Genomic DNA, 70,620 nt, shown 5'->3' on the forward strand with positions numbered 1-70,620 from the left:
GATGGCGATCACCAAGAGTAACAAGCACGAACTCTCACTTGACCACGACAAGCCTAATGAGAACGGTGGATGCACATTTTGCTACTCTTGATCTTCACTAATGAGGGCTCTGTTTGGGATTCTCAAATCTCAATCACCTCACTAGGACCTTGCTCTTCTTGGCACTCACAAACGTGTTTCTCAGCAGTTGGAATGAGCAAAAGTACCCCCACACATGAGTGGAGGTTGTATTTATAACACTGGCTGAAAAACGAACCGTTATGTGCCTCTGTGGGGTGACCGAACGCTCCAGTCATGTTGACCGGACGCACCGGTCAGTATACCCCAAACTCCAGTGGTTAAGTGTTGATCGGACATGTCTAGTCAAGTTTTCCCTTCACTGGACCCTTACTGATGTCGACCGGATGTTGGACCTCCAGAGTTCGGTCACTTGCTGAGCAGCATCCGATCAGTAGCCGGAATCTGATCAGTGTTTGGTCAGCATTGATCGGACGCGTTCGATCAGGATTCTCCCTCTCTGGGACCTTACTGGAGTCGATCGGACGCTAGTCCTCAGCGTCTAGTGACTTGACCTCATAGCGTCCGGTCACTTATAGACGCTTTCACCTTGGTCAAATGAACTGACCGGACTCTGAGCTAGCGTCCGGTCACACCGGAGCCAGCGTTCGGTCAGTATTTGACCCTCCATTCACTTTCAACTCTCGATTATATGTGAATGAAGTTTGCTCCATTGGATCAACGAGCTATTATGGAGATACCTAGTGCTAGTTTTTACAAGTGTGCACCACACCTAACTCACTAGACTCATCTAGGTCAAGCTACCCGTTCATACCCCCCTTAATAGTATGGCCAAAGGAAAAACAAAGTCCTAAACTACTCTAAGTGTCTCTCCAACTCCAATCGACACTTAGAACTAGTCCATCCTTAACCTTGTCGTTCAACCTTTGAAAACTGAAACGATTTCCATCGTAGGGGCATGACAACCTTGATTGCCCATTCAATCTCCATTACCGTTACCTAACTTAATTGTTTCTGCAAAACACATGTTAGTCACAGTAATCACATATTGTCATTAATCACCGAAACCCAACTAGGGGCCTAGATGCTTTCAATCTCCCCCTTTTTGGTGATTGATGACAATACTATCTCGAGTATGTGAAAGAGATGAGGTTTTTAACATGCTTGGTTCATATAAGCTTTTGGCAATAAGAACAAAAGTATTAGACAAGCTTATATGACCCAAGCCAATATAATATACTCAAAAGATATGAAATAAGCATGAGTACAAGTAATGAAGCTCATTTGCATCGGAGTAAAACGCGGAAGCAAAGACAAATGAGCATAGCACAAGTGATATGACATATAAATAATTCAAAGTAGAGAGCACACATGTCATATATCACGATCATGTAGATATCACTGTCACATAAATATAGTAGTAAACATGAATGCATAATGTATCACACACACAAATGCATAATAGTGTCTCTCACATATAAAAACTCCAAATGTAATAGATAAGCTAATATAATAACTAAGCTCCCCCTAGATATGTAGCTCCCCCTAAGCCTAACATACTCGAACCCTCTCCCCTTTTGGCGTCAAACACCAAAACCTAAGGGTCGGTCGGCGGGGCTACAACGGACAAGCCGGGCGCTGAGGTACGAGGAGTGAGGTGGAACTGGGTGCCATCATTATCTGATCCTGAGCTGTGAGCAGTCTAACCCTCTATAGCTGGTAGTGATGCTAAAGCGGTCTGGGTCGGATCAAGAACTGGTGTTGCTGTAGGTTGTGCTGGTATAACTGAAGCAGCCGGCTCTGATGATGCCACTGAGGAGGGGAGCATCTCTGTAGTCATTGTGATGGGTGCAGCCATAGAAGGACCTAGAGCATGTAGGTATGGAGGAGTGGGCTGCCCTGTCAACTCAATGAAGGAAGCTCCAAGACTCCTAGAGACTGAAGTGTCTAGCACTAGCAACGACGATGTCTGTGCTGGTGTGAAGCCCATCTAAAGTGGTGTGAACTATGGGGCTACCACTGGCAAAGCGAACCACTGGGACACCTGCTCTGTCGGTGAAGCATACTGTGCTGGTGGCTATCCTTGACTCTGAAGCCCACTGGGCTGTAACGTTGGAGTCATCGAAGTGGTGGCAGGCTGACCAAGTTGGGGCGAAGCCTATGGCGGTGGGGCCCCAATCGCTGTCACTACATGCTGCATGAATCCGAGAAGCTGCTGCTACATGAGGATCTACTGTTGATGCATAGTCTGCTGCTGCTGCTGTAGAGCATGTATCTGCTGCTGAATAACTAGTTGCTATCGCCGGAACTCGTCCTGCCGAGTATGGAACTGAGCAAATGTAACAGCTGTCTCCTGAGCCTATCGTGCCTGATCCTGTCTCATCCACTCAAGTATAGCAAGAAGAGCAGGGTCTGTCTATGGGGCAGGTGGCGCTGAACTAGAGCTATCGGCCTCAGCATCATGTCGTCGAGGAGGCATCTGAGGAATAGGCTAGTAGTCATCATCAGAACTGTCACTGGGCTCGCTAGTGACCAACCCCTCCTGCTGAGCAAGCTCCTCCTCCTCTATGGCTGCAATACCCCTGATAATATCATCCTACTAGGCTGCAGTCTCTGGCACCTCTAGACGACGGCGCGGCTGGCTAGGTGCCTGTGGTGTACTATGGTGGATCATCTGAGTCAGGTTATAAGCAGGAAACTCTATAGTGGCACCACTGTACTTAGCAATCATCTCAGGTGACCTAACTATAACTGCTCTATGGATAAGGAATGTGATCTAGTGAGCATAGGGTAGCTGCCTGTGACCTCTGAAGCCCTCGGCTATAGTGTCCTCCATCTCTAACAGAAGAAGATCCCAAATATTAAAAACTATCTGCTGCATCAGAGAGTTGAGAAGCCATAGCTATATACGAGTCAACCCCTCTCTATATCCCATCCTTAGAAGTAAAGTCCTCCTCATGATAGCCTCAATCATGCGAGCAGTGGGAGTGAGATCACTGGGGTTCCTCCATGACCCCTCGCCAAAGGGCTCTGTGAAACAGTGACGAACCAAGTCCATAGGGGGCACCATACCACCATGAGGGTGTCTAGGGGGTGCGGTCTGTCCATAGCACACATCATGAAGCCTGACTGGCTACTCCTGAAGCCTAAGAATCACCCTGACCCTAGTGCTCATTAGCCGGTAGTTCTGCCACCAAATGCAAAGTGTATGAACCTATGCTGGGGGTCAATCCATAGAGTAGCATAGAACTGTTGAACCCAAGATGGAACATATAGGCCTATCCGTCTGATCAGATCTGTCAGCCCTAGCAAATAGGATAGATATGGGCAAATGTGCTCTCCAACTGCTACTACAATAGACTCTATGTTGCACACTCTCTGTGATCTAATGACTGCTCCACTGTTGAGATAGTCATTATAGAAGTCCTCCTGCAGGGGTGTATAGAATCCCACTAATGCTCTATCATCTCTCCTGGGTGGAAACCACACCTCAAAGACCACGAACCTCAGCTGCTGCACCTGCTTGGCCGTGGCGACCCTCAGGTCAAGATGGGTCACTGGAGGCGGACCCTGTGGTTGAGGTGGTGGATGAGAACCCCTCCACTGAGTATCTGGCCTTGGCGTGACTGGCACATAGGTATGACCAGAGCGGCATAACTATGGCTATGGTGTAGGCTCTATCTCCTCGGCCTGCTCACCCTCCTGAGACTGCTATGCTGGCTGTGGCTCCTGAGTCTACTCCGCTACCTATGGCTGCTGCTATGGCTCCCCCTGAGGCTGAACCTCGTCAATGGCAACACGCCGTCCTCTAATCATGAGGGTCCCAGCTGGACCACCATGAAGGCGCTCAACTCGCTCAAGTGAAGCCCTCGCCTCTGGTGAAAGCTGATCAGCAATCCGGACTCCACTACGAGCACCTCCTCTCTCGGCATGCTCTGTGGCCTTAGCAACTGCAGTGGCTCTTGCTGTATCTACATCTGGATACTTGCGCTTCCTTACTACCAATTTCTTGGTTGCCTTGCCTTTTGGTTCTGTAGGCTGGCAAGGCGGGGGCCTCGGATCCTCGTCACCGGGACCACCCCCGACATTCTTCATATGAGCCATCTGAAGGATCTAAGATGAATCAACTGCTGCTGACAAAGATCAACTGTCACTTTCGAGGCTTGGCCTTGTTCCGTACTTGTGAGCTTGGCCCCGAGTTGACTGACAACTACCACTGACACCTCAACGGAACCGACTCACTACACGATGGAATAGATAGGATATATAAATAATCTTAATTATTCATCTAGAGATGCGAAACCCTAAGAAAGCAAGCAATTAGGTACGAAATTGAAATGTGGGGCTTGCTACCTAACGAACCAGCGATCCGAGAAGAAAAGAAACGATGCACGGGGAACCACCGGGTCGGTAATCGAAGATTAGGGTTAGCGAAGCGCAAGAGGCTCTCCCGCAAGGAAGCAATGTAGGCGCTAGGGTACGGCAGTGGCACTGGAGATCCAACAGTGGTGCTACTACTATGAATCTTGGCGATAGCTAGGGCAATGGAGGCACGGCGGCTCTACTATGGTGGGAGCCCGGCGGCATGCAGGCACGGCTAGGGCACGACACGGCACAGTGAGCGGCGTGAGGTGCGGTGATGCGTGGGCTTGCAGTGCAGGATAGGTGGCACGGCGAGCTAGAGCTGCTGCGAGCAGGGACAATGGTGATGGGTGCGGCGCGGCGGCTCAGAACGATGAAAGGCACTGTGGCGATGCGGGATACAGGACATGGCGCGGTGGATTAGATTAATATAGGGTTCCCCGACATGATAGAATAGGAAAGGAGAAAAGAGTTCGTATGCCGCACGAATCCTATTGACCGGACGCTCCGGTGGCAACGATCGGACACTACCACCTAGCATCTGGTCGATTCCAGAGAGGTCCAATTCCTCTAGAATCATGACTGGACGCGTCCAGAGGAAACCGACCGGACACAGCCAGAGTCCGGTCAGTACAGCCTTCGTCTTCTTCCACACGACCAGACGCTAAAAGCCTTCTGACTGGACACTGAAAGCTAGAGTCCGGTCACTCCTTCACAGCAAGTTCACCTCCTATGAACTGACCGGACGCTGGACTCCAGAGTCCGGTGCAGCGTCCGGTCACTCTTTCTTCAGCAAATCTTCAAAGTCCTTCGTGCTGCCTGTTCCTAATTAAGTCCCAACTCAAATAAGATCCAAATAAACATCAATTGAGACTGATGTGAGTGACCTCTCTCAAACCCTCAAGTTTTTCAAAATATTTTGCCTTAGGCTATAATTCTTTTTAAGAGAATATGCAATGAGAGGGCAATTTGAAGACAAACGACAAAACAACATTCATGCATATGCAATGCAATACTTGTAAGTAAATCTAGTTGCTTGTCAAGTTTGATCCAAGGTTAAGCTTCTTCACACGCTTTTTGGCGGTTATCTTAACCATGTTAGACAAGCCCTATATGTATTACGAAATATTAAACATGGTGTATATTACAATGCAATGCAATGAACAACACAAGCTCAATTTTTAGTGAAGTTACTAAAATCAAGCACATTGAGCTCATTCCGCAATCTACAAAATGTTGCCTCATCTAGCGGTTTAGTGAAGATATCCGCCAATTGATCCTCGGTCCTTACACCTTCTAGTGATATATCATTTTAGCAACATGATCTCTAAGAAAGTGATGGCGAATATCTATGTGCTTGGTGCAAGAGTGTTGAACCGGATTATTTACAAGTTTTACCGCACTTTTATTGTCACACAAAAGAGGTACGTTATCTAGAACTACACCATAGTCTAGCAAAGTTTGTTTCATGTAGAGTATTTGTGCACAACAAGCACCCGCGGCAATATATTCTGCTTCAGCGGTGGACAAAGCCACACTATTTTACTTCTTGGAGGACCAAGACACAAGTGATCTACCAAGCAAATGGCACTCTCCGGATGTGCTCTTTCTATCAACTTTGCAACCGGCATAATCCGAATTAGAATAGCCAACTAATTTAAATATAGCTCCTTTGGGATACCAAAGGCCAATGCTTGGTGTGTGCTTAAGATACCTAAGGATTCTTTTTACGGTAATTAAATGAGTTTTCTTAGGATTAGCTTGAAATCTAGCATACATACACACACTAAACATGATGTCGGGCCTAGATACGGTCAAATATAACAAGCTACCAATCATAGAACGGTAGAGAATTTGATCAACCGGGTTACCTCCCTCATGTAGGTTGAGATGTCCATTAGTTGGCATTGGTGTCTTGATTGGCTTACATTCATCCATCTCGAATCTCTTGAGAAGATCATTAGTGTATTTCTCTTGAGAGATGAAAATCCCTTCTCTCATTTGCTTGACTTGAAAACCAAGAAAGAATGTAAGCTCTCCAATCATTGATATCTCAAACTCTTTCAATATCAATTCACCAAATTCTTTGCATGAATCTTCATTTGATGATCTGAAGATGATGTCATCAACATACACTTGACAAATGAAGATATGCCCATCAAGCTTCTTAGTGAATAGTGTGGTGTCGACCTTCCTAATGGTGAAGCCCTTCTCAATGAGGAAGTCCAGAAGGCGCTCATACCAAGCTCTTGGGGCTTGCTTAAGCCCATATAATGCCTTGGATAACCTATAAACATGATTAGGATAACTAGGGTCTTCAAACCCGGGAGGTTGATCAACATAGACTAGTTCATTAATAAAGCCATTTAAAAATGCACTTTTCACATCCATTTGATAAAGTTTTATTTCATGATGTGATGCGTATGCAAGGAGGATACGGATGGCTTCTAATCTTGCAACCGGTGCAAAGGTCTCTCCAAAATCCAAACCTTCAACTTGAGAGAACCCCTTTGCCACTAGTCTTGCCTTGTTCTTCACAACAACACCTTGATCATCTTGCTTGTTTTGGAACACCCACTTTGTTCCAATGACTTATGCACCTTTAGGTCGCTCTTGAAGAGTCTAAACTTCATTGCGGGTGAAGTTGTTCAACTCTTCATGCATGGCATTTATCCAATCCGGATGTTGAAGAGCTTCTTCTACCTTAGTAGGCTCAAAGCAAGAGACAAAAGAGTGATGAGCAATAAATGAAGCAAGTTTTTGTGATCGAGTCATTACACCCTTTGATGGACTCCCTGTGATCAGATCTTGTAGATGATCTTGAAGTAGAGGTGTGTTTCTTCTATTGACCACTTGAGGAGGAGGTTGTGGAGCATCAACATCTTGTGCTTGTACCACCATTTGTTCATGGGAGACATGAGTGTCTTTATTTTCTACTCTCTCATCTTTTTCATTATCTTGTGGCACACTTGATGAAGAAGGTGGATCAATCACTTATATATCATCTTCATCATCTTTAGGCTTGATGTCTCTAACCGGAATGTTCTTTATAGCCTCCCTCAATGGCTCATCACCTACATCATCAAGATTCTCATGTGCTCCTTGGGAGCCGTTAGATTCATCAAATTCCACATCATATATTTCTTCAACCAAGCCGGTGGTATGATTAAATACTCTATATGCTTTGGACTTTGATGAGTAACCAACAAGAAAACCAATATCACAAGATCTTTGAAACTTCCCTAGGTGTTGCTGCTTCTTATAAATGTAGCATTTGCAACCAAACACCCTAAAGAAGGAGACGTCCGACTTCTTCCCATTGAGCAACTCATAAGGTGTCTTGCCAAGGAACATTTGAAGGAATAGGCGGTTGGATACATAGCATGTGGTGTTGATTGCTTCCGCCCATAGAGCTTCAGGGGTGTTGTACTCATCAAGCATTGTTCTTGCAAGAGTGATCAATGTCCGGTTCTTCCTCTCAACTACACTATTTTGTTGAGTATATATTGCGGAGACCTCATGTTTGATTCCAACTTCATCACAATAAGCTTCTATGTTTGTGTTGTCAAATTCCTTCCTATTGTCACTCCTTATCTTCTTGAGCTTTACTTCAAATTTATTTTGTGCTCTCTTGGCAAACTTCTTGAAGCAAGATGCAACTTCGGATTTATCATGAAGGAAGAATACCCATGTATACCTTGAATAATCATCAATAATCATAAGACAATAAAGATTTCCTCCCAAACTCTTGTATGTTGTTGGTCCAAATAAATCTATATAAAGGAGTTCTAGCACTCTTGCGGTTGACATGAAAGCTTTTGTTGGATGGGTATTTGCAATTTGCTTGCCGGCTTAACATGCACTACAAAACTTGTCCTTCTCAAACTTCACATCCTTCAACCCTCTCACCAAATCATTCTTCATTAGCTTCTTAAGTGAGCTCATCCCAATATGAGCTAGTCTTCTATGCCATAGCCACCCAAGTATTGTTTTGGTGAATAGACATGTCTTCAAGTTTGTATCTTTGGAGGTGAAGTCCATTAGATATAGGTTGTTGTATATAAATCCTTTGAATATCACATGATCATCATCCTTCTTGGATACAACAACCTCCTTCTCGGTAAACAAGCATTGGAAGCCAAGATCACACAATTGTCCAACGGATAGGAAGTTGAAACTCAATGAAGCAATATATAGCACATTTGAGATTGAATGATCATTTGATATAGCCACTTTGCCTAATCCTTTGACCTTGCCCTTTGAGTTATCTCCAAATGTGATTCTTTCTTGTCCATCTATTTCTTCATCTAGTGAGGTGAACATACGAGAATCACCGGTCATATGTTGTGTGCAACCACTATCAATAACCCAATGACTTCCACCGGTCTTGTAGTTCACCTACACACAAGAGATCAAGCTTTAGGAACCCAAACTTGCTGAGGGCCCTTCACCTTCTCAACAAGTGACTTTGCAACCCAAATTTTCTTAGGCCTATTTTTGTTGGGAGGACCTAAGAACATCACTTTCATCTTTCCACTAGAATCCTTTCTAAGCATGTAGTGAGCATTGAAGGCAAAAGGTCTAGCATGGTTGGACAAGGGTTGTGGTGGCGGAGTTTGGTGCTCATGAGCAAAGTGGCCTTCTTGTCCATACTCAAAACATCTCTTTGGCTTTAGCTTGGACTTATGTTGTTGTTGAGCTTGAGCCTTCTTCTCTTGATTTGCCAAGTACCCAATGTCACTTCTATCCATCTTCATGATGGTGTTCATTAGTAGCTCACTTTGAAGATGCTTGCCTCTAGTGAACTTGCTCAATCCAATCTTAAGATGTTCTTTCTCCAACTTGAGCTTCTTGTTTTCTTCCTTGAGAGCATCATTGTTCTTCTCTTCCTTGAGCTTCTTGTTTTCTTCTTTAAGCTTCTTATTTTCAAGCATCAACTCACCATCATGATCAAGAGTTTCTAGCACAATGGTGTTGTGGCTTTTGATCTCTTCAAGATCTTTCTTGAGCTTTGCATTGTCATTCTTGAGCTTGACAAACTCACCATAATCATCGGCTTCAACCACTTGCTTGCCCTTGCTACTAGAACTTTGCTCAATGCTCTCAATAATCAAGTCATCACATGATTTAGTTATATCAATCTTAACAACATCGTTAGTAGCATCATGTGGCTCATTGGATAAGAATTCTTGAGCAATAACAAGAGTATCATGATTAACCTTAAGAGTGGTATATTCTTCTCTTAGCATGTTGTGGCTAGTGATGAGCTCATTATGTGTCCTCTTAAGTTTATCATGTTTATCTTTAAGCTCTTTCTTAGAAGATTTGAGCTCCTTGAGTTTGAATGATATAGCATCATTTGCTTCTCTAAGCTCAACACTAGCCTTTTTGGCTATATCACATTTTGCTAAAAGTGCATCATTTTTAGCCTCTAGCTTTTCATTCTTAGCTCTAGTTTTTATAATGATCTTAGTGTATTGTTTTAGCAATCTAGCAAGATCATCATAAGAAGGTGATTCATATTCATCATCATCACTATCGCTATCACCATCACTAGCATGCTCATCATCACTACTATCATCATTGTTAGATACCTTGCAATCACCCTTGGCCATAAGGCATATGTGTGTAGAGGATGATGGCGGTGGTGGCGATGAAGATGATGAAGAGTTGATAACAATTGCGGCCACCTTCTCGTTGTCACTATCATCATCGGATGAGGCATTAGATGAATCAATGTCCATGAGCCAATCACCGACAATGTATGCCTTTCCACTCTTCTTCTTCTTGTGGAAGTCCCTCTTCTTGCTATCTCTCTTCTTGTATGGCTTGTTCTTCTTCTCTTCTTCTTCTTCTTCATTACTTGAGTCATCTTTCTTGCCCCTGTATTTGTTCTTGAACTTGTCTTTCTTGGGCTTAGGGCATTGGTGTGCTAGATGACCAAGTTCTCCACAATTGAAGCAATCCATCTTGGAGATTGGCTTCCTTCTAGAGCTAGTGAAGAACATCTTCTTCTTGCCATCAAACTTGATGCCACTCTTGTTGAGCTTGTTTAGCATCTTGGCGGTCTTCTTCACCATGAGAGCAAGACTTTCATCATCAACTTCATCATCACTTGAGCTCTCATACTCAAGTCTTGCTTTGCCCTTTTCTTGGCTAGCTTCGAATGCTAAATCTTTTTCTTTCTTCTTTGTAGAGGATGAGCCATCTTGAGGTGTGATGTGCATGTACATCTCATGAGCATTGATCTTCCCCAAGATTTGTGTCAGTGTAGCGGTAGAAAAATCACCTTGGTGTAGCACGGTCACAATATGCCCATATTTGTCAATGGGGAGGACACTCAAGATCTTTCTTACAACATCGGATGGTTACATTTGAGTAAGTCCAAGCCCATTGACTTCCTCTACAAGAACATTCAAACATGAATACATTTCATTAGCACATTCTTTAGGAAGCATTTCAAAAGAGTTGATCTTTTTCATGACAAGATGATAGCGTTCCTCATGCTCACTCTTAGTTCCCTCATGGAGCGCATAAACATCCGACCATAGTGCATGGGCGTCTTTGTGGTTCCTCACCCGATTGAACATATCTTTGCAAAAGCCTCTAAAGATGGTGTTTCGAGCCTTTGCATTCCACTTCTCGTAATTCACCTCATCGCCTTGTAGGTGAGTAGCATCCCGAGGTTTTGGGAAGCCTCTATGAGGCGGCTCTAAGTATACCAACATCTAGAGCTTCTAGATATGCCTCTATGCGAATTTTCCAATAAGGAAAATCATCTCCCTCAAAGATAGGAGGAGGTCCATCCCTGTGAGACATCTTGCTCTAGGTGGTTAAGCCTAAATACATGATAACCTGGCTCCGATACCAATTGAAAGGATCAAGATGCCCAAGAGGGGGGGGTGAATTGGGCTAATTCTAAATTTCTTTGCAATAATTAAATCATATGGTTAGCCTAATTAACCCCTTGTGCCTAGAAAGTGTTTCTAATTGTTCTACCACACAAAAGACTTATAGCCTAAGTTCCAATCCTACTCTAGCATGGCAATTCTACGAATGTAAAGACAAGAATTGAATTGCTCAAAGTAAATGCTCAAAGTAAATAGAGAAGGAGGAACGCGGCGATGTTTTGCCGAGGTATCGGAGAGTCGCCACTCCCCACTAGTCCTCATTGGAGCACCCACGCAAGGGTGTAGCTCCCCCTTGATCTGCGCAAGGATCAAGTGCTCTCTATGGGTTGATTCTTCGACATTCCATTGCAGTGAATCACCCACAACCGCTCACAACTTTAGTTGGGTCACCCACAAGCTCCACCGGGTGATCACCAAACTCCCAATCACCAGCAAGCCATCTAGGTGATGGCGATCACCAAGAGTAACAAGCACGAACTCTCACTTGACCATGACAAGCCTAATGAGAACGGTGGATACACGCTTTGCTACTCTTGATCTTCATTAATGAGGTCTCTCTTTTGGATTCTCAAATCTCAATCACCTCACTAGGACCTTGCTCTTCTTGGCACTCACAAACGTGTTTCTCAGCAGTTGGAATGAGCAAAAGTACCCCCACACATGAGTGGAGGTTGTATTTATAACACCGGCTAAAAACGAACTGTTATGTGCCTCTACGGGGTGACCGGACGCTTCGGTCATGTTGACCGGACGCACCGGTCAGTATACCCCGAACTCCAGTGGTTAAGTGTTGACCAGACGCTGCCAGCATCCGGTCAGCACTGACCGGACACGTCTGGTCAAGTTTTCCCTTCACTGGACCCTTACTGATGTCGACTAGACGCTGGACCTCTAGAGTCCGGTCACTTGCTGAGTAGCGTCCGGTCAGTAGCCGGAACCTGATCAGCATCCAGTTAGCATTGACCGGACATGTCCGATCAGGATTCTCCCTCTCTGGGACCATACTGGAGTCGACCGAACCCTGGTCCTCAGCGTCCGGTGACTTGACCTCACAGCGTCTAGTCACTTCTAGACGCTTTCACCTTGGTTAAATGAACTGACCGGACCCTGAGCCAGCGTCCGATCACACCGGAGCCAGCGTCCGGTTAGTATTTGACCCTCCATTCACTTCCAACTCTCGATCATATGTGAATGAAGTTTGCTCCATTAGATCAACGGGCTGTTATGGAGCTACCTAGTGCTAGTTTTGACAAGTGTGCACCACACCTAACTCACTAGACTCACCTAGGTCAAGCTACCTGTTCATACCCCCCTTAATAGTACGGCCAAAGGAAAAACAAAGTCCTAAACTACTCTAAGTTCTCTCTAACTCCAATTGACACTTAGAACTAGTCCATCCTTAACCTTGTCGTTCATCCTTTGAAAACCAAAACGATTTCCATCGTAGGGACATGACAACCTTGATTGCCCATTCGATCTCCATTACCGTGACCTAACTTAATTGTTTCTACAAAACACACATTAGTCATAGTAATCACGTATTGTCATTAATCATCGAAACCCACCTAGGGGCCTAGATGCTTTCAATAGAAAATCATGCTACAACATGTTTAGGATGGATAGGAATGTGTTTGATAGGCTGATATTATTAGGCCAAGTGAAAGGTTCTTGTGTGGTTTTGGTAATTGAGTGACAACCTAGGTGGACTAATTGTGTTTATGTGAGATACACAGGTGATTAGTTCACATGTACATATATGTGAGCAACATATGCCATGAAGGTGAAAATAGCTTGGAGATGTTGCAAAGCTCACACATGTGATGATGAAGGAGCTCATTGCAAATGAGACATGATATTGAGTCATGTGATCAAGGTGAGGTGGAGAAGACATGACTTGGCTTGATGGACCGGTTGTAAGCGTGAAGGGCAAGCCGTAGGCTTTGGAGCGATGGACCGTGTGGCGGTGAAGCTTAAGCAAGACTTGGCGTCGATGGACGAAGCCAGCGGTGAAAAGCAAGTGAAGTCAAGATTGATGAACCAATATGATCACGTGATGATATAAAATGGATCATATCATTGTTGATTATGTTGGTGCATGTGTTGCATCAACATTTGAGGAGATGAAATGGAATGCGCAAGGCAAAGGTATAGCCTAGGACATTTTATTTCACTGGTCATATGTGTGTAGAGAAATTGATGACCGGGTTTAGGATAGATGGCCGTACTATCAAGAGGGACAAACTTGTTTGCATATCGGTCATCTAAGTGCCACTCGAGTGATCTAACTTTGCATCATCGCTAGGATTGAGTGGCGTGGCTAATCCTTTGGGAAATGATTGTGAAAATGCTAACACACATACACATGGTGGTGTTGGCACATTTACAAAGGAGATGAAGTTGGAGTTGATGTGGATCAACTCGGCGATGGAACGAAAAGGGTTTGAAACTCCACCAGCGAAGTGTCCGCCCGTAGAGTGCGGATAGTCCAACAGTGCCATCGGTGCCCTATATAGTAAAGATAGGGTCTCACAGAGTGGACTAGATGCTGGTCACATGGTGACCGGATGCTGGGGTCCTACATTCGGTCAGTGGCGGTCGAGAGCGTGCAGCGTCGGTCTTTGACCGGACGCTGGCGCTGGAAGTGACCAGACACTGGCAGGGTGCGTCCGGTCAGGCTGATGTACGGTGACGTAGGCGACATAGAAAAGTTGGAGAAGGATCAGACGCTGACATTGTGTCCGATCGTGATCGACCGGACGCGTTCGGTCACGACTGGTACCTTACTGGAAACGACTGGACACTGGGGTTACTGCGTTTGGTCAGTTTGAGCAGTTACATCCGGTCATCACTTGACCGTTGAGATCAAGCGACTGAGGTTGAACGGGGGTGACACGTGGCGAGCATCCGTTGACCGGACGCTGAAAGCTCTAGTTTGGTTTTGGTGAATTGATGAAACCCTAAGTGCTAACCTAGTTCATCAAGTGATCATGAGATAGGTAGCACACTTCAAGTAGAGAAGCAAATGAAGATCATAACATGACAATGGTGATAGCATGGAGATGATCAAGGGCCTAAACTTGAAGAGAAGAAAGAGAAAAACAAAAAGCTCAAGGCAAAGGTATAACTTGTAGGAGCTATTTTGTTTTGGTGATCAAGACACTTAGAGAGTGTGATCACATTTAGGTTTGATAGCCGTACTATTAAGAGGGGTGAAACTCGTATCGGAATGCGGTTATCAAAGTGCCACTAGATGCTCTAACTCATTGCATATGCATTTAGGATCTAGTGGAGTGCTAACACCCTTGATAATATTTGTGAAAATATGCTAACACATGTGCACAAGGTGTGTGCAGGGTTGTAATGGGTTTGGGTCCCTCTCTCTCCCGCCGAGCAAGCTCGGCGGGATTCGGCGATTTTAGGAAAATGAAATGCCTATTTTCTATTGCGCCGGATGCAAATTCTTGGTGGTTGGCACATTAGAGCAAGGGTGGAGAAGATAGAAGTGAGAACAGAGCTGATGCCAGCGTCGGTCCAGTGACCGGACGCTGAATCCAGAAGCACCGGACGCTGACTGCCTGCGTCCGGTCGCGTTGACTGTTAGTACAGTGGCTAGGGTTTACCACCGGACGCTGGCTGTATCCGGTCGAGGTGGACCGAACACGTCCGGTCGAGGAAAACCAGGTTTCGACCCTTACTGTACTCGACCGAACGCTGAGGTTCCAGCGTCCGGTCAGTTTTAACCGGACGCGTCCGGTCAAGGTCGGTACCTTACTGGAAACGACCGGACGCTGGGGGTTCAGCGTCCGGTCAGTTGAAGCTGCTGCGTCCGGTCAGCGTCATAGCTGTTGAAATCTGACAAACAGCATTTGAAGCTGGTGACACGTGGCGTCCATCGGGCGACCGGACGCTGAGGGCCAGCATCCGGTCAGTATGACCGGAGCGTCCGGTCAGAGCGCGTTTTGCCCAGTGAAGGGGTATAACGGCTCTATTTGATTGGGGCTCTATTTATAGCCCCATGGCCGGCTCAAGGGACATCTCTTGCACACTTTCATTGACATAGCAACCTTGTGAGCCTAGCCAAAGGACTCCCACTCATCTACATCATTGATTCATCATCATAGTGAGATTGAGAGTGATCCAAGTGCATTGCTTGAGTGATTGCATCTAGAGGCACTTAGTGATCGTGTTTTGCTGTGGATTTTGCTTGTTACTCTTGGTGGTTGCCGCCACCTAGACGGCTTGGAGCAGCGAGGATCGTCGAGCGGAGGTGGTGATTGTCTCCGGCTCCGATTGTGGTGATTGTGAGGGGTTCTTGACCTTTTCCCGGCGGAGCGCCAAAAGGTACTCTAGTGGATTGCTCGTGGCTTGTGTGATCCTCATCTTGTGTTGGTTGTGCGGCACCCTATTGAGGGTTTGGCGTGTGAAGCCAATTAGCGCGTGAACCTCCAAGTGAGTGAATCGCCACAACGAGGACTAGCTTGCCGGCAAGCAAGTGAACCTCGGTAAAAATCATTGTGTTCATCATTGATTCTGAGGTGATTGGTCTTCATTGTTATTCATCCTTGTGATTGATTGGTTCACTCCTCTACACGGCGGTATAACTATCTTGATCACTCTCTTTACTTTACCGCAAACTAGTTGACAAGCTCTTTAGTGTAGCTAGTTGTGAGAGCTTGCTTGCTTGGTTGGTGTGGCTCTTTAGTTAGCCTTTGAGAGCACACTAACATAGGGTGGTGTCATTGCTCTTGTGTGAATTGACACTATCTAAACTAGAATTGTGGTAGGTGGCTTGCATTTTGAGTAGGCTAGCGCAACACTCGCTTCGCCTCATAATTGTCTAACCATTTGGTTAAGTGTTGTTGTAGAAATTTTTATTAGGCTATTCACCCCCCCTCTAGCCACTAGGACCTTTCAGACGCTGAGGTCCTACGTCCGGTCAATACGACCGGAGTGTCCGGTCGTCCCGAGTTTTGCCTAGTGAAGGGGTAACTACTAGTTTAGCCCGTGGGGCTATAAATAGAAGGTGGCCTCGGCCATGGCTGGTGCTGAGCACCTTGGGGGACTTTGTGTCCATGCTTGTGAGTGCTTGGGAGCCCTCTATCTCACATATACTTGATAGTGATCATCCGATTGTGTGAGAGAGCGATTCTAGTGCGATTGTATCATGAGGTTGCATCGAGTGGCACTAGGTGATCGAGTTGCAAGCCAGTGGTGCTTGTTACTCTTGGAGGTTGCCACCTCTTAGACGGCTTGGTGGTGGTCTCCATTGAAGCCTGCAAGAAGCTTGTGCGGTGCTCCAGAGAAGAGCTTTGTGAGGGGCATTGTGCTCGCCCCGCGGGAGCCACGAAGAGCAAATATAGTAAAGCATGTTATTGAGCTACCCTCACTTTTGGGATAGGTTCTTGTGGTGCCTGACATGTGGGCTTGGCGGGTGATGCCAATTAGCCGCCGAACCACCAAGTGAACGGTCGACACAACGGGGACTAGTGTCTTGGCAAGCACGTGAACCTCGGGAGAAAAATCACCGTGTCAACTTTATTCTTCCCGTTGGTTTGCATCCTCGTTACACAAGTTTGTAATTACTTTCATATACATTGTGCTTGTGTAGTTGCTCTTGTAATTAGTTTGTTTGTATAACTCACTAGTTACCTTCTTGCTTGTGTAGCATAGAAGTAGCTCCATTGCGTGACTAATTTGGTTTGTGTAACCTTGTTAGTCACTTTGCTTAGTTTGTGTAGCTAAGTATTTGTGCTCTCTAATTTAGCATTGGTTGCCTTGTTATTGAGCATTGCTAGTGAGCTTAGTTGGCTTTGTGCTTTTGCTTACTAGCATGTGTAGGAACTCCCTTGTTGCTTGAAGTACTAGTGGCATAGGTTTATGTGACCTTGCTTCTAGAATTGGTTAAGTGAGCTCTTGCTAGCCCGACACCTTTGTTGCTTAATTAGTATCTTTGGAAGGTGCTAGAGAACATAGATAGAGGGGTGTAGTATTGGCTAGATCGATAGTTTTAATTCCGCACTTGTTTTGGTTAGCCAACGTAATTAATTTTAGAAAGGACTATTTACCCCCCCCCCTCTAGTCCTCCATCTCGACCTTACACCAAGGGACCCTGAATTTAGGACTATGCATTCTAGGTTACAATCTTCTAGGTTTACTCCATACTTTGATAATTGCATAGGAGCAATGGATGGTACACATGTACAAGTGTAGTGCCATAAAAAATGGTAGTACAACATACTGGTAAACATGGCTACGCCACTCAGAATGTGCTGGCCATATGTGACTTCGATACGAGGCTTACCTTTGTTGTTGTGGGATGGTCTGGCTCCGTTCATGATATGAGGGTGTTCAAGGATACACAAGACAAGTATGTCGACAAGTTTCCACATCCACCTCAAGGTATTGGTTTGTTCTATGATTATACATACACATATTTGCAATCGTTTCAATTTCAGTGACAAACCAAATTGAATGTGTAGGCAAGTTTTACCTTGTGGAGTCGGGGTACCCAAACCGATCGGGTTATCTTGCACCATATAGGGATACGAAGTATCATCTCTAGGAGTATCGAGAAGGGCCAATGCCAATAGGTAAAAAGGAGCTTTTCAATTTTGCACATTCTTCACTTCGCAATGTCATCAAGCGATATTTTGGAGTTTTGAAGATGAAGCGGATGATCTTGCTAAATTTACTGAGCTATGGCAAAGCAAAGCCAAATAATTATCGCATGCATGGCAATTCATAATTTTATTAGAGATAGTGCTTTGGCGGATGATGAATTCGATAGGTGTGATCAGGACGAAAATTATGGAGAGAATTCCTTATTTGACACTGGAAAATGAGCCGTTCCTTTCTTGACCCTGAAATTTTCTTCGTTCCTTATTTGACACTCGCTTGAACTTTCATCCCTAATATGACACCGCAGTCAACTCTATCAGCTAACAGCGTTAAGTGGTGCTTAAAAGACCTTTTTGCCCCTGGTGCTAGCGCATGCATGCAGCGGGCGCTGGGCACATGCAGAGGCACGGACGCATGCATGCAGCGTATCTAGCCGCTAGCTGCTCTCTCTTTTTTTTGTCAACATGTTTTTGCTGAGCTAAACATTTTTTTTCATTCCATGCCTGCTTGCAGTTGCAGCAACACAGACTCGATCGATCTCAGGACCAGCAATCCGGCATGCAGCTGCACGCTTTATGATTTCTAACAACTATTTTTTCAACATTTACACAGCATGATGATGACACATGATATAGCAAGTTCACCGACCAGCACCACATTAACTTCAAACACAAAACGGTTCACATATACATGCAAGTTCACAGGAGTCCAAATTCACATGCAAGTTCACACACAAAGGTTCACGGATACATGCAAGTTCACACACAAAGCGGAGTCCAAATTCACAGATACATGAGGATCATAGGCTGAACCTCCTTTTGCTTCTTGTGCTCATTGCATGGCTAGCAGGATCGACCTTTTTGCTTCTTGTGCCCATTGCAGGGCTGTCAAGTGGCAGCATAGGAATGGTGGTTTTCTTTTTAGTAGGCTCCTTTTTCTTTTTGCTCTTTGCCTTGACTGGAGCAGCAATAGGCGCAGGTTCATTTGAATCTGATATTGACCTGTGTACGATAGAACTAGATTTGAACAAGAGACAACAAAGTAACAGTAGCAACAAAGTAATGGCAGAACTAGATTTGCCAGAAAGGGTTGTATATGTAGCACCAGACATCTGGTGTATATGGAGCTGAGAAAAAATCATTCTACTGACATGAATACCATATCAAATGAGGCCAAGAAAATCCAGATTTCAGTAATATTGTGAATGATCATTCTCTTTTAGCATGACAGTGCATAAAATATTCTGTCAATTTTGCCAGGTTGAAAAGTGTTACGCTCAACCTTCACTTATTGAGTTAGAAAACCCCACGAAGAATGTTCAACGACATACAGAAGTACAGTAGCTATATCATGAACTGCGTCTCATTACCTTTTTGATGCTCCAGAACTAGATTTGCCCTTATTTGCCTTTTTCTTGGATGTAATCTCCGCGCTTGTTGATGCTCCAATACTAGAAATGACTTGGTTATCCTTACTCTTTGTACTTGTCTCCAAATTTTGGCTAACATGGCAAAAGTAAAGTGCTTCAAAACTTGCAGGTTGTTGTGGGAAAAAGTGAGACAAAATCATGAGCTAACCTTGGTGGAAAAGACATAGAAGTTGCTGGTGCTTCATTGTCCAAAGGCATAATGGATGACTCTACTGTTTTGGTTTTCTTTGCCTTCTTCTTAGGTGGTCCTCTACATGATAAAGAAGAAAGTAGTTACAATCTATATTATGCCAAAAGGAAAATGCAATCAACAATAAAGTAGTTAGCATGTATAGTACATCACAGCCATCATAGCAGCAATGTCCTCTGGATTACCTTTCTTGCAGTTGTGCCAATGATGGCCATAGCCTGTACAAATAGGGCACTGGTGCTGGCCTTTTTTCCTCTTATTGTCACTACAGCCTTTGTACCTCTCAGTTTTTGGCCTACCAACAGTTGCTTTCAATAGAGGTGGATGCATGAAAAATCCATGTGTAGATTTAGGCCACTGGCGTTTGTCAGTCATAGCAGGGATTAAGTGCTGATATGCTGCTCTAAACTTGTCAATAGAGTAATACATGTCTACATACTTCTCTAGAGGAGCATTGTGAAGTGATGTGATAAATGCTACTGCATGTTTGCAAGGAATGCCAGAAACTTGCCACTGTCTACATGAACATGTCTTATCTTGCGAGTTGACAACAAACCTAAAGCCAGTATCCCCCAATGCTGTAACTTCAGCAACTTCTGAGCATTCAAGCACCTCCAAGTTTAATTCTCTACTCATTTCTTTCAGTTTCTTAATTATGTGGGGCAGAATCCAGCCATCTAACTTCATTGCTATTTTTCTCCTTTGGTTCCACTTGATCATAAGCATTTGCCTTAATTTGTCCATTAAGTCATCCAAGTTCAAGGACTTGTGGTGCTTAATCCAATTGTTGAAGGACTCAGCCAAGTTGTTGGTTACATAATCAACCTTGGAAATGGTTGAGAACTGACTCCTTGTCCATAGCCTAGTGTGCCACTTCCTAAGATAATTAGTAGCACTTGGCTTTGCTGCCTCCATTGTAGCCCAATGTTTCTCAAACAAATATGGGTTCCATGAGTATGCTGCCGCCCAAAGGTGGTCATCAAAAACCTTGCCATGAAATTTTTTCTTAAAATTGGACACCAAGTGAAACATACATTCCCTATGTTCTGCCTCTGGGAACACATCACCTACCCCTGACATCACTGCTTGGCCAGCATCAGTGCATATGGTTAAACCCCTTGGTGGTCCTATGGCCTCTCTAACTCTCTCCATGAACCATTTCCAATTATCATTTGTTTCAGAATCAAAAACTCCAAAGCAAACAGGAAATAACCAATTGTGGCCATCAACAGCTGAAGCACTAGCTAACTGCCCCTTAAACTTGCCTGTCAGGAAGGTGCTATCTATTGCTAAGTATGCCTCAATGCTAGCTCTTTACCCATCCACACCCTCTTGTAGTGGACACTCACCTTGTAGTGTTCTTTAAGCTTCTTTTTCAACTCCATTGCACCAAGTGATCCATCCTCAATGAGTCAGTCCTTAACTTTAGCACATACCCAATGCTTGGTGGCATTCTTGACCTTCTTCTTCCTCCTTGTACTAGAGCACTGATGAGCATATGGGTTCTTCTTCACCTACAAAAGATTAACATCCCTATTAATCTACACCAACATAACAGAATAAATATTTAGAAAAAAAAATAGAAATTATTTATGTTGAATAATTACCACTACAGTGCACATATCATCTGTTGTAGAAGCATGTAGTCTCCATGGGCAATTATCTTCCTCCCGCCTTGAACAATAGGCCCTAAACCTAGATGGTGCACTCTTCTCTGTGTTATACTCAAATTCACGTTTGATTGCATGATGAGATAATGCAATCTTAAACTCTGCCATGCTAGGATATGTTGAGCCAACTACCACTGGAGGGTCTTCTTTATTATATTCCCTGTTTGGAATATGTTCTGCCTCATGTCCTACCAACTCTTGGTCATCCTCTAATTCAGTCCCTGACTCAATCTCCAATTCATCCTCATCCTCATCCTCATCCTCATCCTCACTCTCAACCTTTTCTTTGTCCTGATCCTTATGCATAATCATAGCCATATTTGTATCTTCACAAGGTATCTTCTCTAAGTACATGACCTCATCATCAACACCTACATGCTCATTCTCTGGTACTGGGTTGCAAAGGTACATATCCTTATCTTCTGCAACATTCTTGGCTGCAACCTGCTTTTGCACATCACTATGCCACTCTTTGATGGGCTCAAATGGTTCAGAGGGATCACAATAAGAAATGAACATGTCGACAACCTTTGTCTTTGAATTTTTCTCAAACATAGACAACAAATCTTGGTCAGAATGAACTTCATTGAATTCTTTCATATCATGGTCATAGTACTGAAGATGAGCTACTTCCAAATAACCTGGCGGGTACTTCTCTACAATCTCTTCAAGTAAATCCTTATAGTTTGTCAAATCTGAATCAATAGTCATATCAAAACAGAAACACCTAAAATCCTTTCTAACTTTTTTTTTGTTGCCAAACAATCTAATTTCTAGCAAATATGTTGAATTTGGATCCATCCTGCAAATGAAAAGAACAATACAAGGAATCAACACTGCTACTTGCACATCACTTTTGCACTGCTTAGATGAATCGAAGGCTAGCACTCACCCTTCAAGGAGCCAGCCTGGCTTTGTGCCAGCATTATCAGACCCTCCATGGCCCCCTAAATCCCGCCCGAGCGTGCTGCCTAGATTTTTAATACAAGTCAATGAAGCTTCAAGTTCATTTTGCTTTGTGCTCAGCACAGCACAAAGCTAACTGACAACATGTATATGTTCTAGCTGTGAAAAAGGAAAGGCAGATTACGTGGCAATTTCTTAGAGATCCTTAGTTGCAAAAAATGGGACACCTTTTTTAGCTGAATCAGAGCAAATGAATTTGCAAAGCAAGAAAATTAAAGGCAGTTGAACAAATGTGTACCTGCTTTACACATGATAATGGCAGTATAGAGACATAAACTCTATGTTTCAAAAAGAAACTCTGTGGTAGAAGCAAAGATTCTATCTAGTGATATAATGCATTCCACTCTTCGAATCAGCAAGCTAACTGACAACATATAGAAGAATTTGTGCAAAAGACAGTACCACCAGGGGGGCTCGCCGCCGCATCTGCAACCAGGCTAGGGGAGCTCGTGGCCGCCGCTGCCTGCGCGCGCCGCTGGGGGGCTTGCCGCAGCCGCCTGCGCAACCCGCTGGGGGGGAGCTCACGGCCGGCGCTGCCTGCGCAACCCACCGGGGGGAGCTCGTGGCCGCCGCTGCCTGCGCAACCTGCCGGGGGGGGGGGGGCTCGCCGCCGCTGCCTGCGCGCGCCGCTGGGGGGGGCTTGCCGCAGCCGCCTACGCAACCCGCCGGGGGGAGCTCGCGGCCGGCGCTGCCTGCGCAAACCCGCTGGGGGGGGGGGGGGCTCGCCGTAGCCGTCTGCGCGCGCCGCCCGGGGGACCTCGCCGCCGCCGCCAAGCCCCGCCCGAGGGAGCCGCCGGCCGGATCCACATCCTCCCCCGCCGGATCTCCTTCCATCTCGCTGCCGACGGCCGGCCACCGCCAGGAATCTCGCCGCTCGCCGCCGGATCGAGCCTGGGACAGACGCACGGGAGAGAGGACGCACGGGAGAGAGGACTGGAACCGCACGCACGGGACAGTCGACGGAGGCCAATTTTGACCTAATCAAAAGATCTGACAGCGTGTCCCAGGCTCTCTAACGGAAGAAGCTACCCAGGCTCTCTAACGGAAGAAGCTAACGGATCGGACGATAGTGTCATATTAGGGATGAAAGTTCAAGTGAGTGTCAAATAAGGAACGAAGAAAATTTCAGAGTAAAAAAAGAAACGTCTCATTTTCCCGGCGTGAATTCTCTCAAAATTATGTGCCAGAGGTCGAGGAGCTGCCGGATCCACGCTCGCCGTTGCTGGGAACTGGCCGCCGACTGTTGTCCGCACAGAAGCTCCTCCGGGAGAGAGAGAGAGAGAGAGGGGGGGGGGGGGGGGGGGGGGGGGAGGGAGGAGAAGAGGCCCAGCCGCCGCCATCCTTGCTCTCCTCTGGCCTCCGGCGTCGAGCTCCGGCGGTGGTGGCGTGGGAAAGGGGCTGACGGCGGTGGAGGGGACGCCGCCCGAGTCGCCCGCTTGGGGAGCGACGCGGGGGCCACGCACGGTGTAGCTGCGCCATTTGGAAGCAAGCAGAATCGAAGGTGGAAAAGCTACCTTCCCCGAAGCCAGCGCCGCTGCTGGGAAAAACACTCTGTACAGAATCTCTTTCCCAGCACATACCCGCCGGCCGCCGCGTTGGATTCCAGAGCCGCGTCAAACTCCTCTGTCCGCGTGACGCGTCCAACCTGTCAATTGCCATGGTTCCGTTGACACGACTACTCCAATTCCATTCTAGAAGAATCTCTCCCGCCCCTCCCTTGCCTCCTCTGTGGTTCTGGGGAATAACCCGCCGCATTATTTCTTGCAGTGCAGACTGCAGAGGAAGGATCGAGGCAATCCATATTTGCAGTGTACTAATACTAAATTGATAGATGATCAGCTGGGCATTTGCAGTTTTCCTACTTACAGTTCCGTGTAATAATTCTTCTTTATTTTTTTTTCAATGATATAAATAGTACATCCATGGTTTGGCCGCTCATGGGGTTCATTATTTGCACCGGCCGGGGCCCACTCTTCAAGATCTTGGCTTCATGATTCTTCCGGTATGTCTACAGATTGATTGAGAACCAATGCACAACATCTAACACTATTAAATTCAATACTGGTAATGTTTTCTTATTTGCGTTTTTTGTCTGCTGAATTTGATGTAGGAGCTTGGGAAAGAAAGGGGTTACATCAGTGAGACATTGTTTACATTCATCTTCCTCACCTTTGTATTGGTACTAATCTTTTTTTTTCCCCTTCCGATGGCCATGGTTGCACATTGGGAGTTGGCTATTTGTTTTAAACCAACCGATAACTCTGCGATGTATACCCGAGGGATAACTATGCCATGCTTTATTCAACGCAATGTTTTTTTTTGAATGCAATGGATGCCATGCTTTATTCACAATGTGTCTTTTACTCACATTTGAATTTTCCTATTGCTAGCAAATTTTCTTCTTCTATTCCTGAAAATGCATCAATTTTGTTCAAATCTCCAAGTTTAAGTAAGCTAACTCAATTGTTACAGCGCTGATTTCAGTTTGCTATTTTTCTCCCCGAAATGGACCAATCTTTCTCCTAGCTTCAAGTTTTGCATTGCTCAATTGTAACAGTTTCAATTTTGCTTTGCAGTGGACATTTCATCCTTTCATCCTTCAGACTAAACGCTTCTACACTGTTCTGATATGGCGCAGGGTTCTTGCCTTCTTATGTGTGAGTGTTTCTTTGTTGCAAGTTTTTTTATGTGATTTCCTGATCAGCCTTAGTTTGTATTCCACGACTTACTGGGTTTTTTTTTGGTTTCTTCAGGCTTCTCAGTTTCTTCGAATAATTACATTCTATGCAACACAGCTTCCAGGACCTAATTATCATTGTCGCAAGGTATCAGATTTTGTTATAAGTTGATTACTATGTGCTATGTCATTATGACTTGGAAATACTTTTATTAATCTCGTATAATACAGGGCTCACCTCTGGCTAGATTACCACCACCCCAGAATGCAGCTGAGATCTTTCTGATTAATTGTAAGTGGTGATCCCCTATGCATCAATATATCGTGCCTCTCTTTTTGTATGTCCAAATATCCTGAGCTTGTTCTGTCATTTGACTACAGTCCCAAAAGGAGTGATTTATGGATGTGGTGACTTGATATTTTCATCCCACATGATTTTCACCCTAGTTTTTGTCATAACATACCAGAAATATGGAAGCATAAGGTGAAGATTTGTTCATTTATTTTCTTCTTGTTTATGTGAGCCCATTTGTGAAAGATATGTTGAATGATGTTTAAATCCTATTTTTTGTTTATTCATGTCAGGTTTTGTAAGATGCTTGCTTGGTGCATAGCTATTGCTCAGAGCCTTCTTATTATATCTTCTCGCAAGCATTACAGTGTTGATGTTGTTGTTGCATGGTTAGTACATATTTATTGAACTGGATGATTATGCCATGTTTCTTTTTCCCTTTGTTGACATATCTTTCTTATGCAGGTATACTGTGAATTTGGTGGTTTTCTTTGTGGATAAGAAGCTTACAGGTGAGAAAGAATCTCCACCAGTGTTGGAATGATCTTTTCCTATGCGGTTCCATATATCACCAACACTTGAATTTCATCCTGTAGAACTTCCTGATCGATCAGTGGGGTCCACATCAGTACTTCCTGTGAGTGCTAAGGATAAAGATACCAAGTTGAAAGAAGAAAATACGAGATTGCTGAACGGTAACTCTATGGATTCAGCTGATCGGGTATGAAATTATCATGACGAGATGGCTATAATTTTGTTGAACTATCTTGCTTATTACCTGAACTGAGCAATATTGTTATGTTGCGGTGCAGAGACCACGAACACAAATGAATGGAAAGCAAATTGAGAATGAAAGCCATGTTGATAGTGAAACTGTGAAATCATGATAAACTCTGATGGAGGGGGTTTTGTTAGCTAAAAGACGTTCCAGACAACTAAAGCAGAAACATGGGATGCCATGCGCTTTGGTGCCTGCTCCTTGATGACTTCATGACGTATAGCTACGAAGGAAATAGTTTTACATCTCGCTGTTAGGCAGCAGAAGTTTTGTTTGCAAAACTGTACATCTTTCTCAGCTGTCTCATTGTAACCCCTTTTTTTTTTTGGTTTCTTTCGTTTATTTTCCAGCTTGGAATTCAGATTCTTTATACTAATTGTGTATAGTTCTTTGCATGTGAACAGTAATCATATGGACAATAATATAAGATTGTCCTTGTTTTATAACTACCAGGTGTTATTATTCTAAGTCAACTTATTATTCAAGTCAAACACCTCTAGCATAAAATTTCTTTTCTAAAATAAATTATTCCAAAAAAGTATAACTTTATTAAAAACAAGTGAACACGCTCTTGCTGACACACGTGTCTGAATACATTAAAAAAAGATTACATATATTGACATATACTCCCTCTGTCCCTTTCTATGAGTTAGGCTTGTAAAAAAAAATAGCAACATTTATCTCTAAATAAGTTTATTACGAAAATAGATTCGACGATCTATCTAATGACACTAATTATGCACTACAAAAATTAATATTTTATTATATATATATATATATTTATTTATTTATTTATTTATATCTAATGATACTAACTATGTACCAAAGATATTTATTCGTATATGCGAGCAAGATAAATGAATCTATTTAAAAGTTTTTTCTCCATGACTAGTGCCTAATTATTTAATTTTAATATTACTAATGATGCATTGAAACTATTTAGTAATATATTTATAAATAAGTTTCTATATTGATATAATATCTATTGATAATGATACATTAAAAAACTTTTTATTTATTTACAAATATAAATTATTTTATATAATTTATAATTTTATGATAAATATTATATAAATAATGATTGATTAGTTGATATATTTAATAATTGTTAAATATTTATTGATAATTGTATTAATTTTTATGAGTTATCCTTGTCTATGTTATATACACTTTAATCTCTACTCATGTAATTATTTTGAAAGTATAAAAACATTGATAAAGCAAAATGGCTACTTGTTGCCGACCATTTTTATTTGAATTTCTCCACTTCACCAATCATTTTAGTAAATATTGTCCATTATAATTTAGTTCAGCTTGATATTAGAGATTTTTAGAAGTGTACTTTAATTTTAATTCACTTTAATTATCGATGGACTTAGTACTAAAAATCTATTTATGTATGTTGAGTTTAGGGAGAATTGTCTGTTGGACATATAAAGTGATGGTCATTTGCTGACAGACAACCCGTTTTGAGCAGTTTGTTAGAAAGACACTTTGGTTCGGTAGAATTAGGCCACAGGACATCACGAACCGGTTGCAGTCGATTAAGGAGAGAGAAAATTTCGTTTTGGACATCCGGTGCCCCTAAGCCACAGTTGGGTCCGCCCCTCTCCCTTTCACTGATGCGCGGGCCCCACCTATCATCTTCTTCTTCCTCTTCTCTTCTTCCATTGCTGAGCAGCAGCCACCGCCGTCGACCAGCCCCAGCCACGTAGGTGCACGGACGAGCTGGTGAGCTGCCGCAGCCGCGGCCATGCGGGCTTGCGGGCGAGCTGGCGAGCTGTAACACCCTCGGTGTTACCACTTAAATAACTTGCTAAACTATATCATGAGCATCATGTTTTTATGATAATGCATGTGATAAAGTGTGTAGATCAATTTCCGTAACTCAAAATGATCAATAAAAATGCTAAACGAAAGTTGATTCGATAGTTCGTGCATATCAAGTAGGGTTTGAAACTAATTTTTATTGAACAAAAATACTATAGAACATGAATGTGACACTTAAATAAAGTTTGAAGTGCAAACTTGGTAGATGACAATGAAATACTTGCTGTAGAAAAATAATGTTACTAGCTGGTATATCTAATAGTCTAGAAATAGAACTTGAAAACAAATCCAGCTCAAAAACTTAGAAATTTTCAAGTCTGTCAACAACTAGACATTGCTATGTTTAGCAATTTAATGTGAGAGATTGGGTTATGGAGTGGTGTAGTGTTTTAGCTCGTTTTGGTAGTCTCATGTGCCATCTTGAGCATGGTAAAGATGGTTTAGGTCCTGAAGCAACTGTTTAGTTTTTTATGGGCGCTTTAAAATTCGTGCACAACACGGTTTCGGGCTGGTTGGCCGCGATCATCGTGCTCGAGCGCTCGGCGTCACCGCGTTGGTCGCGCGCGCGCTGTCACACACGGCCGGTTGTGGCTGCCTCGGACCTGGCTATGGCTCGGCTACCACTGGCCCCACCGCACCATGACGAAGCCACTACCGCGCTATCATCTCGCCATCGCGTCCGCCACTGCTGCCTCGCTGTGCTGCCGACCCGCCTCACGCCGCGACGCTGTCGCTACCATCACATCGTCATCGCATCCGCGCCTGTCCGTGACATCTCTGCGCTGTTGCCAGCCCAGTGTGTGTTGCCTCTGCTACGCGCACGTGGTCGGGCTTGCCGTCGCCTTCTCATTAATGACACTACGGCCGTGCAGGCCACGCTGGTCGGGCGTGCGCGCCTGTCTGCTAGCGCCGGCGCGTGGGTCTTCCGATCTCGCCACTCGCATCCCGCCAAGGCGAGGATGAGCCAAGCCTACCTGTCATGCCCCATCTCTCTCTTTCTCTCTTTCTTCCTCTAATTTCCGCCATCGTCGAGTCGCAGTCACGGCGAGTCAGAGAGCGAGCACCTCTCATCAATTCCTCGTGCCTACGTCCCCTCCTTTACGTCCCCTTGCCGACCAACCCCACCCTGCCTTGATTACGGCTAGGCCGAGCTCCAATTTTGGAGCTTTGCTCCCGCCGCCACACCATTAAGGCCTAGCCCGCTTCATCGTGGCTAGCTCCAACCTCGTCATCTCACGTCGAATTGACCGCACCACTAGCCTCGCCTAGAACCCCTCTTCATCATGCACACGCTAGTCGCAACCCTAGTGCCGCCTCCACGTGGCTGACACGGCCATGTCGCTACAGTTTGCCATTGAGCTCACCGCGCGCACGTGGCCAGACTTGCTCGAGGCGTCTCCGGGCAGGACACCGCCATGGGTAGGATCATGGTGCGTCACTGATGCTTACCCATCACCTCTATTATCTATTGTACGTTGTGGCTCATCAGAACGCGGTTGCCGCCACTGCAGGTCGCCGCTGCCGAGGAGAGCCCGCTCTGCTTCACCCCATTCGTGCAACCACCGCCCATCATCGCGCGTCAGCCATAGGTGAGCATCGGTCCCCTAGCTAGGTCGCAAGGGTCTCGGGTGGCTGGCGTACCGCCTAGTGCCACCGCCCACCGAGCCGGTGAGCGTGGGGCATCTCGGGGACCTCTCCGGTGCGAAGGTGAAAAGATACGATGGCTCCATTGCAAAATCGTTGTATATAGAAATAGTACGTATAGTGTTCACGCTAGTATCTGATAATGCGAGGGCGTTTTTTGCAAGAGTGCTAGCGCACGCGCGGGCTCCCCGCCACGGGCCGCCTCCGCGCGTGGGCTGCGTTGGTAAAAAAATCGATTTATCTTTTTCGTGGAAAATAGAAATAGCTTTTCATTTTAATTCTGAGCTGAACTTTGGTAATTAATATAAAATAATGTAGGTATCCAAAAATTATGAAACAAATTTTGTTAGGTTCCTAAAATTGTGCTCTATCTGTTAGTGTATTTAGTTCATATATGTGCTTGTTGATACCAGGAGCTTTTAAATCATTTGAGAGTGCTCAATATTATTAAGTTAATCATTGTAGGATTTTTTGTGGTAGATTGGTGATAGCAAGAACCCTAAAATTTATGTGTTCATTGTAATTTTTTAGCCCTAAAATAGACTATTTAATATGGTAGCTAAATACCCATTAAGGCTAAATGAATAATGGCATAATATTGGTTTATAAAAATTAAGCACTTGTAGTGTGAGCTTGGAATCTATTTGGTAGAGATAATGATTAGTTTAGTATCTTAGTCATTAGAGCTAGCTTAGTAGCTTAGCATGTGTATTCTTATTTTAAGAGTTGCTGTTGCCAAAACACTAAGTGTTGCATCATCGTTGCATGCACGTAGAGAACGAGTTGGTGGAGTTCGTAATCGTCGGAAAGTAGGAGTATGAAGAGGTGACCAAGGAGTACAAGGAGGAGGTCCTTGTGCAGAAGGAGGTCCTAAAGCCATCACTGACTGACTTAGCTGACAATCCGTCTGCCCAAGGCAAGCCCCGGTGCATAACTCTTATTTTAAATAATTACTGGATATATATATACATGTGTGATGTGCATTTACGTTACATGATTTATATTGAAACTACATGCATAGATAAACTACCATGAGTCCTACTAGCATAGGTCGAGTAGCTGCTATGCTTAGGCTATCGGTAGCGTGAGTAACCTGCCGTTACTCACAATAGGGATTATTATTATTACTCTCATGATAAAACAGTGAAAGAAAATGGAGACCAGGCAGGAATATGGTACGAGTATTGGTGGGTGTAATAGGTTGTGTCCCACGGCGAATGGGGCGTAGCTTGGTTACACTGTTTTTTCTATCCGTGTCGGTTAAGGACCGTCCGTTGCTATAAATTCTAGTCAGGTCATAGACTTATTATCCTGAGCACATACTTGCTTATGGAAGCGGGAAGGCTCGTTGCTCTCTTGTCGTGGGTTCTGGCTATTTCTGGACCAATTGATTGGAGGCGGGAATGGTGGAGGTCTAAGCACCACACTGAGTTCGGGACTCAGGAGTGGGGGCTTGGAGTCCAAGTTTGAACGAAGACCTAGACCCCTTGATAGGAGAGTGGTGGGTTGGTCTTACTTGTGCCTAGGGTACAAGCGGGGCGTGTGTTTCGGGGTACCCAGCTAAGATACATTGGTTCATGAATCGTCATGTGATACGGTACGACTTATCTATGATCTAGCATCGTAGTAATAGTTGGAAGATGAAAGAGGATGAATGGATCTGATTGCTCAACTCGAAAGCAGAACATGTGCTTACATAGAATGGTTAGCTAATGAACAAATCATGACTGATAATAAAATACATATATAAGGATTCACTACTAGTAATGCTTTTCGCAAAAAGAAAATCCAGCAAACCATAAAGCTTATCATATCTTTCGGAGTCGGAAAATTATTCCCACTAGTCGGGTAAGTCTTGCGAGTATATTGTGTACTCAGGGTTTATTTACCCCTGTTGTAGGTGCAGCTTGAGGAGTGGCTGTTGTGTGAAGAATTCTTCTGGTGGGAACAGATGGATCCTTGTATCTTATCGTTAGATGTTTATTTCAATTCCGATGTTTAAATTCCGCACTCTAAACTTGGTATTGTAATAATATATTTCCGAGGGCTCTTGTTGTATGAAATGGACTAAGTATTGTAAACTCGTTCTCATTATTGGATCCTGGATGAAAAACATGGATTGTTCGAGTTCTTCCTTGGGATGTGCTTGACGGAACCGTCCGATGTAGCTTACTTTCAGGGTGCTTAGCGTCTAGTGAAAGACGAGCGCCTCTGAAAGTGTGCTATTTCAGGTGGTTCTGCCACACGAGCCTCTGTCGCGACCATGAGCGCCACATGCGAGCAGCCACTCTCATTGCTGCCGGTAGTGATAGGAGCACCGTGGTGTCCACGCCCATGCCCCCGCCCTCGCGTGCTTACCCTACCCTGCCGCCACCCGGCGCAGCCAGCTTTGCCTCGCCTCCCACGACCCCTTCCTCGCCGCCGCCCTCCCGCACCGCCACTGCAGGCCATTTGCGTCGTGTCGGGGGACCTGCTCGGCGCCGCCGCCATGTCGTCGTCGCCCATGCACCGTCGTCGCGTATCACGCCGTCGCGGCCCACTGAGGGGAAGAGCAGGGGAGGAAGCACGCACACGCCCGCCTATAGGGCACGACCACCGGAGCGTGGCTCGTCGGCGCAGGGTGGGGGCGTGGCTGCTGAGCATGTAGGGCCCAGAGCCGTGAGGCCGGAGCGTGGGCGCCAGGGCGCGGACGTCGGAGGCGCGGTCTCGGGCGCGGAGCCGCGAACGTCGGAGGCACGGCGCCGGAGCAAGGGAGAGAGAAGGGTGCGGGAGGCGGGGATAGGAAACAGAAAAAAAGAGAAAGGGAGAGAGGAAGAAGAAAGCGGCAGGAGCAAGAATGTCATTTCACCGCTGTTATCTTTCCTCAACCGGCTACAACCGGTCTACGATGTCCTATGACCTAATTTTACCGAACTAGAGTGTATTCTGATAAAATGCTAAAAATGGGTATCCGACAGCAAATGACCATCACTTTGGATGTCCGACGGACAATTCTCCCTTGAATTTAACATATACACTTTGAATTGAGTAGAGTAAATATTCAAATAGAAACCCGAATTCAAGGCATCTTTTTATTAAAAAGATATTCATATTTAAATTAAAATATAGTAACAAGTGATATTTAGATCCGACTACGTGAATCCAATCCGTCTCCTCCATGCCTGGTCTTACGTGATGACCATTAAACATTTTCCTTCTCGTAATCAGTAGTTCTATTGGAAAACAGTAGGTTCCCCAATAGTTGCATGGCCTCTACTATGCAGCCAGCAGCCAGCAGCAGCCAGCAGCAGAAGGCAGCTACTATGCAGCAGGCAGCAGCCATGCAACTATTTGCGCACAAACACTGGCTTCTTCCTAAAACAAGTGTCAAGCTCTGGGTTCTGTGCGGGTCATATTTTATTAAGGATGGCTAGATTTGTTAAAAATATTAACAATATTATCTTCAAATAAGTTATTATAAGGATATATTTAAGATTTAATCTGATAACACTTATTGCACCATAAACATTAATAATTTTTTTGTATATATTTGATTAAAGTTAAAAATATTTAACTTCTGGAAAAGTGTACTTTGAGAGGGAGAGAGTAGCAAAAAACTGTATTTTGAGAGGGAGAGAGTAGGAAAAAAATGTACTTTCTCTATCCCAAGATAAATGCACATCTTGTTTTTAATGAAATATGTGCCACGGCATGGCTGGAAAAAAAACCTTTTTCGAGTTTGACTAAGAATATAGAAAATACTATCAATATTATATATTCAAATAAGTGTATATTATGAAAATTATTACATGCTTAATCTAATGGTACTTATTATACATTATAAGTATTAGTATATTTTTATATATATTTAATCAAATTTTAAAAGTTGATTTTTTAAAAAGCGAGACATGAGTTTATTTGGAACAGAGGGGAGTATTTTGAGTGGGAGTGAGTAGGATGGTGGTGATTGGTTGGTCAGACAGACTATTGCGATTCCCTATAAAACTCTCTTTCCCGGTGAGACCCGAGCAGTCTCTGTCTTTCATGTCCCCACCCGCCCAGGCGCCCACAGCCCACAGGCAGGCAGCATCTGAGCTGAGCATCACCAATTCAAAGAAAACGATATTTTAATATTATATCTCTTCACTTTGTGCCCTATTTTAAAATGGCCAGTGGTACAAATCTCCATTCCCAATCAACCATTTCCTGCAAAGGGGAATACGATTCAGCTCAGCTCCACCACCGGAAACCACCAAAAACAAGATCTTGCAGCCAGACAACCACTCAACCAGGCAGCACCGGAGTCAACTCAGCAGTGAGGCAAGCTCTCCCACCCGCGGTCAGCAGCCATGAGTACCATGAAGTTTTGCCGTGAATGGTAAGCCGCTGACGACGACGCTGCTGCTGCCTGCTCGCTTCCATGTTCACCTGCTCTGCTCTACCTCTACGGACGGCACCCTCTCTTTCTTGGCATGGCAGCAACAACATCCTGTACCCCAAGGACGACCGGGAGCAGAAGGTGCTCCTCTACGCCTGCCGGAACTGCGACCACCAGGTTCCCTTCCTTCCTTCGCCGTCCCCCTCCGCTCTCCACCCATTCGGCCATTCGATGCATCGTCGATCCATCAGCATCTTCTCGGATCCATTCGGATCTCTCTCTGAAGCATATCTCTTGTTCCTTCCATCTCTGCTGTTTCTACTAGATTCCTGACGTGGTTTAGCCATTCTGAAATGCTCTGCTGGGACCGCCGCACCGCAGGAGGTCGCCGACAACAACTGCGTGTACCGCAACGTGGTGCACCACAGCGCCGGGGAGTTCACCCAGGTGCTCCAGGACGTCGCCGGCGACCCCACGCTGCCCCGCACCAAGTCCGTGCGCTGCGCCTCCTGCGGCCACGGCGAGGCCGTCTTCTTCCAGGTGGCTCACCTCCTCCTCCTCCTTCTCAAGAGCTAGCAATAGCATCGTCTTCTTCAATCTTCATAGACCATGAGCGAGAAACTTCTGACAAGGAGCTCACCATGGTTCTTTTGGTTCCTTTTGTGCCCTGGTGCTGCAGGCGACTGCAAGAGGCGAGGAGGGGATGACGCTCTTCTTTGTCTGCTGCAACCCGAGCTGCGGCAACCGCTGGAGAGAATGAAGGCGCTGGACAATTCAGCAAGACGTACGATTCCTCTGGCGCAACAGCCAGGACGACATGATGATTTTTGAAAAAAAAATCATCCCAGAGACCTGCTGCCCATATTGGCATGTGAACTGGTTGTACTGTATGTTCCGAGTGCGTTCAGGCACAAGACATTTTTTTTTCAATAACTTCAGCAGGGTAAACTTCCCTGTTGTTCATTTGCATCAAAGAAACGATGAGATGAGCAATATATTTTTTTTATCGATGTTCTAATGTTTCCCTCTGCAGTTCTGTGGTAGCTTCAGTTGTGGTGAACCTTAAGGTTTTGTCCACTCAAGCAAATTAACCATGAGCTGGAGAAAATGGTTAGTTGATTTGCAGTGGCTGTTCTGTCCTCACAGTTGACATGGCACACGGTAATGCAAGTTTTTTTTTCTTTTCCTGAGAACACAACAGACACTCCAAATCAACTAACCAATTTCTGCAGCTCATGGTCATGCAAGTTTTTTTTTATAAACTTCTTGAACAGCCATTTGCTTAATTGATAATTGATTTTCAGCTCACTTCAAATGGCCATCCAAACCAACAACTACCTCAGGTGCAGAACTGCATTTGAAATACTGAAAAATCCCATTCTGTTGCCTCCCTTCCAAGAGCAACTTTAGATGTGGATCTCAAATTTTCTGGATGTCTTGTTGAACGACCAAATACATATCCATGGTACAACATGTGTCCATGCATTTGCATACTCAAAATTTGAAACAATACTACGACAACTCAATATATCTACAGTACAGATGCTACAATTACAGTCCGAAGTAAAACTGTGCTACAAGCACAGTCAACTCAGACTACTCAGTATTTGTGCTATCTTTTCCATGACGTCAAGATTTTGATAAGCATCCCCACAATAAAGAAAGATACTTGATAGTGCTATTTCCCAATGCGACTCCCAGAAAAGGCTTCAAGAGATGATGCTGTTGGCAGTTCAGAGTTGGGAGTACATCCTTGGTGGATATTTCAGTGTCCACTGCAGCATTGCGCATCACAATAAGATCAAGGGAACTTTATTCCATTGTTGATATACAATCTTTTGCCCATGAAGGGAGAGCTGACCGGAAAGTGATGGGCAATCCAGTGATAGGGTGTACAAATGACAAGCTCTCCGCATGCAATGCATGACCATCACACTCTACGCCGCTCCACTCAATCACCCCGCCATATTTCACATCACCTCTGATCGGGAAACCAAGATACTGGCAGTGTAGACGAATCTGATGTGTCCGTCCACTTTGGGGATATGCTCTAACCAAAATGGCACTGTTGTTCACATCACTACAAGTCTGGTCAGCTGCCTTTTCTTGTACAGTAATTGACTCAATATCATTGGCGTCAAAGTTGTAGGGTTCTCTAAACTGCCCTTTACCATTGACCCCTAAAACTTCAAACTGTGTGCTCATGTCCCTTACAACAGAACCACCTGGCAGTGAACGGCCAACATCAGACATAGCATATACACGCCAAGCACCATGTTTTGATCGCCCATGACCAGAACATATCTTAATTGTTTCCCATGTCGGTGGGCAACCTATGCAAAGAGCTAGATATGTTTTCTTGACTTTATGATCAGTGAATGTCTTCACTAGCTTCCCAGCAACTTTGTTGCATTTGGTAATAACCATGAGCCCACTGGTATCACGATCCAGCCTGTTCGCAAGGTGAAGGTTAGGTTTAGTTGCTGGATCCTCTGCGAGTCGCAAGAAATATTTGCCTGTAGTTAGAGCTTAGAAATAGTGAAGCAAGAACAATACGAATGCAAAGAAAAACAATTCAATTGTGGCTTCAAATAGTGAAATCTAGATGATTAATATAGAAATAAAACACACTGATATTATTATGTAGCAGGTTACTTAAGTATCAAACATTTACTTTCCGACAAAACACAGACAGATCAGAAATGTTGTTTCATCAACTCAGCAAGTCCAGAAGTACCAACTATAGTCCTAAAGGTACTAACTACTAGCCAGACAAAACTACTTCCATATGCTTTCGGGGACAAGGGAAAAAACAAATATCATACAGTGAATACCGTATTCAATTGAAAAACTCCCAAAATAAATGAAGAGTTGCACGCACAAATTATAAATGATAAAACTATAGAATTTCATATGATCCATTATTAAAACTTGTGCTTAGTAGAATCCTACAGCCGTTAGTTTGCAGTGATATTGCTTACAGACAATAAGAAACTCAAGCAAAGTTAAAAAAAAAACAGGGGTTCCAGACAATAATATATCAGTCTGACAGTCCGTACAGCTGAACGACATATGCCCTCCTACTTCTACATCTGCTGAACATAATTCTAGTTCTAGAATAAGTATTACTTATGGAAAATGGATTCTAAAGCCTTTTATTTTTTGTGGAGGTATCTCAAATATACACATTGTATTTTTTTTATTGTCATCATAGCATACCATACTTTCAGTGTCGGACACTCACTTGCTAGTAGGAATTGTTAAACTAGTCCATTACAGATAACACTATATGAGCTTGGATCATTTGGGAATAGAATGAGAATCAACATTTGCATACAGATTGCCTTATGCCTGTGGTAGTGTGATGAAACGCAAAATTGCACATTTTGCAATCATCCTTTGCATGGATCACATAGCATGTATGTCCTAAACCAAACCAAGTATTGAGCAAAGGCATTGCCATCCGTAAAATAACATTAGACAACACGCACACAGATCACAAACTACCTAAAATCCGCCAATTTCGTCATCCAAATCATCGATATCACGGACACTGGATGATCAACGTACGAAATCACAGGCAATGAGCTATGCAGAATCGCATTTTGCAAGCTGTAGCGGCGCCATTGTCACCTAAAAGCAGATTCTTTTTAAGTTCAATCTTTTTTTACCTGAGACGGCAGAGCAAGGAAAGGAGGCGAGGAGGGCGTCGCAGTACACGCCGGCGGGCTTGTCGACAACGGCGAGCCACTCGTCCTCGAACACGACGTCCGCAGAAGCGAAGGCCGCGGAGCGCGCGGAGGCGGTCATGGCGCGCCGGAGCTCCACGTCCTTGGAGGCGGCCGGGTAGGGCGGGGACACCGGGGAAGGATACTCTCCGCTCGACGGCGCCGTCGACGTAGCCGCTGACATCGCCGTGAGGCGGCGCGCCGGTGGCAGGAGGGAGCGGAGGGGGGAGGCGGCGCCGGCAGGAGGCTGGAGAAGGAGAAGGAGAAGGGGTAGTTTCGTCATTGAGGTAAAAATACGGTAGCACTTGAGTATCTCCTGTTTGTCATCTCATTAAAAAAAAAAACCCAAACCCTCGCCTGTCGCCTCCGCCGTGGGCGCCGGCGGCTTTCCCGGATCTCCGGTGAGATCCCGGGGTAGAGGGATCCTCCCGTGAGCCTGGAGCCTCTGGGGTTCGGGGTTTTCCGGGCAATTTGGGTAGTGGCGGTGGTTGGCAATTTGGGGGTGGAGGAGGATGCGGGCGTCGTTGTCGTCGTCCAACATGGGTATTCGCCTCCCTTCCCCTTCCAATCTCCTCCGCTGTTCTCGCGGTGCTTCTTCTGAGACTTTTATACTGCGCTTTACATCACTTGTTGTATGAATTGTGATGATGTACTTGTCGCTCTTCTGGGCTGCCCGATTCATGAGTTGCCATTCAGGTGGCTGCATTGTATATCAATTTGTTATTCAGGTGGCAAGCCTGTAACTGAGTAAATTTTAACTGCTTAGGTTATGGCCGTCGAGTTGTTGTGAGCCATCCATTGTGTTTTCCATGAGAACTCGAATATCAATTTGTTATTTGGTATGATAGAGGGCTTGACGGAGGAGCCACATGATTTTCCCCTCTCTATTTCTATTTAACATAGAAGTTCCTATGCAGGCTCTAGTGTCCATGCCTATAAAACAATGTAGAGTTTAGGCTTTTCTGTTCATGTATATAGATGTCTTTGATCACATTTACTTGATTTATGGAGAATGCTAAACTTTTAAATTTTGATTTCAGGAGGACATGATGATGGTGGAGTTAAGCAAAGTTCTGAGAACTCCTGTTGCGGAGATAAGTTCTAAGAGGGAGTTCTTTGGTGCACCTCAACAGGAAGTGGAGTAAGCACCTGTCTTACCTGAACAGCCTACAAGCACTGCATCGCATTAAGCAAACAGATTATTCTCTGTATCTGGACATTGTTAGGTTTGGCTTTTATTGTTTACAGTAGAGAGCTTATTTATATGGTACACCAATTGTTTTGATGCTATATAGCATTATCAATTTTGACGCTCTAATACGTCAAAATGTCCAAGGCTTTTGTTGTTATAATATGTTGCATGTTAGATTTGTCACTAGAAGCGTATTAATAGAGTTTCCAGTTTTCTTTTGAGCTTACCCTATAGCAATGAATAATTCATATTGGCATGCAGAAAGAAGGCATACTCACAGGAAGGATGTGCTCATGTAAAGGAGTTTCAGGAAGGAGGTTTTCAAACAAAGGAGACGTACACAATAGGTCCTAATGCAAAGAAGTTGCATTTAGCAGCTGCTAATGCTAAGAAGTCATGTGCAGCAGCTAGCCACAGTCCTACTATGCTACTTCAGGGAAATGTAGATTCTACATTGATGGATGATGAGGGCATTTCCGTGGATGATGAAGTCCTTGTGGATATTGAGCTGAGGGCTGAAGCTGATGCACAGGAAGCAGCCAGAAAGACTCAAAGTGAGGAATCTTTGGTAGATCCTATTTTTTATGCTGACACTTCCACCGCACAAATTCCAGTTGATGATTATGCAGATGTTAAGTTCAACATTGTGTATGACAATGAAAATCTAAGGATCAAAGTAAATGAATATTTCCCTTCGATGGAGAACTTCAGGATGGCACTGAGACAGCATGGAATAAAGAAGGGGTTTCAGGTGCACAAAATCAAGACTGATAAGACTAGGTATAGAGCTGAGTGCAAGGCAGAAGGCTGTCCATGGAGAATTGTGGCACACAAATTGCGGGACGGACCAACTGTTGTGGTACTACTCTAACCTGCCTAACTTGTTAACTTGCTTAATGTTAGTAACTTGTCTAATTTGTTTTGTGTTTCTGTTTCCTGTATTGCAGATTAACATGATGCCTCAAGAGCACAATTGCATATCTACTAACCCTGTTACCTCAATGGCATCACAAAGCTGGGTTGCAGAGATGGCTGCTGATTGGTTGAGGGAGAGTCCAGAACTAGGAGCAAAAGAGTTGCAAGAGAAACTGCAGGAGGTGTATAGTGTAGAGGTTAGCTATGCTACAGTATGGGGTGGAAGACAGAAAGCGATGAACAAGATTTTTCAGTCTTGGGAAGACACTTTTCAGACATTGTACAATTTCAGGGCTGAACTTCTTTCCTTGTCTCCAGGCTCAGTTGTGGAGATTTGCACTAAGATATGTGGAGATGATGTCCACTTCGACAAGCTTTTCTTTGCTCTGGAGCAACGCATAGATGGCTTCAAAACAGGCTGTAGACCTGACATTGCACTCAACTACACAGACTTGGCTGGCATCTACTCAGGGAAATTAGCATGTGCTTGTGCGCTTGATGGTCACAATTGGATGTACCCTGTCGCATGGGCCATTTTTGACTCAGCTTCAAATGATAACTGGACTTGGTTCATGGAGCAATTGAAGAAGGCTATAGGGAATATACCAGGATTAACAATTTCTGCTGATGTTGGTGATAATAATCTAACTGAAAGTTTCTTAGAATGGACTCTGAACATAAAGGGCATGCCTTTGGTTGACTTGATTGATAAGTTGAGGCAGATGACAATGGGGGGCCATTTTTGACTCAGCTTCAAATGATAACTGGACTTGGTTCATGGAGCAATTGAAGAAGGCTATAGGGAATATACCAGGATTAACAATTTCTGCTGATGTTGGTGATAATAATCTAACTGAAAGTTTCTTAGAATGGACTCTGAACATAAAGGGCATGCCTTTGGTTGACTTGATTGATAAGTTGAGGCAGGTGACAATGGGGGTTTGGTACAAAAGGAGGTGTATTGGAAGCAAGTTCTCTGGCCATATTCTCCCTGCAGTTATCCAACAACTTAATACACAAATAAGGAGTTTGAGAAACATCAAGGTCTCTAAATGCGGGTTGCAGACCGGTGAAGTTTCTGGCAGCTCTCAGGACATGATGCCATGGAGGCACGTGGCGGACTTGGACGAGCACACCTGCAGCTGCGGGGAGTGGCAACTAACCAAGAAGCCCTGCCTCCATGCTCTGGCATGGATAATCACGGATACAAATGCTGACATGGAATCCTTTGTCCATGACTACTACTTTGTTGAGTGGTTTAGGGCTGCATATAGCGGTATAGTTCCACCCATGACAGACAAGTCGCAGTGGCCTCGGGTGGACCCTGGTTTCAAGCTGCTGGCACCGCAGTTGAAGCCAAGACTTGGGAAGAGGAAGTACACAACCAAGACAAGCGAGGAACCATGCGCAAGTAAATAGTGCGAACAGTGTGGAGAAATTGAACATCGTGAGAAGGGTTGCACGCTGCATTGCCCGAAGAAGAGGTTGGTGCACTAACTTGATGTTTTTTCCCCTGTACATGCTTTATGTGAGAAATGCAACTGGCATTTTTTTGTTGCAGGAAGAGATGCCAAGCTGAAGAGGGTAGGAAGGTTGAGTACGACGCTAACTGATCATCTCTTGGAACCATGCATCACTATGGGACGGTAGATCTGTCGAGGGAGGTGAAGATGCTCTGCGGTCATCGGTCTACCACAACTAGGCACCTATTTTGTAGTTGGTCCCAGGAAGGAGGATTTAGGAGCTGAGGACTTCATCTGTGGCTGCCTGTGTATGCATGGTTAAACTAACCTAGGACAGGGCCTGTAACGTGCTAAGCATGTTTTGCATTGGAAACTGTTTTAATGGCGCAGTAAATGTCATGAATCTGTGCTAGGCATTTGCTCCGTGCAAATATGATGTCAACGCCCGACCATTAAATTGCGTAGGGGAGGCTCTTCTCAGGCGAGGCCTTGGCTCTTTGGTTGCTGCCTTCTGCTCATGTTGGTTGTGGGGGTTAAAGCCTTAAAGGTAGTAGCTGTGTTTGTTGCTGTGCTTGGATTTTTTTTATTACTCATTCGTTGGGTTCATTTTACATTCTCTGATTTCTCCTTGCTTTGTTCTGTGCAGCAGGATGGCTAGCAGCAGGAGCCAGCTGAGCCGGGCATGCAGGAACTGCAGGCCAAGCACTGGTCGATCAAGATGCGTAGGAGCCAAAGGCTTTTGAGAGAGCCTCTGCCCACCTTCGCATTGTCATTTGTTTGGGTCATTTTCGTGTCATTCGGTGTTTCAGGTTAGGGATGCGGGCTAGATATAGCTTTCCTTTGCCATAGTCGACAGGTTAACAGCATTACCAATTTCCCCCCCTTCAAACACTTTTAACTTAAAACATAAATTGCATGCATATTCTGATGTCATGCCAAAGATTCAAATATTACGGATAGAACTCCCTACTGCTGCTGCTAATTGCCATGGGATACAGTATTTTCGCTTGCTCGTATACGATCGTGGATTATAAGCTGAAATAGTATTTTTCTCTTACACCAAACCAGCCAGCAGTAAATAATCCACGATCGTTTACGGCCTGCCGAAAAGGCTGATGGTACTCCCTTCGTAATGAATGCGGTACCATTAGCGGCAGGTAGAACTTGACGGTACTCATGGTTTGCTGCTGCACCTGCCTATTTCAGACCTTGAGCTCCAGCCTCCAGGTGTCGAGTTGCAGTACCCGTTTGGTACCAAATGTCTCGGCATGGTGCAGGATGAACATTCTCACGTTTATATCAGAAAACACTTGAAAGGATCAACTCACAAGCCGTCCAAAAGAGATCACGCATTTGGAGGATCTAAGAGTCGGACAGTTTGGAAAAGAACAACCTAGATGTATATGATATATACTGAAAGCATCTAGACCCCTAATTGGGTTTCGATAATTAATGACGACACAAATTTACTGTGACTAACGTGTGTTTTGCGGAGACAATTTGAGTTAGGTCATGATAATGGTGATTGATTGGGCAATTATGGTTTTAATCGAAAAGTAATCTGTGTTACCATTGTTTATTCGAACACTAGTCAATGTTGTGACTAGTGTTCGAACAAACGATGGTAACACATATTACTTTTCGATTAAAATTGGACTTCATCAATGGTCAGCCTTAAGCCCGTATCTCTTTGCCTTGGTAATGGATGAGGTTACCAGGAACATATAAGGGGATATCCCTTGGTGTATGTTGTTCGCTGATGATGTAATGTTAGTGGACGAAAGCCAGATAGGAGTAAATAGGAAACTAGAGTTATGGCGACAGACCCTTGAGTCTAAAGGTTTTAGATTGAACAAAACTAAAACCGAATACATGAAATACGACTTTGGCAGAGCTGCACAGGAGGAGGGAGATGTGAGTTTGGAAGATCAAGTAGTGCCTAAGAAGGATAACTTTCGGTATCTAGGATCGATGCTACAGAGGGATAAAGATATTGATGTGGACGTTAGCCATAGAATTAAAGTAGGGTGGATCAATTGGTGACAAACTTCTAGCATTCTCTGTGACAAGAGGGTACCACAAAAGCTAAAAGGCAAGTTTTATAGAACGACGATTAGACTGGCTATATTGTATAGAGCAGAATGTTGACCTACAAAGATTCAACATGTTCAACAACTGAGTGTTGCAGAAATGTGTATGTTGCGATGAATTTGTGGTCACATAAGAATGGACCGAGTTCGAAATGATGATATACGTGATCGCCTGGGGGTAACATCAATTGAAGAAAAGCTTGTCCAACATCGGTTGAGGTGGTTTAGTCATGTCCAAAGAAGACCTCCAGAGGCACCAGTGCATTGTGGAGTCCTAAGCCAAGCTAATAATATGAGTAGAGGTAGAGGAATATCGAAATTGACATGGAGGAGACAATAAAAAGAGATTTGAAAGTTTATGATATATCTAGAGATCTATGTTTGAATAGGAGTACTTGGAAAGCAGCTATTGAAGTGCCTGAACCATGACTGGGGCTCTTGGTGGGTTTCAACTCTAGCCTACCTCAACTTGCTTAGGACTGAAAGGCTATGTTGTTGTTGTTGTTGTATGCCCCTGTCGATGGAAATCGTTTTGGTTTTCAAAGTATGGACGATAAGGTTAAGGACTGACTAGTTCTAAGTGTCGTTTGGCATTGCAGAGACACTTAGAGTAGTTTAGGACTTTGTTTTTTCCTTTAACCATACTATTAAGGGGGTATGAACTAGTAGCTTGACCTAGATGAGTCTAATGTGTTAGGTGTGGTGCACACTTATCAAACTTAGCACTAGATAGCTCAGGGACAGCCCAAAGATCAATTAGAGTCAACTTCATTCATAGAGATTGTTGATTTAGAAGTGATTTGAAGCAAGATAGGAGGATCAGACGCATGGTGATGCCCTAACCGAACTCGGTCCTGGTGAGTCCGGTCAGTTGATGGCGCGCGCTGCTGGGGTAGAAGGATGGCCGGATGTTGGCACAGAGTTAGGACCGGATGCGCAGGTGCCGCCAACTGTAGCCGCGGGGTCTCTGTACTAAGAAGGACCGGACGCTAAGAAGAAATAGTGATCGGACACACGCGTGTGTGAGTCCGGTCAACAACAGAATGCATCCAGAGAGGTTTTTTAGGTACCTGACGCGTTAGGTCAGGGTGGAAAGTTGCTGAGTTAGACCCCAATGGTCATGTTTTGAATGGGGGTGTATAAATACATCTCCTACTCATCCACCTCTCTTGCCTATTTGTTCAGCTGAGGAAATACTTTGGAGTGCAAGGGAGAGCAAGAGCCTAATGAGATGATTGAGATTTGATAATCCAAGATTAAGGACCTTATTAATGCATTAGGAGTAGCAAGTGTGCATCCACCTTTCTCATTAGGCTTGTCTTGGTCAAGTGAGAGTTTGTGTTTGTTACTCTTGGTGATCGCCATCACCTAGATGACTCGATGGTGATTGGAAGGTTGGTGATCATCTGACAGAGCTTGTGGATGACCCAAGCCTTGGTGTGAGCGGTTGTAGGCGATTCTCCATGACGGAGTGTCAAAGAATCAGCCCGTAGAGAGCACTTAATCCTTGCATGGATCAAGGGGGAGCTACACCCTTGCGCGGGAGCTCTAATGAGGACTAGTGAGGAGTGGCGACTCTCTGATACTTCAGAAAAACATTACCGCATTCCTCTCTCTCTCTTTACTTTGAGCATTTATATTTGAGAAATTTAATTCTTGTCTTTACATTCTTAGAATTGTCATGCTAGAGTAGGATTGGAACCTAGGGTACAACACTTTTGTGTTGTAGAACAATATAAACACTTTTAGGCACAAGGGGGTGAAATGAGCTAAGTGTAGAGATTAATTATTGCAAGAAATTTAGAATTAGCCCAATTCACCCTATCTCTTGGGCATCTTGATCCTTTCAATTGGTAGAGGAGATGATTTTCCTTATTGGAAAATTCGTATGGAGGCGTACCTAGAGGCTATAGATGTTGGAGTGCTTAGAGCTGCCACACAAGGATTTCCAAAACCTAAGGACCCCACCAACCCGGTTGGTGATGAGGCAAATTACGAGAAGTGGAATGCAAAGGACAAAAACACCCCCTTTAGAGGCCTTTGCAAGGATGTCTTTAACCGTGTGCGGAACCACAAAGACTCCCATGCACTATGGTCGGACATTTGTGCGCTCCATGAGGAACTAAGAGTGAGCATGAGGAACGCTATCACCTTGTGATCAAAAAGCTAAATTCATTTGAGATGCTTCCTAATGAATGTGCTAATGAAATGTATTCTCGCTTGAATATTCTTGTAGAGGAGGTCAATGGGCTTGGACTCACTCAAATACAACCATCCGATGTTGTGAGAAAGATCTTGAGTGTCCTCCCCATTGACAAGTATGGGCATACTGTGACGGTGCTTCATCAAGGTGATCTTTCCACCGCCACGCCAACTCAAATATTAGGGAAGATCAATGCACATGAGATGTACATGCACATCACTCCACAAGATGGCTCTTCTTCCACCAAGAAGAAAGATTTGACATTCAAGGCTAGCTAGGAGAAGAGGGGCAAAGCAAAAGTTGATCATGATAGCTCAAGTGATGATGAGATTGATGATGCAAGCCTTGCTCTCATGGTGAGAAGAACTACCAAGATGCTCAAAAATCTCAACAAGAATGGTGTCAAGTTTGATGAAAAGAAGAAAAAAATTCTTCACTAGTAGCAAGAGGAAGCCCATCTCTAAAATGGATTGCTACAATTATGGAGAGCTTGGTCATCTAGCTCATCAATACCCCAAGCCCAAGAAAGACAAGTACAAGAAGAAGTACAAGGGCAAGAAAGATGACTCAAGTGATGATGATGATGAGAAGAAGAAAAACAAGCCATATAAGAAGCAGGATGGCAAAAAGAAGGAATATCACAAGAAGAAGAATGGCAAGGCTTATATTCTTGGTGATTGGCTCACGGACAATGAGTCATCAAGTGGCTCATCCGGTGGTGAAATTGATAATGAGAAGGAGAAGGTGGCCACCCTTGTGATTGGGTCTTCACTATCATCACTGCCACCGTCGTCATCATCCTCTACACACCTATGCCTCATGGCTAAGGGTGATCGAAAGGTACAAAGTGATGATGAGAGTAGTGGTGATGAAAATGGTAGTGATAGTGATGAAGAATTTGAATCACACTCCTATGATGATCTAGTTGTCTTGCTAAATGACTACACTAAAATCATAAGACATACAAGAGCTAAAAATGAAAAGTTAAAACTTGAGAATGAGTCTCTTTTAGCAAAATATGACATAGCCAAAAAAGCTAGTGATGAGCTTAGAGAAGAAAATGAAATTGTGTCATCCAAGCTCAAGGAGCTCAAAACTTCTAAAAAGGAGCTTAGAGAAAAACATGATAAACTTGAGGGGATACACAATGAGCTCACCACTAGATACAACTTGCTAAAAGAAGAATACACCACTCTCAAAGTTAATCATGATAATCTTGTGTTTTCTCATGAGTATTTATCCAATGAACCGCATGATGCTATTAACCAAGTTGTTAAGATTGATATAGCCGCATCATGTGATGACTTGATTGTTGAGAGCATTGAACAAGGTTCTACTAACAAAGGCAAGAAAGTGGTTGAGTCCGACAACTATGATTATTATGTCAAGCTCAAGAATGAGAATGAGAAGCTTAAGAAAGATCTTGAAAAGCTAGCAACCACCAACACAATTATCTTGGAGACACTTGACAATGATCATGACATGGCTCTTGAGAATGAGATGCTTAGAGAAGAGAACAAGAGGCTCAAGATGGAGAAGAATCTTGAGAGGCTATCAACTCATGATGAAGTTAGAGAAGAAAACAAGAAACTCAAGTTAGAGAAAGAGCATCTCAAGACTGGTTTGAGCAAGTTCACAAGAGGCCAATATCTTCAAAGTGAGCTACTTATGAATACCGTGATGAAGATGGATAGAAGTGGTATTGGGTTCTTGGCAAATCAAGAGAAGAAAACTCAAACTCAACATCAACAACACAAGTCGAAGCCTAAGCCAAAGAGATGCTTTGAGTGTGGACAAGAAGGTCACTTTGCTCATGAGTGTGAAACTCCACCACCACAAACCTTGCCCAAGCATGCTAGACCCTTTGCTTTCAATGCTTACTACATGCTTAGAAAGGATTCTAGTAGAAAGATGAAAGTCATGTTCTTAGGTCAACCAAACAAGAATAGGCCTAAGCAAATTTGGGTCGCTATATCACTAGTTGAGCATGTTGAGACATGTAATGTAGGCTTAACTTGTGACTTAATTAATGAATCATTTTATAAGCCTATCATTTTTGCTCTCACTAACCCTTCTTGTAGCATTTCTACTTCCACCTCATCTAGTAGTGACAGTTTCACATATGATGCCTCACTAATGGTTGAGAATGAGACCCTCAAGAAGGAGGTCAATGAGCTCACTCACCTTGGCTAAGGCCTATGGTGGTGAGGACCACTTGCTTATGTGCTTGGGTAGCCAAAGAGCTTCTCTATACAAAGAGGGATTGGGCTATACCTCCAAGAAAGGCAAGATGGCCTTTGCTCCTCACAAGACTAGTTTTGTGAAGAACAATGGTCGGTTTTACACTAGTTGCAAGCAAGTTGGTTATAAAGAGCATGAGTGCAAGAACAAGAGCAAAAATGCTAATGTATCCTCAATTAAGATTAATTCTTTCTATGTGCTTACTAAGGGTACAAATGGTGTGAAAGCTAAGTTTATTGGTACACTATGGATGGGCTCAAAGAAAAAAGCAATTTGGGTGCCAAAGAGCTTGGTCACTAGCCTTCAAGGACCCAAGCAAGTTTGGGTACCTAAAAAGAATTGATCTTCTTTTATAGGTCAATTACAAAGCCAGAGGGAGGTATTGGGTTCTTGATAGTGGGTGCACTCAACACATGACTGGTGATGCAAGAATGTTTAACTCAATCAATACTAATGGCAATGATTATTATGATAGTATCATATTTGGTGACAATGGTAAAGGCAATGTCAAAGGACTTGGTAAGATTGCAATATCCAATGACATGAGCATATCTAATGTGTTGCTAGTAGAGAGCTTGAACTTCAATTTGCTATCCGTGACTCAATTGTGTGATCTTAGATTCAAATGCATATTTGGGGTAGATGATGTAGAGATCATAAGTGTAGATGGATCTAACTTGATCTTTAAAGGCTTTAGATATGAGAATCTATACTTGGTTGATTTCAATGCTAGTGAAGGTCAATTATCTACATGTTTGTTCACTAAGTCTAGCATGGGTTGGTTATGGCATAGAAGGCTTGGTCATGTTGTAATGAAACAATTGAATAGATTAGTCAAGCATGACTTGGTTAAAGGCTTGAAAGATGTAGTGTTTGAGAAAGATAAGCTTTGTAGCTCTTGTCAAGCCAAAAAACAAGTTGGAAACACCCATCCTAAGAAAAGCATGATGAGCACTAGTAAAGCATTTGAGTTATTGCACATGGACTTGTTTGGGCCAACTCAATACACTAGCATCGGTGGAAACAAATATGGCTTTGTGATAGTGGATGATTATACTAGATACACTTGGGTATTCTTTATAGTGGACAAAAGTGATGTGTTTGCAACATTCAAATTATTTGGGCATTCACAATGAGTTTGAAACAACCATCAAGAGAGCTGGAAGTGACAATGGTAGTGAGTTCAAGAACACTAGAATTGATGAGTCATGTGATGAATTTGGAATTAGACATCAATTCTTGGCCAAGTACACTCCACAATCAAATGACCTTGTTGAGAGGAAGAATAGAACACTCATTGATATGGCAAGGTCTATGTTTAGTGAGTACAATGTGAGTCAATCTTTTTGGGCCGAAGCTATCAACATGGCTTGCTATTGTAGCAACCGCCTCTATTGTCACCTATTAAAAGAGAAGACATCATATGAGCTCTTGAATGGTAGAAAGCCCAACATTGCAAATTTTGGGTCTTTGGTTGCAAATGCTATATCTTGAAGAAAGACACTAGATTGGGCAAGTTTGACAAGAAATGTGATGAAGGATTCCTACTTGGATACTCAACTACTAGCAAAGCATATAGAGTTTGGAATTTGGATAGTGGTACTCTTGAGGAGGTTCATGATGTTGAATTTGATGAAATCAAGGGTTCACAAGAAGAGAATGAGAACTTGGAAGATGTTAGAGGCATTCAACTTTCAAATGCCATAAAGAACATGAATGTTGGTGAATTGAGGCCTAGGTAAGTGAATGATGATGAAGATGATCAAGTGCAAGTGCTCTCTAACTCAAATGTGCAAGATGATACAAATCAAGCTAGTACAAGTGGCTCTCATGATAATGAACAAGATCAAGTGGCTAGTGCATCATCTCAACCCAATGATCAAGCAAGTGTAAGCAATCAAGTTCCAATCCTCCAACCAACTAATATTGCAAGGGATCATCCATTGGACACTATCATTGGTGATACTTCAAGAGGTGTGCAAATTAGATCAAGATTAGCTTTATTTTGTGAGCATTTCTTATTTGTGTCATCCATTGGACCAAAGAAGATAGATGAAGCATTGAAGGATGTTGATTGGGTTAATGCTATGCATGAAGACTTGAATAACTTCACAAGAAATCAAGTATGGGAATTGGTAGAGAGATCAAAGGGACACAATGTGATTGGAACCAAATGGGTCTTTAGAAACAAGCAAGATCAAGATGGGATAGTAGTAAGGAACAAAGCAAGATTGGTAGCATAAGGATATACACAGGTTGAAGGTCTTGACTTTGGAGAAACATATGCCCCGATTGCTAGATTGGAAGCAGTTAGAATCTTATTAGCCTATGCTTGTGCCCACAACATCAAGCTCTATCAAATGGATGTCAAGAGTGTATTTCTCAATGGTTACATCAATGAAGAAGTATATGTTGAGCAACCTCCTAGTTTTGAAGATGATAAGAAGCCCGACTATGTGTACAAGTTGAAGAAGGCATTGTATGACTTGAAGCAAGCACCTAGAGCATGGTATGAGAGATTGAGGGACTTTCTACTCTCTAAAGGGTTTATGATGGCAAGGTTGACACCACTCTTTTCACAAAGAAGATTGGCAGAGACTTATTTGTGTTGAAAATCTATGTTGATGATATCATATTTGGATCAACCAATCAAGACTTTTGTGAAAATTTTGGAAAAATGATGGCTAATGAGTTTGAAATGTCCATGATTGGAGAATTAAGTTACTTCCTTGGTCTTCAAATCAAGCAATTGAAGAATGGTACATTTGTGAGTCAAGGCAAGTACATCAAAGACATGCTCAAGAAGTTTGGCATGAGTGATAGCAAAGCCATTAGCACACCAATGGGGACAAATAGCAATTTGGATAGTGATGCAAGTGGCAATATGGTGGATCAAAAATTGTATCGGTCTATGATTGGAAGCCTACTCTATGTGATCGTATAAAGGCCGGATGTCATGTTTAGTGTATGCATGTGTGTAAGATTTTAAGCCTCACCAAGATAGTCATTTGAAGGCTATAAAGAGAATATTGATATTGATATACTTAAAGCATACACAAAATGTTGGTTTGTGGTATCCCAAAGGAGTAAAGTTTGAGCTAGTTGGTTACTCTGACTCGGATTATGCGGGATGCAAGGTTGAAAGGAAAAGCACCTAGGTCACATGTCAATTGTTGGGAAGATCACTAGTTTCATGGTCATCAAAGAAGCAAAATAGTGTTGCATTATTAACCGCCAAAGTTGAATACATATCCGCCGGTAGTTGTTGTGCACAAATACTTTGGATGAAGGCCACTTTGAGTGACTTTGGAATCAAGTTCAAGAAAGTGCCATTGCTATGTGACAATGAGAGTGCAATCAAGTTAACCAACAATCTGGTTCAACATGTAAGAACAAAGCACATTGATGTCCGACACCATTTCATTAGAGATCACCAACAAAAAGGGGACATTTGCATTAAGAATGTAGGCACTGAAGATCAACTTGCCGATATATTCACCAAGCCATTGGATGAGAAAAGGTTTTGCAAGCTAAGGAATGAGTTGAACATATTGGATTTCTCAAATATGTGCTGATGCACCCCCACTTATATGACATGCATCTCCTTTGAGCAATCTAAGGTAAAAGTTGATTGGCATGGCATACATCCTTGCTAAGGACATGTTTAGTGCATCTAGTCATTTTCACATTTAATACGCTCATTCATGAAAAATCAAATGATCTTGATGTTTGTGTGGTACCACTATTGCTTCTATGCTTAATTTAGTCTAGTGGTAGCATATGACGTATTTGTGGGCCTGGAAACCTAGTGTTTGATCTAGAAAATGAGCTATAAGTGTTTAACTCAACATGGTACAAGATAACCCTTATTTGAAGGTGTGAAGAAGCTTGTCCTTGGATCAAATCAAGTTAAATATCTTTGGCAAGTGATCTAGATTGGACCAAATTTGGGAAAATGATCATCACCCCATTGATTGACATTGATAATCTCAACCTATTTAAAATTAAACCTTTGAGGTCATTTATGACAAAGGGAGAGAAATAGTATACAAAGATAGTAAAAACATAACAAAGGGGGAGAAATTGACATAGGGGGAGAGATATGAAATTGAGAAATTGACATAGGGGGAGAGATATGACAAAGTAAGGGATCAATTAAAATTTTGAGCACACAAGTAGGGGGAGCAAGCTCATAAACTTGGTGGATGCATTTGAATGTGCATTTCATATGTTTGCTTGCATGGCACAAGTTTTAAATTTCAATATTTATGCTTGCATGGTATATGCTAGTTATAGGATTGAATAATGAAATGAAAAACTAGCATGCATAGGTTAAGAAACTAGACTTATGCTCATTTTATGGAAACTAGACCCTTGTTTCTAATGTTGATCTCATGGTGTATTCTAGTTTTTGTGTATGTCTAGTTACTAATGGTGCTAAGGATGGTATATTGGTGCACTTCGATTGGTATCATGCTTCAAAGGTCCATCTCTTACGCCTTAGCATCATTTGGTTGACATTGTCTCCTATATTTCCTATCTAAGCATATGTGCAAGCTACAATCCAAACTCTTAGCACATATGTAGAGGGAGCAATTGCTATCGTTTGGGATTCATGAAACTTGTCCATATCCTTTTACACATGGTAAATATGCTTGGGCAAGCAATATGGATTCAAATGAATTTCAGTTCATATCTTTGTAAAAGGGTTGTCATCAATTACCAAAAAGGGAGAGATTGAAAACTCTAGTTTGGTTTTGGTGAATTGATGAAACCCTAAGTGCTAACCTAGTTTATCAAAGTGATTATGAGATAGGTAGCACTACTCCAAGTGATGAAGCAATGGTGAAAATCATGATGATGGTGATGGCATGGTGATGATCAAATGCTTAGACTTGGAAAAGAAGAAAGAGAAAAAACAAAAAGCTCAAGGCAAAGGTGAAACTTAATAGGAGCTTTTTCGTTTTGGTGATCGAGAAACTTAGTGAGTGTGATCGCATTTAGGATCGATAGCCGTACTATTCAGAGGGGTGAAACTTGTATCAAAATGCGGTTATCAAACTACCACTAGATGCTCTAACTCATTGCATATGCATTTAGGATCTAGTGGAGTGCTAACACCCTTGAAAATATTTGTGAAAATATGCTAACACATGTGCACAAGGTGATACACTTGGTGGTGTTGGCACACTTGTAAAGGAGAAGAAGTGGTGAAGAAAAGGAGTTGAATGTGCTGGTCACGGGGTGCCGGACGCGTTCGACAATAGGACCGGACACGTTCGGTATCTATCTCAGGCGACAGTGTTCCCGACATAATCGGATGCGTCCGATATCTATACCGAACGTGTTCGGTATTCTGGCCAGGCGCAGGCAGAGTTGCCGAGGTGACCGAACTCTGGCTCGTAGCAGTGATCGGACACTGAGCAATCACTGTTTAGCATTAGGTCATGGTGATGTGGGGCGCGGGTGTTGGTCTAGAGAGGACCAGACATAGGGGTGCGTTCGGTCGGCCACAGCAGACTCATCTGGTCACAGCTGAGTGGCTCTAAGAGCTCTCTGGACTCGACCGAATGTTGCCCCTCCTGCGTCCGGTTGGCCACACCGGACGCGTTCGATCGTAGTTGAGCGGCTCTAGGAGCTCTCTAGACTCGATCGGACGCTGCCCCTCCTACGTCCGATTACTTCGCTGAAGTGCGTCTGATGCGTCGTGTCAGAGCATGTTAGAGAGGGCCTTTGGGTGGCAATGGCTACTTCATTTGAATGGGACACATGGCAGTCAAGCAGTGACTAGACGCAGCGACCGGACACGTCCGGTGCACACGACCTGCACGTCTAGTCATCCCATAGTCAGCCCAATAATTGAGCTAACGGCTCTATTGTTTGGGGGTGTCTATAAATATCGTTTGGCTGGCTCTAGCTCGCTCTCTAGGCTATTTGCATTGACATAGCAACCTTGTGAGCTTTGCCAAAGCCCTCCCACTCTTCTCCATCTTTGATTCATCATCTTTGTGAGATTAGGAGAGAATACAAGTGCATTGCTTGAGTGTTTGCATCTAGAGGCACTTGCTATTCGTGTTTCGCTGTGGGTTTGGCTTGTTACTCTTGGTGGTTGCATTGCTTGAGTGTTTGCTTCTAGAGGCACCCCTATTGAGGGTTTGGCGTGTGATGCCTGAAGGGACCATGATGCCTAAGAGGGGGGGGGGGGGGGGTGAATTAGGTAACTTAAAAATTCTAACTCCAAACTATGGCCTCTTTTTCTAACCTTAGCAAAACCTATGCAAAAGATAAACTATCTAAATGTGCAATTACGGTTTTGCTAATGTGTTGCTATCTCTACCACAAACATAGTAAAGTAATCAATGTAAATGTGGAAGCTAAAGAGCAAGGTAGAGATATGCAAACTCCCATCGACGACTCTGGTATTTTTACCGAGGTATCGAGAAGCGCGCAAGTTTCCCCCTAGTCCTCATTGGAGCCCCTCGCAAGGAATCCCTCGCAAGGGCCAAGCTCCTAGTCGGGTAACTCCGTGGATAGCCTCGGGCCTTCCCCACATGCAAGTGGGTCTCCGACGTGCCTTCCGGCAAGCCTCTCTTGGATGCTCCCCGCTGTCTTCACTATCAAGCTTCCGGCTGAAACGCCATGGGCCTTGTTCCCTCCGGTACACGGTGGTGGCCACACCACAAACGTGGTTGGTGTGATGTCACAAGACTTCAAGCCCCTCCGATGTACAACAATGGTGCTCGTAGGCACCGAGTGGTAAGAGGTATGCAAACCTCACTAAAGACTAGGCCTAAACCTAGAGCAAGCGCATACGCGGTGGTCTAATCAACCTAAGCACTTCACAAAGCACCTACGCTAATCACCTGATGAATCACTAAGCACTATACAAGTGGAGATCACTAAAATGATGTATCAACACCCTTGGTATGTTTCCTCAGCTCCACACTTCTCAAATGGCCGGTTGGGGGTTGTATTTATAAGCCCCACTGAGAAAGCAGCCATTGGGGTCGAATTCCCGTGAAATTGCTACTGACCGGACGTTGAATCATCCTGACCGAACGCGTCCGGTCGTCCCGACCATTGAGCCGGCAATATACTGATCGGACGCTGGCCAGCATCTGGTCGCCTGCCACCGGACACGTCCGGTCACAGATTTGCCACTTTGGAACCTCTCTGTACTCGATCGGACGCTGCTTCCCTACGTCCGGTCGGTTTTGCCACCCGCATCTGGTCATCCCGACTGTAGAGCCACCGGTCTAGCATCTGGTTGTCCCGACTACAGAGCCACCGGTCTAGTGTCTGGTTGTCCCGACAACCGAGCCACCGGTCCAGCATCCGGTTGTCTCAACTGCAGAGCCACCGGTCCAGCGTCCGGTTGTCCTGACTACCGAGCCACTAGCATCCGGTCTAGCATCTGGTCGCCTCTGTGAGCTCGTTTCTTCACGATCTTGCGTATGGCTTGGTTCCAATATTCGTGCTTGGACTTTCCTTGATATCTTGGGTCTTCTCTTGTGCTTCTAATGTCTTTCTTAAGGTGTTGATCATCGGATCACCACGTCGCCTTTGTCCAAGTCACGTCTTGCACCCTATTGAACTACAAAATAAACACTTGCAAATTCATTAGTCCAATTTGGTTGTGTTGGTCATCAAACACCAAAATCCAAAGTAAATGGGCCAAGGGTCCATTTTCCTTATAATCTCCCCCTTTTTGGTGATTGATGACAACACGACCAAAGCAAGCAAAGGGCAAGGTTATATGAGATTAAAAACAACCTACTTGCTAGGATGCAATGCAAAGGGCAAGGTTATAAGATACAAAGTGACATATACCAATTAAAACTTTACTTAAAAGCTTGTCTTGCCCTTGCAAATGTCCCCATGTGATATTATGGATTAAAGCCTAGCTTTCTAAAAAAAATTCTCCCATTACTTAGACTAATCCATAATTCACTTTCCTCCCTTTCTCGGACCATTACTACTTGTAACTAAATGCTTGTCTTTGGTCCTTCAAATTCTCCCCCTTTGGCATCAAACACCCAAAAAGGAATACATTAGTAGCACAAGTGAAAGGATCAAGATGCCCAAGAGGGGGGGGTGAATTGGGCTAATTCTAAATTCTCTTGCAATAATCAAATCCTATGGATAGCCCAATTAACCCCTTGTGCCTAGAAAAGTGTTTCTATCAAACTAACGCACAACGGACTTGCAACCTATGTTCCAAACTTACTCTAGCATGCAATTCTATGGATGTAAAAACAAGTATTGAATTGCTCAAAGTAAATACTCAAAGTAAATGCTCAAAGTAAATAGAGAGAGAAAGGAACGCGGTGATGTTTTGCCGAGGTATCGGAGAGTCGCCACTCTCCACTAGTCCTCGTTGGAGCACCCACACAAGGGTGTAGCTCCCCCTTGATCTGCGCAAGGATCAAGTGCTCTCTACGGGTTGATTCTTCGACACTCCGTCATGGCGAATCACCCAAAGCCGCTCACAACTTGAGTTGGGTCACCCACACGCTCCGCCGGGTGATCACCAAGCTCCCAATCACCACCAAGCCATCTAGGTGATGGCGATCACCAAGAGTAACAAGTATGAACTCTCACTTGACCACGCGAAGCCTAATGAGAAGATGGATGCACACTTGGCTACTCTTGACTCACTAATGACGCTACTCTCTTGGATTCTCAAATCTCAATCACCTCACTAGGACCTTGCTCTTCTTGGCACTCACAAACGTGTTTCTTAGCTGTTGGAATGAGCAAAAGTAACTCCACACATGAGTGGAGCTTCTATTTATAAGGCAGCCTGAAAAACGAACCGTTATGAGCTTCTGCGGGGTGACCGAACGCTTCGGTCATGTTGATCGGACGCTCCGGTCAGTTCAACCCATGAACCAGTGGAAATGTGTTGACCGGACGCTGGTAGGGTCTGGTCACCACTGACCGGACGCGTTCGGTCGCATGAAACCCTCACTGGATGCTTACTGGACTCGACCGGACGCTGAACCCTCAGGGTCCGGTCAGCTCTGACCGGACGCGTCCGGTCGCATATTCCCTTCTCTGGAACCTTACTAGAGTCGACCCGACGCTGCCTCTCAGCATCCAGTCACTTAACTGATCTAGCGTCCGGTCACACCGAACGCTGTCTGCTTGATCAAATGAACTGACCGGACCCTACGGCCAGCGTCCGGTCGCACTGGGGCCAGCGTTCGATCAGCATTTGACCCTCCATTCACATCCAACTCTCGATCATATGTGAATGAAGTTTGCTCCAAAGGATCTTAGGCATTCATAGGAGCTACCTAGAGCTAGTTTTAACAAGTGTGCACCACACCTAACTCACTAGACTCAACTAGGTTAAGCTACCCGTCCATACCCCCCTTAATAGTACGGCCAAAGGAAAAACAAAGTCCTAAACTACTCTAAGTGTCTCTCCAACTCCAATCGACACTTAGAACTAGTCATGCTTAACCTTGTCGTCAATCCTTTGAAAACTGAAACGATTTCCATCGTAGGGGCATGACCATCTCGATTGCCCAATCGATCTCCATTACCATGACCTAACTTAATTGCTTCTGCAAAACACATGTTAGTCATAGTAATCTTGTATTGACATTAATAATCGAAATCCAACTAGGGGCCTAGATGCTTTCAATCTCCCCCTTTTTGGTGATTGATGACAATACTACCTCGAGTATGTTAAAGAGTGAGGTTTTTGACGGGCTTGGTTCATATAAGCTTTTATCGATAAGAACAAAAGTGTTAGTCAAGCTTATATGACCTAAGCCAACACAATGTACTCAAAGGATATGAATTAAGCATGAGTACAAGTAACAAAGCTCATTTGCATTGGAGTATAAACGCGGAAGCAAAGGCAAATGAGCATTACACAAGTGATATTACATATAAATAATGCAAAGTAGAGAGCACACATGTCATATATCACAATCACGTAGATAGCACTATCACATATATATAATAGTATGCATGAAAGTAAACACACGAATGCATAAGTAATAGTGTATCACACAAATAAAACTCCAAATGTATATAATAAGTTAATACTATAAAACTAGCTCCCCCTAAATCTCGCTCCCCCTAAGTCTACATACTCGAACCCTCTCCCCCTTTGGCGTCAAACACCAAAACCTAGGGGTCAGTCGGCGGGGCTACAGCGGATGAGTCGGGTGCTGAAGTACGTGGAGCAAGATGAAACTGGGAGCCATCATCATCTGATCCTGAGCTCTGAACTGACTGACCCTCTAAAGCAGGAAGTGTCGCTGAAGTGGTCTGGGTCAGAGCTGGGATAGGTGTTGCCTAGGAAGCTGCTAGTACATCTGTCGTAGGATCTGAAGAGGCGACAGACAAGGGGAGCCTCTGAGTAGTCATGATAGCTAGAGCTGCTGTAGAGGGACTAGCGGTATGCATATGAGGTGGTGTAGGCATGCCGGTCAACTCGCTGAAGGATGCTCCAAGACTCCTAGAGACTGACATGTTAGGCACAAAAAGCGAGGAAGACTGCTCTGGTGTGAAGCCCGTCTGAAGAGGCGTGAACTGTGGGGCTACCACTAGTGAGGACAACCACTGGGACACCTGAACTGTAGGTTAAGCAAATGGAGCTGGAGGCTATCCCTGACTCTGAAGCCCGCTGGGTTGTACTGCTGGAGTCGTCGAAGTGGTGGCAGGCGGAGCAAGCTGGGGCAAAGGCTGTGGCAGTGGGGCCCCAAGTTTTGTCACTACATGCTGCATAAATCCCATAAGCTGCTGCTGCATGAGTATCTGCTAGTGATGCATCTGCTGCTACTGTTGCTGAAGAAGCTGCTGCTGCCTCTAGAACTCATCCTAACGAGCCTGGAATTGTGCGAAGTTGGCAGCAGTCTCCTATGCCTGTCATGCCTGATCCTGCTGCATCCGCTCAAGAATGGTAATCAATGCAGGGTCCGTCTGCGGTGGTGGTGGAGCTGAGCTGGAACTACCGGCCTCTGCATCATGTCTGCGTAGAGGCATCTGAGGAATCGATAGATAGTCATCATCTGAGCTATCACTGAACTCGGTCATCCCCTACTGGGCCTTGAGCTACTCCTCCTCTATAGCTGCTATGCCTCTAATGATCTCGTCCTACTGAGCTGCTGACTCTAGAATATCTGGATGACGACTAGGCTGAGCTGGTGCCTATGGAGTGCTGTGTCTGATCCTCTGTGCCATGTTATATGCTAGAAACTCTGTGGTGGCAGCCCTGTACTCGGCAACTAACTCAAGAGTCCTGACCTGCACACACTTGAGCATCAAGAATGTGACCCAATGTGCATAAGGAAGCTGTCGGCGACCCTTGAAGCCCTCAGCAATAGTATCCTCCATCTCTGATAGAAGGAGGTCCCAAATATCGAACACAGTCTACTACATCAGGGCATTAAGGAGCCAGAGCTATAGGCGAGTTAGACCTTCTCTGTATCCCAACCTGGGAAGTAGTGTCCTCCTGATAATGGCCTCTAGCACATGAGCTGTAGGAGTCAGGTCACTGGGGTTCCTACTCGACCCCTCACCAAAGGGCTCCTTGAAGCAATGTCGCACCAAATCTGTAGGGGGCACCAACCCTCCATGAGGACGCCTAGGAGGCTCCTGCTGTCCATAACATACCTCATGCAATTTTACAGGCTGCTCCTATAATCTCAGTATCTCCCAGGCCCTAAAGCTCATCACCCGGTAATCTTTGCCATTGAATGCGAAGTGAATGAAGTTGTGATGCGGATCAACGTAGAGTGAAGCATAAAACTGCTAGACCCAAGATGATACATATACTCCTGTCCGGCCAATCAGATCTGCAAGCCCTGATAAATATGACAAGTAGGGGCGGATGTGCTCTCCAGCGGCTGCCACAATAGACTCAAAACTGCAGACTCTCTGAGATCTGAACACTACCCCACTGGTCAGATATGCGTTGTAGAAGTCCTCCTAGAGCAGTGTATAGAACCCCTCAGCTGCTCTCTCATCCCTCCTCAGAGGGAACCACACGTCGAACTCAACAAATCTCAACTAGCGAACCTATCTAGCTGTGGTGGCCCTCAAGTCAAGGTGTACCACTGGAGGCGGTCCCTGTGGTCTGAGCGGTGGGTGTGAACCCCTGCGCTGTGTAGCTGGCCTCGGTGGAACTGTAGCACTGGTACGACCAAAGCGGCAAAGCTAGGGTGCCGGCTCGGTCTCCTTGGCCTGCTGGCCCTCCTGAGTCTCCTGAGCTGGCTGAGGCTCTGTTGGTGGGGGCAGCTGCTGTGCCTCCTGCTGGGACTCCCCCTGAGGATGAGCCTCCTCAATAGCCAGTCGACGTCCTGCCATCATGATAGTCCTAGGTGGACCACCATGAAGATGCTCAGCCTCCTCAACTGCTGCCCTCTGTGCTGGTGTGAGCTGTGGATCTGCTATGACAACACCACTATGAGCGCCTCCTCTCTCGGCATGCTCTGCGACCTCTGCAACAGCTGCTGCTCTCGCTGTCTCTACGTCGGGATACTTGCGCTTCTTGGATGTCACCTGCTTTGTTGACTTACCTTTCGATCCTATAGGCTAGCAAGGCGGGGGCCTCCGATCATCATCACCTGGGCCACCACCAACATTCTTGGTGCGAGCCATCTGAACTGATAAGAGGATGAACTACCGCTGATGAAGATCAACTGTCAAACTGACACTCCCAAGGCTTGGCCTCGATCCTTACTTGCGAGCTTGGCTCCGAGTTGACTGCCAAATGCCACAAGAACCACAACGGCACCAACTCGCTGCATGATAGAATAGATGGATATACGAATAAATACAATATACCTAATAGATGCGAAAACCTAGGAAGCAAGCAATGTAGGTATGAAATTGAGATGACGGGCAAGCTACCTGACGAATCGATGATCCGAGAAAAGAAAAAACGTCACGCGGGGGAACCTTGGAACCGGCTAGGGTTAGGTCGAAAGCCCTGAATGCGATTGGGAATCAGTGCACTACAATTTGATCTAGGTCACAATTGAAAAGATCAAGATTGAAACAACTATCTGGCCTTACCAATCAAGGAGGAAATAGGGCTAGGGCGCAAGAGCTGCTGATGTGATGGACTTGGAGGCTGGCCGGAGTGTCTGCGACCGATTGGTGCGGTGGAGGTAGCACACTGGCTGGCGGCGCTGCAGTCACGCGGTGAGGTCATGGCTGCGGTGGCGCAAGGGTTGCGGGAGGTGCTTGGCCATGGAGCAGGGGTGAGCATGGGCAAGGGAAGGCGCGGTGACGTGCGTGGCTAGGGCATGGCTGCTGGCGGCGTGGTGAGCTTAGGCGCGGGAGCGGCAGTGCTGGCATGGGCTCGGCGAGATGCGGTGGCGCGGTGGCTATCAAGGCGGTGTATGGATTAGGTCAAGGAGAGACGCAAGAGCTACGGTTAAAATGAGGACCCCCAAACGCGATAGATAAGGAAACGGAGAAAAGAGTCCTAAAGCCGCGCGAAATCCACTGACCGGACGCTACCACCCAGTGTCCGGTCGATTCCAGAGAGGTCCAAATCCTCTGGAATCGGGACCGGACGCATCCGGTGGTCCATGACCGGACGCAGGTAGGGTCCGATCAGTAGAGCTTGTTCTTCCTTCAATCGACCGGATGCTAGATCCCTTCCTGACTGGATGCACAAACGCAGCGTCCGGTCACTCCTTCGACAGCAGTTCACCTCCTATGAACTGACCAGACGCTGGACAGCAGCGTCCGGTGCACCTTTTCCAGCAAATCTTCAAAGTTCCTTCACGCTGCCTGTTCCCAATCAAGTCCCAACTTGAATAAGATCCAAATAAACACCAATTGTGACTGATGTGAGTGGCCTCTCTCAAACCCTCATATTTTTCAAAATATTTTGCCTTAGGCTATAATTCTTTTTAAGAAAATAGGCAATAAGAGGGCAAATGGAACAAAACGACAAAACAACATTCATGCATATGCAATACTTGTAAGTAAATCTAGTTGCTTGTCAAGTTTGATCCAAGGTTAAGCTTCTTCACACGCTTTTTGGCGGTTATCTTAACCATGTTAGACAAGCCCTATATGCATTGCCAAAAATTAAACATGTTGTATATTACAATAAATGCAAGGGACAACACAAGCTCAATTTTTAGTGAAGTTGCTAAAGTCAAGTACATTGAGCTCATTCCACAATCTACAAAATGTAGCCTCATCTAGCGGTTTAGTAAATATATCCGCTAATTGATCTTCGGTTCTTACACCTTTTAGTGATATATCATTTTTAGCAACATGATCTCTTAGAAAGTTATGGCGGATATCTATGTGCTTGGTGCGAGAGTGTTGAACTGGATTATTTGCAAGTTTTACCGCACTTTCATTGTCGCACAAAAGAGGTACCTTTTCTAGAACTACACCATAGTCTAGCAAAGTTTGTTTCATGTATAAAATTTGTGCACAACAAGCACCCGCGGCAATGTATTCCGCTTTGGTGGTGGACAAGGCCACACTATTTTGTTTCTTGGAGGACCAAGACACAAGTGATCTACCAAGCAAATGGCACCCTCCGGATGTGCTCTTTCTATCAACTTTGCATTCGGCGTAATCCGAATCGGAATAGCCAATTAATTCAAATAAAGCTCCTTTGGGATACCAAAGGCCAATGCTTGGTGTGTGCTTAAGATACCTAAGGATTCTTTTTACGGCAATTAAATGTGTTTCCTTAGGACTAGCTTGAAATCTAGCACACATACACACACTAAACATGATGTCGGGCCTAGATGCGGTTAAATATAACAAGCTACCAATCATAGAATGGTAGAGAGTTTGATCAACCGGGTTACCTCCCTCATCTAGGTCGAGATGTCCATTGGTAGGCATTGGTGTCTTGATTGGCTTACATTCATCCATCTTGAATCTCTTGAGAAGATCTTTTGTGTATTTCTCTTGAGAGATGAAGATGCCTTCTTTCATTTGCTTGACTTGAAAACCAAGAAAGAATGTAAGCTCACCAATCATTGACATCTCAAACTCCTTCAACATCAATTCACCAAATTCTTTGCATGAGTCTTCATTTGATGATCCAAAGATGATATCATCAACATATACTTGACAAATGAAGATATGCCCATCAAGCTTCTTGGTGAATAGTGTGGTGTCGACCTTCCCAATGGTGAAGCCCTTCTCAATAAGGAAGTCCCAAAGGCGCTCATACTAAGCTCTTGGGGCTTGCTTAAGCCCATATAGTGCCTTGGACAACCTATAAACATGATTAGGATATCTAGGGTCTTCAAACCTGGGAGGTTGATCAACATAGACTAGTTCATTAATAAAGCCATTTAAGAATGCACTTTTCACATCCATTTGATAAAGTTTCATTTCATGATGTGATGCATATGCAAGAAGGATACGGATGGCTTCTAATCTTGCAACCGGTGCAAAGGTCTCTCCAAAATCCAAACCATCAACTTGAGAGAACCCCTTTGCAACTAGTCTTGCCTTGTTCCTCACAACAACACCTTGATCATCTTGCTTGTTGCGGAACACCCACTTTGTTCCAATGACTCTTGCACCTTTTGGTCGCTCTTCAAGAGTCCAAACTTCATTGCGAGTGAAGTTGTTCATGCATGGCATTGATCCAATCCAGATCTTTTAGAGCTTCTTCTACCTTGGTAGACTCATAGCAAGAGACAAAAGAGTGATGAGCAATAAATGAAGTAAGTTTTTGAGATCGAGTCATTACTCCCTTTGATGGACTCCCTATGATGAGATCTTGTGGATGATCTTGTAGGAGAGGTGTATTTCTTCTATTGACCACTTGAGGAAGAGGTTGTGGAGCATCAACATCTTGTGCTTGTACCACCATTTGCTCATGGGAGATATGAGTATCTTTATTGTCTACTCTCCCATCTTTTTCACCATCTTGTGGCACACTTGATGAAGAAGGTTGGTTAATGACTTATACATCATCTTTTGGCTTGATGTCTCTCACCGGAATATTCTTCATAGCCTCTCTCAATGGTTCATCACCTACATCATCAAGATTCTCATGTGCTCCTTGGGAGCCATTAGATTCATCAAATTCCACATCATATGTTTCTTCAACCAAGCCGGTGGCATGATTAAATACTCTATATGCTTTGGACTTTGATGAGTAACCAACAAGAAAACCAATATCACAACGTCTTTGGAACTTCCCTAGGTGTTGCTGCTTCTTGTAGATATAGCATTTGCAACCAAACACCCTAAAGAAGGAGACGTCCGGCTTCTTCCCATTGAGCAACTCATAAGGTGTCTTGCCAAGAAACTTTTGAAGGAATAGGCGGTTTGATGCATAGCATGCGGTGTTGATTACTTCTGCTCATAGAGCTTCGGGGGTGTTGTACTCATCTAGCATTGTTCTTGCAAGAGTGATCAAAGTCCGGTTCTTCCTCTCAACTACACCATTTTGTTGAGGAGTATAAGTTGCGGAGACTTCATGCTTGATCCCAACTTCATTACAATAAGCTTCAATGTTTGTGTTGTCAAATTCTTTCCCATTGTCACTTCTAATCTTTTTGAGCTTCACTTCAAATTCATTTTGAGCTCTCTTGACAAACTTCTTGAAGCAAGATGCAACTTTGGATTTGTCATGAAGGAAGAACACCCATGTATACCTTGAATAGTCATCCACAATCACAAGACAATAGAGATTTCCTCCCAAACTCTTGTATGTTGTTGGTCCAAATAAATCCATGTGTAGGAGTTCTAGCACTCTTGTGGTTAACATGAAAGCTTTGGTTGGATGAGTGTTTGCAGCTTGCTTGCCGGCTTGACATGCACTACAAAGCTTGTCCTTCTCAAACTTCACATCCTTCAACCCTCTCACCAAATCATTCTTCATAAGTTTTTTGAGTGAGCTCATCCCAACATGAGCAAGTCTTCTATGCCATAGCCACCCAAGTGTGGTTTTGGTGAATAGGCAAGTCTTTAAATTTGCATCTTCGAAGGTGAAGTCAACTAGATATAAGTTATTGTATCTAAATCCATTGAATATCACTTGATTGTCATCTACCTTGGATACAACAACCTCCTTCTCGGTGAACAAGCATTGGAAGCCAAGATCACACAGTTGCCCAACGGATAGCAAGTTGAAGCTCAATGAAGCAACATAGAGCACATTGGAGATGGAATGATCATTTGATATTGCAACTTTGCCCAATCCTTTAACCTTGCCCTTTGAATTATCTCCAAATGTTATTTTCTCTTGTCCATCTACCTCTTCATCTAGTGAGGTGAACATACGAGGATCACCGGTCATATGTTGAGTGCAACCACTATCAATAACCCAATGACTTCCACCGGTCTTGTAGTTCACCTACACACAAGAGATTCAAGCTTTAGGGATCCAAACTTGTTGAGGGCCCTTCACCTTCTCAACAAGTGACTTAGCCACCCAAATCTTCTTAGGCCTACTCTTGTTAGGGGGTCCTAAGAACATGACTTTCATCTTTCTACTAGAATCTTTTCTAAGCATGTAGTGAGCATTGAAAGCAAAGGGTCTAGCATGCTTGGGCAAGGGTTGTGGCGGTGGAGTTTGACACTCATGAGCAAAGTGGCCTTCTTGTCCACACTCAAAACATCTCTTTGGCTTTGGCTTTGGCTTTGATTGTTGGTGTTGAGCTTGAGCCTTCTTCTTCTCTACACTTGCCACATATCCAATGCCACTTCTATCCATCTTCATGACGGTGTTCATGAGTAGCTCACTTTGGAGATGCTTGCCTCTAGCAAACTTGCTCAATCCCACCTTGAGATGCTCTTTCTCCATCTTGAGCTTCTTATTCTCTTCCTTGAGAACATCATTGTTCTTCTCTTCCTTGAGCTTCTTGTTTTCTTCTTTGAGCTTCTCATTCTCAAGGATCAACTCTTTGTCATGATCAAGAGTTTCTAGCACAATGGTGTTGTGGCTTTTCATCTCTTCAAGATCTTTCATGAGCTTCTCATTATCACTCTTGAGCTTGACATACTCATCATAGTCATTGCACTCAACCACTTGGTTGCCTTTGCTACTAGATCCATGCTCAATGCTCTCATCAATCAAATCATCACATGATGTGGCTATATCAATCTTAACAACATGGTTAGTAGCATCATGTGGCTCATTTGGTAAGAATTCTTGAGCAATAACAAGTGTATCATAATTGATCTTAAGAGTAGTGTATTCATCTTTTAGCTTGTTGTGACTAGTGATGAGCTCATTGTGCACCCACTCAAGTTTATCATGTTTATCCTTAAGCTCTTTCTTAGAAGATTTGAGCTCCTTGAGTTTAGATGATGTAGTATCATTAGTTTCTCTAAGCTCATCATTAGCCTTTTCCAATGTATCACACTTAGCTAAGAGTGAATCATTTTAGCATCAAGCTTTTCATTTGTAGCTCTACTCTTTCTAATGATCTTAGTGTATTTTCTTAGTATTTTGACAAGATCATCATAGGTAGGTGAATCATCATCATCGCTATCGCTATCATCATCACTAGCATGCTCATCATCACTACTATCATCACTCTTAGTTACCTTGCGTTCACCCTTGGCCATAAGGCATAGGTGTGTAGAGGATGATGGCGATGGTGGCGGTGAAGATGCAAGATCAATAGCAATGGCGGCCACCTTTTCATTGTCACTATCATCATCGGATGATCCACTTGATGAATCAATGTCCGTGAGCCAATCACCGACAATGTAGGCCTTTCCACTCTTCTTCTTGTGGAAGTCCCTCTTCTTGCTATCTCTCTTCTTGTATGGCTTGTTCTTTTTCTTCTCATCTTCATCTTCATTGCTTGAGTCATCTTTCTTGCCCTTGTTTTTGTTCTTGAACTTGTCTTTCTTGGGCTTTGTGCATTGATGAGCTAGATGGCCAAGTTCACCACAATTGTAGCAATCCATCTCGGAGATTGGCTTTCTTCTTGAGCTAGTGAAGAACTTCTTCTTCTTGCCGTCAAACTTGATGCCACTCTTGTTTAGCTTCTTTAGCATCTTGGCGGTCTTCTTCACCATGAGAGCAAGACTTTCTTCATCATCTTCATCACTTGAGCTCTCATACTCAAGTCTTGCTTTGCCCTTATCTTGGCTAGCTTTGAATGCTAAGTCCTTCTCTTTCTTCTTTGTAGAGGATGTGTAACACCCTGGTGTTACATTGTAATGTTTTGCTGAAACGTTTCGTAAGCATCTGGATTTTTGTGCATATGTGTTTGACATGAGGTGTAACTTGAGGTTCGACACTTGAAACATTCGTACGAAACATGAGTCCGTGGGTACGTTTCATGTATTACTGTGTAATCGCAGTGTTCTGGGATCTAAAAGGGCTAAAAGAACATGTAGCTAACGGCGATAAAACTAGGTGGTCGGACAAGGTTAGCTGGCTAGTACCTCGAGTAGGCTGGGTTTGGATTCCGACGCGGGATCGTTTGTTTCAACGTCGTTTTCATATGTTTCGGAAATGGCCGACGACACCATGTTTGGCAAACTCTGTGGAACGATTGGCTTAAGAAGTAGCGCGATGTAATGACTGCGATCGGTAGTTTGATGAACCGTCTTGTGCATCGAGCAATTAGTTTAGCGATTGGAGTTTTTCGTGCAAGGTCTCTCACTACTTTAAAAAGCATGCTTGACACCTGGCTTAAGCCCTGGGCGTGGTCACCACCCGCTGCTGGCGTGCCAGCAACCCCTGCCGCGCCCGACTGCGCCCCTGCGACATGCACGTGCACGTCCTGCGCGTCCTGGCCGCCTGCCCCGCTACTGCTTGCCTGCGGCCACTGCCCCGCTACTGCTTGCCTGCGGCCACTGCCCCACTGCTGCTCGCCTACCGCCAGGTCTGGCTCGCCCTGCGTGCCGGCACTGGCCACGTTACCTTGTCACCGGGACGCGATGCGCACGTCTTGCCCTGCGCTGCCTTGGCCGGGAGCGCGCCGGTCCCACGCTGCACGTCGCCCATCGCCACGGCAGTTCTGCGCCGTTAACATAGCCTTGGTTGTTTGTGCGCTGGGCGGCTGTCTGCCCGCCGTCACCTCGCGTCGCACTCGCACGGTGGACCTTGTTGGATGCTGCCCGCTGCGTCGCCGTATCGTGATTCATCGTCTTGCTGCCACACCTTGATGGCTGGCGCCTGGAGCCACGCCCTACTGCTTCCCCATGACCGTGCACGCCAGTAATTGCATTGACGACCATCGTAGGTCTGAGCCATGCCGCGGCATGATCTCCCCTGTCTCCACTGTCTCCTTGCCGCCGTGATGATTTCCCCAATTCGCCTTAACCGTAGCCGTAGACTCCAATTCGTCTTAGGCTCGGCTTCGTTAGGCATCTGGCTACGTCCCATCCCCACCTTACTGTGTGTGTCCTTGCACATGGCCGAAATTTCGTGATTCCACGTCACTGGCTCCATAAGGCCGAGCCGACGCCCTCCAATGGTGAGTCAGCCCCGCAGTACACCTCGTGGCGATTCAGTGCACCCACAGTCTCACCATGACCTCCTGAGCACCCTGCGCACCTCAGTCCTAGCATCGTAGCAGGCCAGCTTCACCGCCACGGTAGTGCCCCCGTCGGTCATCACCGCACCGCCGCGAGCTCACGTGGCCAGCCTTGCTCAGACCACCTCCAACCTAACCGTCAACGCAAGGGTGTCGGTGAGTGCTCCCTGGTGCTCGCTAGCTCGTGCGCTGGCCTCGCCTTCGATGTTGCTCACGGGAACGCGCTCGCTCTTGCAGGTCAGGAGCCACCGCCGGGGAGGGAGGTTGTGCCTGCATCTCTGCTTGTCGTGTCGCCTCCTGTAGATTCTACGTGCTATCCAGGTACCTATCGGCCCCTTAGGTAGGCTGTAGGGGTTCAGGTGAGGCCGGTGTGGTCGCCCGGTGTCGTGCCGTCGCGCCGGTGCACGCCCTGGGGGGGGGGCAGGGACCTCCTCGTGGTGAAGAAGAGGAAGTGGGAGGGTGCTGGTGTAAAATGGTAGAGTAGCGAAACAGTACCGTAGAGCTCGTAGTAAATGCTGAGTTCGTCGAGGGTGTTCGTGAAATTTTTACCGCGCGCGCAGGCTTTTCCCTTCGTGGGCCGTTGGCCATCTGGGCCGCGCCTCCGCGTGGGCCGCACGCCTGGCTGCTGTCGCGCGCGGGCGGGAGGGCGAGTTGGGTCGGGCCACGCGTCGTGGGCCGGCCAAGGAAGTTTCAGTTTCTCTATTTCATGGTATTAGAAATTGTTATCTATTTAGGTTATGAGCTGAACTTAAATAATTAGTAGTAAATTGCATGGTTGTCCAAAAATAGTGAAACAAAGTTTGTTAGGTTCGCAAAAATGTCGCCTACCTGGTAGTGCAGTTGGTTCCCCATTAGTGGTCAGGATGGTAGGCTCATAAGCTTGATGTAGAAGGCTTAGCGGTATATCGATCTTTAATTGCAAGATTTGTTGTGGTAAACCGACGATAGCTTTAGCTTTGAAATCGTTACCGTAGGTTCCTTAGGCATTTATATCCTTGCTGTAAAAATGGTAATCATCGAAAGAGTCGTTTAATGACGTAGTTAGTATCCTTGCTTTAGTGTAAACTGGCATTAGGGGTATGAATATCCGTGGTCATCGTAAGAATGTAGGACACGTTCATACTTGTTAGTAGTACTGGTATGTAGCTTAGACTTTAGTGGGTAGACCTCGCTTAGTAATGTAATAGAGGTACTTTTGCATTGAGAATTTCTGTTGCCATGGTGTAACCTTTGCACCGTCATTTCATGTAGATCACGAACAGGTAGACTTCGTACCCGTCGGTGATCCGGAGTACGACGAGGTGATCGAGGAGTACGAGGAGGAGATCTTCACACAGGAAGGAGACCAGGAGCCTGTTGGTACTGACTTTGCTGACTCGGCACCTGCCCAAGGCAAGCCCCGGTGCATAACCCCTATTTTTAAATGATCACTGAATATATTTATATGATATGCATTTACGTTACTGGCATTTTATGGAAGCTACATGCATAAATATATCCACCATGAGTCCTACTAGTACAGGTCGAGTAGCTGCTATGCTCAGGATGTCGGTAGCGTGAGTAACCTGTCGTTACTCACAAATAGGTGATTAAACTATGATATCATGATGAAATAATGGAAAGGAAAAATGGTGACCGGACAGGGATGTGGATTTGGTACTGGTGGGTGTGAGGGGTTGTGTCCTGCGGCCAACAGGGCATAGCCCGATTACACTTTTTCCATGTCTGTGTTGATTAAGGACCGGTCGTTGCATATGACTCTAGGCAAGTCACAGATTATTGTCTCGAGCACATACTTGGGTATGGGCGTAGGGAAGGCTTGCTGCTCTCTTGTCGCGGATCCGGCTCTTTCCGGACCGACTGATGGGAAGAGGAGGTGGTGGAGGTCCTTGCGCTGCACTAAGTCCGGGATTCAGAGGCGGGGGCTTAGAGTCCAAGTTTGGACGGGGACCTGGACACCCGGGACAGGAGAGTGGTGGGTTAGTCCTGCTTGTGCCCGGGGTACAAGCGGGGCGTGTGTCTTCGGGGCACCCAGCTGGGCACATTGATTCGCGAATCACCGGGTTACCCGGTACGGCTTGTCTGTGGTTTAGCACCGTAGTAAGAACTGGAAGTGGAAAAGGAGAAGAAACAGTATCGATTGCTCAACTCTTGCTTGAAAGTAGCACAGGTGCTTATATAGATTGACTAGATAAAAACTTAATATGGCTGATAATAATAATATATCAATAAGGACTCACTATTAGTACTGCTTTTGGCTAAAAGAAAACCAGCAACCATAAAGCCTAGCATATTACTTGGAGTCGGGAAAGTATTCCCACTATCGGATAAGTCTTGCGAGTACATTGTGTACTCAGGGTTTATTTACCCCTGTTGCAGGTGATGCTTGAGGAGTACCTTGTGTGGAGGATTCTTCTGGTGGGCTCAGACGAAATCCTCGTTATCTTATCGCTAGATGTTACCTTTTAATATTCCGCTGTTTATCATTCTGAACTCTGTATTTGGTATTGTAATAATGTACTTTTCAGGAACTCTAATGTATGAGATGAACTTGTGTTGTAACTCGTTTTCATTATTG

The 70,620-nt window shown here is 44.7% G+C and overlaps 5 protein-coding genes across 10 annotated transcripts; 4 read left to right on the forward strand and 1 right to left on the reverse strand.

Moving 5' to 3' along the window:
• Positions 1-23,683: 23,683 nt before the first annotated feature.
• Positions 23,684-26,322, forward strand: LOC136504682 (phosphatidylinositol:ceramide inositolphosphotransferase 1-like). The gene is made up of 11 exons (XM_066499652.1): positions 23,684-23,974; positions 24,080-24,166; positions 24,275-24,343; positions 24,741-24,821; positions 24,918-24,989; positions 25,073-25,133; positions 25,223-25,325; positions 25,427-25,522; positions 25,599-25,645; positions 25,730-25,854; positions 25,946-26,322. The coding sequence occupies exons 1-11, from the start codon at positions 23,822-23,824 to the stop codon at positions 26,018-26,020; spliced, it is 969 nt and encodes a 322-aa protein (XP_066355749.1). The 5' UTR covers positions 23,684-23,821; the 3' UTR covers positions 26,021-26,322.
• Positions 26,323-33,548: 7,226 nt separating this feature from the next.
• Positions 33,549-34,763, forward strand: LOC136505197 (DNA-directed RNA polymerases II, IV and V subunit 9B-like). Of its 2 annotated transcripts, XM_066500333.1 has the most exons (4): positions 33,549-33,742; positions 33,844-33,919; positions 34,124-34,282; positions 34,422-34,763. In XM_066500333.1, the coding sequence occupies exons 1-4, from the start codon at positions 33,714-33,716 to the stop codon at positions 34,500-34,502; spliced, it is 345 nt and encodes a 114-aa protein (XP_066356430.1). In that variant the 5' UTR covers positions 33,549-33,713; the 3' UTR covers positions 34,503-34,763. The 2 variants fall into 2 exon arrangements, with proteins under 2 accessions (XP_066356430.1, XP_066356429.1); XM_066500332.1 differs by having other exon boundaries at positions 33,549-33,919; positions 34,422-34,761.
• A 332-nt stretch (positions 34,764-35,095) lies between these two features.
• On the reverse strand, positions 35,096-37,961 carry LOC136505195 (RNA pseudouridine synthase 1-like). 4 transcript variants are annotated; one of them, XM_066500329.1, is made up of 3 exons: positions 37,828-37,961; positions 37,414-37,717; positions 35,096-36,258 (listed from the first exon to the last, which is right to left on the reverse strand). In XM_066500329.1, the coding sequence occupies exons 2-3, from the start codon at positions 37,652-37,654 to the stop codon at positions 35,555-35,557; spliced, it is 945 nt and encodes a 314-aa protein (XP_066356426.1). In that variant the 5' UTR covers positions 37,655-37,717; positions 37,828-37,961; the 3' UTR covers positions 35,096-35,554. The 4 variants fall into 4 exon arrangements, with proteins under 4 accessions (XP_066356426.1, XP_066356427.1, XP_066356424.1 ...); XM_066500330.1 differs by having other exon boundaries at positions 37,822-37,920; XM_066500327.1 differs by lacking the exon at positions 37,828-37,961 and having other exon boundaries at positions 37,414-37,767.
• LOC136505194 (uncharacterized) lies at positions 37,701-40,323 on the forward strand. 2 transcript variants are annotated; one of them, XM_066500325.1, is made up of 4 exons: positions 37,701-37,757; positions 38,511-38,611; positions 38,924-39,521; positions 39,610-40,323. In XM_066500325.1, the coding sequence occupies exons 2-4, from the start codon at positions 38,517-38,519 to the stop codon at positions 40,321-40,323; spliced, it is 1,407 nt and encodes a 468-aa protein (XP_066356422.1). In that variant the 5' UTR covers positions 37,701-37,757; positions 38,511-38,516. The 2 variants fall into 2 exon arrangements, with proteins under 2 accessions (XP_066356422.1, XP_066356421.1); XM_066500324.1 differs by lacking the exon at positions 37,701-37,757 and adding an exon at positions 37,889-38,013.
• Positions 40,324-40,354: 31 nt separating this feature from the next.
• LOC136505196 (uncharacterized) lies at positions 40,355-41,921 on the forward strand. Its single transcript, XM_066500331.1, has 3 exons — positions 40,355-41,061; positions 41,139-41,587; positions 41,687-41,921. The coding sequence occupies exon 1, from the start codon at positions 40,355-40,357 to the stop codon at positions 40,994-40,996; it is 642 nt and encodes a 213-aa protein (XP_066356428.1). The 3' UTR covers positions 40,997-41,061; positions 41,139-41,587; positions 41,687-41,921.
• Positions 41,922-70,620: the final 28,699 nt, after the last annotated feature.

The sequence above is a fragment of the Miscanthus floridulus genome, chromosome 14 (assembly GCF_019320115.1).
Source record: "Miscanthus floridulus cultivar M001 chromosome 14, ASM1932011v1, whole genome shotgun sequence".
NCBI classification, from domain to species: Eukaryota; Viridiplantae; Streptophyta; class Magnoliopsida; order Poales; family Poaceae; genus Miscanthus; species Miscanthus floridulus.

Excerpts from the sequence above, each read along its gene's own strand:
- LOC136504682 (XM_066499652.1), top strand. The coding sequence starts at position 23,822 with ATGGTTCCGTTGACACGACTACTCCAATTCCATTCTAGAAGAATCTCT. Across the intron at positions 23,975-24,079 it reads AGGCAATCCATATTTGCAGT|TACATCCATGGTTTGGCCGC; the intron begins GTACTAATACTA and ends TGATATAAATAG. Across the intron at positions 25,855-25,945 it reads CTATGGATTCAGCTGATCGG|AGACCACGAACACAAATGAA; the intron begins GTATGAAATTAT and ends GTTGCGGTGCAG.
- LOC136505197 (XM_066500332.1), top strand. The coding sequence starts at position 33,785 with ATGTTCACCTGCTCTGCTCTACCTCTACGGACGGCACCCTCTCTTTCT. Across the intron at positions 33,920-34,123 it reads GCCGGAACTGCGACCACCAG|GAGGTCGCCGACAACAACTG; the intron begins GTTCCCTTCCTT and ends GCCGCACCGCAG. Across the intron at positions 34,283-34,421 it reads GCGAGGCCGTCTTCTTCCAG|GCGACTGCAAGAGGCGAGGA; the intron begins GTGGCTCACCTC and ends CTGGTGCTGCAG.
- LOC136505195 (XM_066500327.1), bottom strand. The coding sequence starts at position 37,753 with ATGACGAAACTACCCCTTCTCCTTCTCCTTCTCCAGCCTCCTGCCGGC. Across the intron at positions 36,259-37,413 it reads TCCTTGCTCTGCCGTCTCAG|GCAAATATTTCTTGCGACTC; the intron begins GTAAAAAAAGAT and ends CTCTAACTACAG.
- LOC136505194 (XM_066500325.1), top strand. The coding sequence starts at position 38,517 with ATGATGATGGTGGAGTTAAGCAAAGTTCTGAGAACTCCTGTTGCGGAG. Across the intron at positions 38,612-38,923 it reads GCACCTCAACAGGAAGTGGA|AAAGAAGGCATACTCACAGG; the intron begins GTAAGCACCTGT and ends ATTGGCATGCAG. Across the intron at positions 39,522-39,609 it reads GGGACGGACCAACTGTTGTG|ATTAACATGATGCCTCAAGA; the intron begins GTACTACTCTAA and ends CCTGTATTGCAG.
- LOC136505196 (XM_066500331.1), top strand. The coding sequence starts at position 40,355 with ATGGAGCAATTGAAGAAGGCTATAGGGAATATACCAGGATTAACAATT.